At 40.4% G+C, this 71,232-nt stretch overlaps 3 protein-coding genes and 1 long non-coding RNA gene across 5 annotated transcripts; 2 read left to right on the plus strand and 2 right to left on the minus strand.

Annotated features, from left to right (window-relative positions):
• Positions 1–1,514: 1,514 nt before the first annotated feature.
• On the minus strand, positions 1,515–4,460 carry LOC132321977 (uncharacterized). The gene is made up of 3 exons (XR_009484979.1): positions 4,395–4,460; positions 3,547–4,019; positions 1,515–2,240 (listed from the first exon to the last, which is right to left on the minus strand). It is a non-coding gene; the product is annotated as an uncharacterized LOC132321977 (long non-coding RNA).
• A 467-nt stretch (positions 4,461–4,927) lies between these two features.
• RHOQ (ras homolog family member Q) lies at positions 4,928–22,857 on the plus strand. 2 transcript variants are annotated; one of them, XM_059835488.1, is made up of 5 exons: positions 4,928–5,078; positions 5,225–5,283; positions 20,930–21,094; positions 21,850–21,945; positions 22,690–22,857. In XM_059835488.1, exons 1-5 carry the CDS (start codon positions 4,937–4,939, stop codon positions 22,843–22,845), a joined length of 618 nt encoding a protein of 205 aa, XP_059691471.1. In that variant the 5' UTR covers positions 4,928–4,936; the 3' UTR covers positions 22,846–22,857. The 2 variants fall into 2 exon arrangements, with proteins under 2 accessions (XP_059691471.1, XP_059691470.1); XM_059835487.1 differs by having other exon boundaries at positions 4,931–5,078; positions 22,694–22,764.
• A 430-nt stretch (positions 22,858–23,287) lies between these two features.
• Positions 23,288–43,539, minus strand: PIGF (phosphatidylinositol glycan anchor biosynthesis class F). Its single transcript, XM_009811771.2, has 5 exons — positions 43,281–43,539; positions 41,537–41,628; positions 40,563–40,679; positions 34,511–34,619; positions 23,288–23,405 (listed from the first exon to the last, which is right to left on the minus strand). Exons 1-5 carry the CDS (start codon positions 43,506–43,508, stop codon positions 23,292–23,294), a joined length of 660 nt encoding a protein of 219 aa, XP_009810073.2. The 5' UTR covers positions 43,509–43,539; the 3' UTR covers positions 23,288–23,291.
• Positions 43,540–44,085: 546 nt separating this feature from the next.
• Positions 44,086–50,311, plus strand: CRIPT (CXXC repeat containing interactor of PDZ3 domain). The gene is made up of 5 exons (XM_059835371.1): positions 44,086–44,107; positions 44,354–44,419; positions 44,818–44,872; positions 45,518–45,621; positions 48,453–50,311. The coding sequence occupies exons 1-5, from the start codon at positions 44,092–44,094 to the stop codon at positions 48,515–48,517; spliced, it is 306 nt and encodes a 101-aa protein (XP_059691354.1). The 5' UTR covers positions 44,086–44,091; the 3' UTR covers positions 48,518–50,311.
• The last annotated feature ends 20,921 nt before the right edge of the window (positions 50,312–71,232 follow it).

A 71,232-nucleotide genomic window follows, 5' to 3' on the forward strand; every position in this document is an offset into this window, starting at 1 on the left:
GCTGTAATAGCATAACAGAATAAGATGAGACAATTCAAGAGACCTGTGCGGGAGCTTTCCATATAGCAGACCACACTAGGTTGCTCCCTGAAGAGAACAAGTGATGTTTTCCCTGCTTGCAACACTCAGCCCCATTCTGAGAAGAGGACCACTACAGGTACAGTAAAGAGCCAGTGTGCTCTAGTGATCAGATGACTACAGCAGATGACCTAAAATGTGTCATCCTGTTTTATTCTGATTTATATACTGCATGCCTTTGCTCGGAGACATCACCGTGTTCATGAAACATATCATGAGGGAAGCAAGCACGCAGTTGGAACCTTTTAAATTGAGAGGAAATTAGTACCAGTGCTCTTGTAAATGATTAAAAAAATATTTGGGATAGAGTACAGACTGACATTCAGAAGGAACTGGATCTGCAGCTACTGAATTGCTTATCCATTTTTGGCACATTAGAAATCTGTGATTTGTTTCCTCTATATTAGCTGGGAAACATAAACATTCTCTGCATTACATAATCTTGGGCAGAGAAGGAAAACTGTAATGATTGGATTCATAAATTGTAAAAATGGCGTTCTCACCATTTATGACAATAAATCACTCTGACTGAAAGCCAGGCTTGCGTTGTGTCCATTCGGGTGTTACCTTCTGCTGCTTAGGGACAGCTCTGCTCGAAAATGAGATTGATTGGTCTGAAAGACGATATGCTGCAAACAGGGCATTCAGATGACATTGCCCTTTTCACTGACTTTCCTAAAGACTTAACATTCCTTATAAGTCTAAAATTTTTTTTAGAGAATCATAAACCATAGCTCCAATCTTGCACAGACAGGAATGCATAAAAAAATGAATCCTCTGATGGACTTTTGTGGGACTAATTTGAGTATTTTTCACACATCACTTTGAGCTTTGGCTGGGACTTGGCATTTTTAGGGGGGTTTCCTCAAATATTGGCTACTCCATGGAGGTGCTGGAGCGTGTCCAGAGAAGGGCAACGAAGCTGGTGAGGGGTCTGGAACACAAGTCTTATGAGGAGCGGCTGAGGGAACTGGGGTTGTTCAGTCTGGAGAAGAGGAGGCTGAGGGGAGACCTCATCGCTCTCTACAACTACCTGAAAGGGGGTTGCAGAGAGGTGGGTGTTGGTCTCTTCTCCCAAGTGACGAGTGACAGGACAATAGGAAATGGCCTCAAGTTGCGCCAGGGGAGGTTCAGGTTGGATATTAGGAAAAAGTTCTTTACTGAGAGAGTAGTGAAACATTGGAATAGGCTGCCCAGGGAGGTGGTAGAGTCACCCTCCCTGGAGGAATTCAAGGAGCGTGTGGATGTGGCATTGTGGGATGTAGCTTGATGGGCATGGAGCTGCGTGGTGTTGGGTGGGTTGGTTTTTGGTGTGTTGTGGTTTGTTGTTGTTGTGTGGTGGTTTTTTTTTTTTTTTTTTTTTTATTGGTTGGACTTGATGATCTTACAGGTCTTTTCCAACCTTAGTGATTCTGTGATTCTGTGATTCTGAGTTGTTTCACCCAACATAGGAAGATGCCCACCTCTGTAGTGAGATGCATAGCCACTCTGTAGCGGTGCACATCAATCCGGTGACAAAGTGAGGCACCGCGGCTTATCTGGCAGGGCGAAGAAGAGGATTTGGACAGAGGAACGCTGGACTGTACTCAGAAGACAGAGTGGCAGCACAATTGATGAAAATAACCATATTGTGTACATTTTGAGGTTAAATTTAGAGACATGTTAATAATTGAGACGGACAGATTTATCTTTTCAAAATGTGTTGAGTTTAGACGATTAACAACGCTTATTCCCTGGTGCCATAGACCGAACAGGTCTTTTGCTGCTTACTGAGGCCTGGCTCCATCACCTTCTCTTCTGTTTTTCCTGCTGCTGGTAACTCAGATGAAGGACTTCGTGATGCTACTTCACGGTCCCACTCCGTGTTCTTGCTTGCAGAAGTCTGTATACCCCAGAAATTGCTTCCAAGAAATGTTTATCTTCTGTCATCTAGCTGCACGGTCATCTATGGGGTTTCACTAGGCTTGTGTCCTCATAGGCTTCCTTCCCATTGTTTATTAGTCCTTCTCCTCTACACACCTTCCTCCATTACTGACCTGAATTATTTGGAACAGGCCTTATTTCCAAGGGTAATCTGGCTGTGTTTCTTCCTCCTGGTGAGTGCTCAGCCTCATGTGTGTAGAGAGGTCTTACAGAAGTCCTACAAAACAAAATTTTAATTCCTGAAATGAAAAAAATAGACTGTTTAGCACTCATATGTGATGCTAAAGTAACTGTTCAGTGCATAAGCTAGAACTAGTCACAAACTGTCCTTAGAAATTATTTTTTTGTGAAAAATCAGATGGAACTGTTTTTCATTTCCTAAGAACTTTATAGTAAACAGTGAGAAATAAAAATACCTTTTAAATATCACTAAGATGATAAGAGTTTCCTTTTAACGTTTCATACTGATTTATTTTACTGCCTTATGAAAGAAGTTAGAGAAAAATGGTTAGATTTAGTGTCTTTAATAAAGATATTTAAAATAACATTTGTCACAAGTAGGTAATTATTTTAACACATTTTTTATATTTGCACTGCTGAAAAATGGAAGTGTATTACACAGATCAGATTGTTAGTCTATCTGAAAGAAGGATGTGATTCCTGGTAAGGTATTCATTGTGCCAAGACAGAGCTGAGTTGAATTCCTCCACAGAGCCACGCCACTTGACACCAGCAGAGGCTCTAACACATTCTTAGGGAGCCGCTGAAATTCAGAAAAGTTTAAGAGAAGAAATCAATTTCCAGGAACTCTAGGTCAGTATATTCTCCTTATTGTTGCACCTTCCTTACTGTACTCCTGTGGGTGCTTGCCAGAAAACGACATCTGCAAAGGGTGAAAAACAAGCACAAGAAATATGCTGTGGATTAAACCACCTGAGCACTAACAGTCCTGTGCCCCTACAGGGGATTCCCCAGAGCCCTATCGGCTGTGGGGCTCATGTGAGGTTTTATGAGGTCCCACTCCTGCAGCTACGCGACTCCCCACGGCTGTGCGACCAGCCAGACTGGCGAGGAGAGCCAAGGCGAGCGTTTCAGTTTACCAGTTCTGTATCTTCATTTTCTCTAAATATTTAGTGCAGACTAATTGGCCATCCATTGCCTGAGAGAGATGGGGGACTGGATGAGAATCATTTGGCTGAGATTGTGCAAGTTCAAAACGATGATTACAGGATTTGAGAAGCAACACTAGCAATTAAGCAAGCAGCAGACTGGAGGAAGTACACTTCCCATTGATTGCACAGGCGGCGGCCTGGGGTGCTGTTGCCCAGGAATGCAGGTGTTGGGCGCTCCTGAACGTATACTTTGGCAAGTAGAGCAAAAAGGAAGTGGACGTCACCTGGGCCACTGAGTAATTTGCATGCTTTCAGCTCCCTCATGGGTACCCGGGAACCTCTAACCTCAGGTAGCATGAGTCAGAGCACTGCAAAGCAGTTTTCCTGGACCTAGTCCCCAAACCCATCCTGAAATAGCTGCTGAAAGACCTACCTGCTCATCAGGCAAAGCTGCTCTCTGGGAGACCTGTGCGCAGAGTCCTGCGCTGGCTGCCAGCTGACTTCTCAGTAAACCCAGCTTTCCTTTATAGCTGGCATTTTCCAAAGGGCTGAGGAAATACCTCCTGGGGCAGCCTCTGTCTGCTCGTGGGATTGGGTTGACGCTCTCTGGATGAATCAGGAAGAGATGGCAGCAGAGCAGTCTTGGATGTCCCGCTTTCTCCCTCCGTGGTCTGAAGGCATGAAAGTTTGATCAACTCAGCTGAAAAACTTGCAAAGTTTTCTATTTTGTCCTGAATTGTTGAATATTCAGATAAGCTTTGTGCAACGTGGCATTTGTATTTATTTTCTCCCTGAAGCGTGTCAGATGAAATAGAAACACAAACCATACGACACAGAGGTCTCCTCGTGGTTTGCGCTGTTTTGTGCTGTCTTCTGTCGTAATTGGATAGGGCTCATAGCATAAATCTGCAAAAAAACCCCCATAGGTTAGAAAAGGCAATTGGTTTCTGTCTGACTTGTATTTCACACCATTTGAAAACATGTAGTTGAGTACAGCTTGCTGGGGTGAAAACCTAGCATCGCTGAATGGTGGGATTTTTGCCATTGACATTAAGTGGGAGCATGATTCCACTCATTTTTTATGCAGTATCTCCTCTCTTTAGCTCCTGCTCTCCAGTCCTTCAGCCTTTCAAATGTGTACTCAAGGCTGGTTTAAAGGTTTAAACCCGCACAGGTTAATGTTCTTAAATACGTGCCCACTCCTGCATTTCAGACCCGAAGACAGTAAGCTCAATGCAGGAAAATCCCCTTTCTCGTCCCGTGGATGATTTTCACACTTACCGACTCAGCTACGGGCTAATGCCAGAGGATGGACCGAAGTTTCCTCTGCACGCACAGGGCGATGGTGGGGGGGCGGGAGGGGGTCAGCACAGGCGAATTAACGAGCCCGCGCGGCTCCCGCGGGGCAGGGGCTGCCCGCAGCGCCCCAGTCTCTTGCGGAGCGTGCCCGCTCCCCGGGAAAAGCTGGGTGTTGCCGTGCATGCGTGTGCGGGCGGCGGGGCCGGGAGGAGCAGCCGCTCCCGCACGCCGGCTCCAGCCCCGGCGGCCCCGCGGCCGCCTCGCCCCGCCGCCAGCCCACGCGTGAGGCGCCCCTCCCCGCCTCCGCCCGGCCCCGCGCCCGGGCGGGCGCTTCCCCTGCGCGGCGCGGCGCGGCCGCGGCCGGGGGAAGGCGGCTCCCGCCGGGCCCAGCGCGGCGGCGGATGGCGGGGGGGCCGCGCCCGGCGGGGGCCGGCGGGGGCGCCCGCTGAGCGGCGGCAGCGGTGATGCCGGGGGGCCCGGCGCGGCGGAGCGCGCCCGCGGGGCCATGAGGGCGGGCTCCGGCCATGGCCCATGGCAGCGCGGCGGTCATGCTGAAGTGCGTGGTGGTGGGGGACGGCGCCGTGGGCAAGACGTGCCTGCTGATGAGCTACGCGAACGACGCCTTCCCCGAGGAGTACGTGCCCACCGTCTTCGACCACTACGCAGGTGAGCGGGCGGGGGGCCCGGCCGCCGGCGGTGGCAGCCGCCCGCCCTCCCCGCCCCCCCTCCCGGCCTTTCCCCGCCGGGGCCGGGGGGGAGCGCTCGGCCGGGGTTTGCGCCCCCTCACCCGCTGTGTTTCTCCCCTCTGGCAGTCAGCGTTACCGTCGGGGGCAAGCAGTACCTGCTGGGGCTGTACGACACCGCCGGCCAGGTGAGTGCCGAGCGCTGCCCGCGGCCCCCCCGGCCCCTGCCCCGCGGCGCTGAAGTTATTTGCAGGGCTGCGGTCCGGGCTGGGTGGCGGCGGCGGGGGGACGATTGATAAAAACCAGCGTTAAAAGAAAACCCTCCGTCCAGCCCTTATTCCCGAGGGCGGGCGGGCGGAGACGGGCTTTATTTTCAGCGGTGCGCGACCGGCTCCGGGGCAGCTGCGCCCGGGGCGCCACGGCAGCGCCCGGCGCGGGGGGAGGCGGCGTCCCCGGCCCGCGCTGCGCCAGCACTTGCAGCGCGGCGGGCCCGGGCCTCGCCCCGGCTCGGCCCCCCCGGAGTGCCGACCCTCCCGCCGGCCTTCAGGTGGGGGAAACGTGCTTGGTTTAGCAGGGAGGGAATTTGCTGCCTGAAACGCGCCAGGTCGGCTAGAGACCCAGGCTGCCGCAGCTTGCCTTGTTTACGCTTTACAGCTCTGAAATAGCTAAAAAGAGTTGTTCAACTTAAAGGTGGAAAATAATAAAATGCAATTGTCAGCCACTGCCTTTCACACAACGCGGGTTTCTTCTGCTATCCCAGACAATGCAAGTGATTCATTTGGTTAAGATTATTACAGCCTGTTGTGAAAGATGGTATGTCAAGCACGTACCGTAAGTAACTTTAATGATGGATAAAATGCTTGATGTTTGGAGGGGTCACTGGTATAGCGGCTACTAAAGGGCTCCATTATTCAAGTTACTTCTTGGTTAGCTTAACTTTCACAGCACCAGCCGTGGGCCGAGCACTGTCCCCTGGGTTAAAGTATTCCCAGCTCTCTGGAGATGCCTCATCGGGAACAAAATAGTTTGTGAAGGGCCTGACCCTGGGAGGTGCAGGCGTCTCCCAAGGTGGTGTGGAGCCCGTACGGAAATGCTGCATGGGTTTTTGTAAAGTTGTGCATTCCTTATATTAAAACTTCTTGCAGTGTGAGCATGTGTTTTGGTCTCACATGACCTCAGACATGCTTCCTTGTTGTAAAGAGCAACTAGTAAGATAATCTCACTGGACTCGCATAGTCTGAAGCCGTATTTTTTAACCATGTTATTCCTATACTTAATTGAACAACTGCTGCCTAAATTAGTGTAGCTTTTTAAATCTGCATACAGCCTTAAGTAAGGGAAGCAGCATTTAACTGGTCCTTTATATCTTTGTTAAGCCTGAAATCAATAATAAAATTAATTCCAGGAGAATTTTAGGAAACAGCCCCATTTCCAGAAAGCTGATACCTGAAGGGTGAAACTCTTCCCAGAAAGACGGACTTGGTGATTGTCATCTCACTGACATAAACTAGCCAAATTTATGCCAACTAAGTGCACTTCTTATTACTGTCATAGTCCTGTTTTTCAGTAGTAATTGGTTCAAAACACAGCTTGTAAAATATTGCTTAAGTAGATTACAAAATTAGGATCTAGTGCTCAGGCAAATAAGCATTTGGTTAATATGCAACTGTTTGTCTCTTTTTTTTATAACAAGCATTGGAAAATGTGAAAGCGACCCTAGCACTTACTGTACATATATATAGCTTATTTGTGGATGCCGTCTCAAACTGCTTCTGCTGGCTTGTTGCTATTAATGGGAGCATGTGTTGTGTTAGCTCTGTGTAACCTTAACTAAGGCGGTTTTGTGGTATCCCACTCTGCCTGAACGTGCCGAGAGCAAAACCAAGTGACCTTTGGCCTCCTCAAAAGCTAGTAGAGTAAATTGGCCAGTTTGCAGCAAACAGTAAGCGAAGGTATTCCTCTTGTACTAAGAAAAACTTTTCAGTGTGAAATTGTATATCCAGACGTGTAAAAAGTTAAGATTTTTTTTTTTCCAAATTCTGAGAAGCTGATATCTTAAGTTTGAATTACAGAACAGTTTCTGATGTACCCAGGACCAGATGTTGCTGGCATAATTCAGAGGAGCCTCAGCTCAAGTAGGGTGTTTTAATGAGGCTACCTTTACAAATATATCTGGTCTTGGCAAAACTCCCTTTTTAGTCAGACCTCTGGTGCTAATAAAATCTTTACCATTATCCCCATCCCACTTCAGCATGTTTGAGGAACTGGTGGACATTTGGGGCTGCCCATGGGAGCCCAATCTCAACATCAGCACAACTAAGGAGGGGATTCTGTGTGAAGATGCCAGTCCAGCAATTTCATTCTTTTAGCTGCTTTGTCAGAGAGCGTGCTGACAAGCCTGTCTTCCCAGAGCTATGTGATAACAGAAAGCTTACTTTAAAGCTTAAATATGTATATAGTGAAGAGCAGAAAAGACATGAGTTCATGGTGCCTTTTCCATGTTGAGGAAACAGCGTGCTGCATCTGGTACGTGCCTGCTGCTTGTACAGATTTCTGTACAGCTCAGATTCTTTGCTGCTCAAAGTTGGGATTTCTGTGCCAGCGTAGAGTAGTGCTTTTATTTCTAATTCTGTTACCCCCAAATAGTTTTACTGTAAAATACTGGCCTGATAGTATCATTTTATCAAAACTTGGCAGTGTGTGATCACGCTGGTATCTAAGCAGTTCAGTCTTCAGTGTGTTTATACTCCCAGCTCTGGACAGAGTACATAGGTACAATCTACAGATCTCATTTCAGGGGGAATAGGAGTGAGGGGGGTGACCTACTCCAAATCCATTCAGGGAGCCCATAGCAGAGCAGGGATTAAAGACCACCTGATTTCTAGCTGGTGCACCGCAGGCTCATTGCCCTGAAATACTGACTTACCAGTCTGTGGGTCTCTTTAACTTGCGTGGTTACGTATTTAGCAACTTGTGATAGCAACTCTTTGGCAGAAAGGTTGCAAGCTTTTGAGTTCATTGCATCCAGTATTCATTTCTAGCTCGCTTCTTCACGATGCATACAGGATCACGTGTAGTAACTATACTGATGACATAATGCCTCATATCTTTGCGAGTTTAAAGTAGGTTGAGAATAAATCTATTATAATCCCATTTTTTTTCCAGGTTATATATAGGAGGGAAAAATGCCAGTAGCCGTTCACAAACTTCAGTTTATACGCAGACAGACCTTCCCCCCTTTGCATGTGTGTGAGTTCAGGCAGGCTTTTCTCTGGCTGAAAATACTGAGGCCCTGGTTCAGCAGAAAATAGCCAGTACAGCTGCTGGGCAGTGGAGGCTCACGGAGCCCTTTTGGGTTTGCAGCTGTGGAGGCAGGCTCCCGTGCCAGGGAGGCGGGTGGGAATTTGGTGCCAGTGGTGTCCGAGACGACATTCCTCCAGCAATTCTTCCCAGAGGTGGAGCAGGCAGCTCCTTTTAGCTTTGCTGCTCTATATAGCCATGTGCTCAGACTGGGTGGGCTTGGAGAGGGTCCTGGTTTCCCCAGGAAGATGAGAGCTGTGGAACCCACCTACATTGCCTGGAGCTGGGAGCATCAATGGACTGAATTTTAAACGTGAGGTGCTTGTGGTACTGATGCTTGGATGCCTTTGGCTTTGAAGTAGCCTCTCTTGCTCTGGGAGACTAACTGTGTGTCAGTACTGCTCTTCATTGAGCAGGGGTACCTAGCAAAATCAGCCTGGGAAGAGAACCATGGCTTCATCAGGAGTCTGTTAACTTCATCGTGTTGGAATGCTTTTGAACTAGTGACAAGTGATTATCATTTTGATCTTCTGTAATACCAAAAATAATAATGCCAACTCTCATGATATTAAAACTTTTGGAGATATGTCTGTAAGCACTAACAAAGAGGTGTGCTGTGCATCCCCTTGCCATGTCCCAAATGATCAGGATAAGTGGAAGGACACACAGGAGTTACCTTTTGGGGATTTTGCTTCATATAGAAGGCTGATGCTTAAAATGGCAGTTGGGGTCCATCCTCCTCTCAGTCCCCTTTGCGGTGGGGTTTTCATTCATGGTGTCCCTTTCTTCCAGTATGTGCTGACCACATACAGGTGGAAGCCTTGCTCTGCTCCTGTGTCTTTGCCGTGAAGGACTGTCAGGACCTGGAGGGAGGATGGGGGGGATGCAGGAGCAGAGCCTGCGTTGCTCCTGCTGCCCTGGGAAGAGAGATGCTGAGGCATAACATGGCTGTCTGGTGTAGGTTTGGCACCAAGCCAGCATCTGGGCAGTGCAGAGCTGGGTACAGACAGAGCAGAGTGAATCTCACTGTGGTGCAGTGCCCAATAATAACGTACATATCCCTCAGCATCACTGACTGTTGTGATACCAGCATGGCCTGGTTGGACAAAGCGGAGGTAAGCTGTGTTCCTTGGCTTTCCACTTTTATGTCTCTGCCTTAAAGGCCCTAATACACGTAGGACAAGCTGTAGGTCTGATAACAATAAAGCTCTCGGTGCCTTCTCAAACTGTCACCAAAACAGCGGCCACAAAACATGCTAAGCACAAGAGTGGAACAAGCCAGTTCTTGGTTCCTTTCAGCTCAGATACCGATGGCTACTCTGGTTGCAGCCACAGCCATCTTAATTCAGATACACTGTTTTTTTGGTTGTAACGGAGGCCCTGATGATAAAAGCAATTTAATATAAAAGTTGGCCAGGCTGCTGAAGTGCGTACAGCTAACTCAAATAATAGCAAGATCAGTGCCTGCGTTAAGGCCAGGTGTAAAACCACATGGTTGTAACTGAATGTGCCTGTGGGAAAGAGAGGAGTGGAGGTGTGGTTATTAAAATGGATGGTCACCAAACTTGTGGTGGTTGCTGTAAGTAAACCAAGAAATAGCAGTAATCTTTGTACTCCTTGCTGGCTATTTGTCTCGGCTTTGGTAGATAGCCCTGGTCTAGCAGGTACCGCTTCAGTATCCCACTGAAAGGAGAGGCAGCTGCTGATCGTTTTGGCTGGTCCATTGTGAAATAGAAATATCCCTTCTCAGACCACATTACTCCTTCTGAGGTGCACTTACCACGCAGCTGTAGCACCAAATGCAAGCCTGGAACACGCAAGCACGGTCTCACACAATGCAAAGCCTGCCACCCTTTACTGTAGAGTTGTAAACACCAAAACCTATAATGTGATTTTGGCAAATCTAAAAATGAAATGTTAGCAATTAACATCCTGTCCCCTTTCTGTCCCCACCTGTGCCTCCCTCCTCCCACATGGGTTTTCCCTCGCTCCCTTTACATTGTCCCAGCCGAGCTGGCAGCTGGCGCTGGGAAGCTGTGAGCTCATGAGCTCAGTCCTGGCCGGCGTGCTGGCCTATGAATAGCTCAGCCTCTGCTGAAGCTGCTCTGTGCTTCAGGATGTTGCCAGCCACGTAGATTTAATGGCTCTGCAGCAACAACTGGATGTATGCAGATAAAATAAAAATGTGCCTAGATTCTCCCTTTGAAATTTAAGTTTTTCAACTCAAAAGAAGGAGGTGAAGTGCCTGAGCTTATGATCTCTATGTTGAGAGTTTTCTAGACAAGTGTTTAACCAAAGACAGGCTTTCCCTTTAAAAGGAAGGGGACTCGTACCTTCAGATTCACTTTTAAAAATGGCCTTCCAACAATAATAATCCCAGTGCAAAGCTTACATTCAGACGCCTCGTTGTGAGCTGTGACTCACACTTTGAAAGCGTCATAGCTTTCCTAGAAAGATAGGTAAGTATTGTTATCGTCAGATGGAGAGTCTCAGGATGGGAGATGCTGCTCTGAGTTCCCAAAAGCATCCACTAAATATATTTTGGAAACTCAAGACAGTTATGTTTCATTTTCAGAGTGTCAGAAGCCCCACAGCCCTTCTGAATAGCAGCACTGAGTTATGTTAAAATGTAAGGGATGTGTTTGAAAATGTAGATCCAGAATGCCTTCGCCAAATTAACAGTAAGTTAATGGCAGACCAAAGTAAAGAACCCAAAGCAAACCAAGTTTGAGAGGTCGTCTGAAACTTCAATTTTTGATTTGTTAAAAGCACATTTTTACGAAGACTACTGACCTAGAGATACTCTTGCTAAACGTTGATTATGTGGTCAAGTAGAAATCCCTTTTTCCTGGGTTAAGAGTCATTAGATATCCTGTGACAAAGTTCTCTCTGAATTTTACTCATTTATAATTTCTTCGAGGTACAGTGACATCTTTCAATGCTATCCAAACGTCACCGGCTAACAAGGCAACACTGAATACAAGCAATAATTATTGCTTTTCCAGCACAATGTTATTGGATATCCTCTTACTTCCTGACTTAATTTTAAATTAAGATGGAGTGTGCACTTGCACTCACTTGAGTATCGTATACTCTACAGCTGTACTGTGGGAGGCAAGAATGAGGGAATGGGACAACTGGGTGAGGTGGCATGAGCTGGCATAGTTTTTCTGATAGAGAACATAGGAGACCCTGGGAATTTTCGTCAGGTCCATAGTCAGACTTCTTGATTGAAATCTGTTGCCCTTGCAAAAAGCTCTTTATATTTTGGTAAATATGAAAAGTATAAAAAATGCACTATTTTTCATTTATAGCCTAACTTGTGATTCATCCTCCAAACTACATCTTAAAACAAACTAAATATAATTTAGACTAGAGTACTGCCTCCATAGCCCAGACCTACAATGCAAAAGGACTTAAAATGTGTGTTAGGGTCTGATCCAAAGCTCTCTGTTAGCAGGCACCCTATTGCTGATTTCAGTAAGCTTTGTTCCAGTTCCTTTATTGAGTACACATGGACAAAGTGGACATAAAACTTACTTCAGCAATACCGACGTTTTGTCAGTCCCAGGCATTCAAAATGATGAGTCAGCTATTCCTATCCGCAGATACCACTACCTAAAAAACCTAGGGAATCAAAATGGTTTGAGACTTTTTCTTTTGCCCTTTGCTGGATATGTGTTTTCTTTAAGTCTTTGGGCTTCATGTATTCAGGTTTTCTCTGTATCTGTGGGGTACTAGAAATTTATCTTTCATTTAAAGGTGAAAATGATGTGATTTTTCTTTATATAATCATGAGACTCCAGGAACCTGGGCTTTAAGTAACAATATAAAGCACGCTGATTCCAAATCCTGCAGTTTTATTGTGAGTTATAAAAACCTACGTTATTAAAACAGATGCTTTGGGACAGAGCTCCAGGGCTTTTTTTTTAAACCTCCGAATTAGCAGTTACATTTCTAACAAAACTGCCCCTCTAATTAGAAAAAATGCAAAATGAGGGCAGAGAGGAGGGGAATTGTATCTTTTTGCTGCTCTGTTCTGTGGTTTTATAAGCAGTCTATTGGTTTGGACAGGTGACTGGATGATTTGTGTTAAATAAATGTGTCTGAATGCTACATGATACTTTCAGCAGTTCTGAGGAGGTTGTGTCATTTGATGTGTTAGCGGCTACTGACCTCAGTCTGTTTTAATCCTGCTCTGTGCTGCATCCGTGTTGTGGCACACGTGCAGTAATTCTTTGCGATGGCTGGCACTCGCTGGTGTGTGTATAAAAACGCAGGTGGCAGCATTATTCTCCAGAGCAAAGGAACATCTATCAGCCTCCTAGGTGAGCTTACCGCTTCAGATGAATAAAACAGAGACTGAAAGTGCCTCAGGCAGCTTGCGCTCTAAATTAGATGTAACCGTGAACGCTAAAAGATAATCTGTAGGACTTAATGCTAGTTCCTTGCTGGTCTGATTTCCAGTTGGGATGCAGTGTCGGAGTCAATGAGGGATGGATGCCAGGCATGACCTGGGCTGCATCTTTAGTTACGACCAACAGATAGCCCAGCCACGGGCAGTGAAATGGCTTACGTATTCCTCACTTAAGAAAGAAAAACCATAGGCAGTTTTTCAACTGCCTTAACATCTGCTGCAGTGAAATCATTGGGTGTTTTACCATGTTCTTCAATGGAAGCTGTTAGCCCTGATAGATTGGGACTTGACAGAAAATGAGGTGCAGAAGACTCTTAGGAACTCCCTTAATTCCAGAAACTTTCACCGTGATGTGTTTATTCAATGTGCACATGATGGCACCGGTACTCTGGCACTTCGTCTTCTGAGAAGTTGCATGATGGGAATTAATCTTGAGGAGTCAGTGTGAAGGCTTAGTCTTCTATCTTACAAAACTGTTGCTCAACAGTGGACTGAAGAACGTGCTTTCAGGGTTTATTTGTAAAAAGTCAAAGGGAATGGGACACCTAACTGATCAGTCTTTCTTGTCTGGGCAGGATTTATATAGTTAGCAAATGAAAAGACAGGTCTGATACGATATGGATAACTATATTAAACCATCTCTATTCCATAGTCTGTTTCCCCTGTGAGAACAGAGTTATTGATGGTCATATTATTCTGTAAAAATAAAGTGAAAGAACCCATCTTTCCAAAGAGCACGTTCTGCAGAGGATCCAACCAGATCCCCTGTGCCAGGGTGAATTTTATTTTTTTCCTTTGATTGCCCGTATCTGAAAGAACGGAGAATGCTGATTGTTCGTGGCTGCAGTCACCAAAACTGGGGTGAATTCCTTTCCTGGAGAAAGTGGAAATCCTGTGTGGGAAGAATGCTGTTCATAAGGTCACTGACGGTGAGAAAGGAACCGTTGTGATTTCTCATGGGTAAGGAGTGAAAGGGCTTGTCCATGGCAGTTACTCTGCCACTTCTTAGGAGCTCCATAGTGGGTAAGCAACTGGTAAAAGGTGTTGAAGTGGAACTGCTTGCCGATACTGCTTGCAGTCAGGTGAATCCATATTTTGTTGTTACAGACGCTAAAATAGTAAGTCTTACAGAGAAAATTCAGGGACTTCCACTTTTAGAAAACCACGAAGAAGCCAGCAAGTTGAAGCTCCTGTGGTGACGGAGAGGAGAGTGTTCTGTTGAGACTGTCTAGGAAAATAGTTTAGCATCACCACATGGCAAGATGTAGGATTTGGACAGTATTTAATCCCACATTAAGACTGGGATCACTTAAAGGCAATTTTTATGTATAATTAAAGGAATATTCTGTCCTTCTTGTCTCTAATGCTCTAAAATCCATCTTAACTAGGCTCCATCTTCTAGCTAGTTATTTCTCTCTATACAGAAAATCTTTTCAGACATGTAAGCAGCTGCACAGTCCTCAAATATACCAGAAGGAAAGTTTTGTTAAAAAAAATTTTGTAATTCACAAACCCTGGGCTTTTTCAATGTATAATTCATACCTCCTTTGAACAGTCATCCTCACAGGAATTTAGAGATGGATTTAGATTAGCTTACTTCATTTTTAGAATACAATGGAAGAGCACTTACCCTGCATTCTTGCAGCCTTTTCTATAAATTAAATGCTGTGCCCAAATCGGCAGCTTTTTGCGCTCCCTGGGAAACCTGTGCGAACAAGCCACAACAGGACAATTCTGCTTTCTTTAGCAATGCAAGCTGTATCCCCAGAAGCCTGTGAAGAGACAGAGGGTCTGTAATGCACTTTTCCCCTGCAGCCAGGGAATAATCACCACATCCTGTTTTGTGTGTTCAGAAGCTAGTGGCTACAGATGTAGGCGACTGAAAAATCAAACATAGCGATCAGTGTTAACAGGGGTTGGGTTTCAGAATGGACAAGCAGACGTTTTATGGCAATGCTGTGTCAGTCCAAATTGCAGCTTGCCAAATGGTCCTGCATTAGTGGTGCCTCGTGAGTCGCAGTGCCAGGACGCCAGCGTCCTGGGCACGCTCCACCCTCCTTCCTTGCAAAGGGTTACAGCATTGTACAGCCCAGACTGAAAAAATTTAGAGAGTTTTTTTAGCCAGGGAAGCAATTTGTGCTTGGCATGGGGCAGTACAGACCACTTCCCTCTCTCTCCTCCCCCACCCAAGCATCTCGTAGAATCAGAAACCACAGGGTGATTCAGCAGGGTGAAGTCTGTTTCCTGGTTTGCTTCTGGAGTAGGCAGTTGCTCTCAGAGGCTTTGCCTGGTGCTTCTAGCAAAGCTGCAGGTCAGCCTTTAATTCCAAATAGTCTGGGGGAGATGGCAGGATGTGTCCACTGGGGTAATAACTATGAGCTGTTGCTAAGTCCCTGGGGCATTTGTTAGATACAACAGTCGTTATGGGTCACTTGTTAGGTTTTCCGAAATATTACAGGGGGCCTTCTGAAACAGAAACTTATTTTCAGGGAGGAAAACTATGAAAGATGCAGTCTTGAAGGATAGTTTTGAAATGCACTTCAAAAATTAAAGCATGGCAATTCATATTGAGAGAGGACTTCTGACTGTCGTTACCAAGCCCTACTATGAAATCGGTTAAAATTTGGACTTTTAGCTGGGATTTTGCTCTGCAGAAACCGGCTAGTTACATATGTCTGCCTCACTGAGATCCTCTGAGCAGCAGTAGTGATTACCCTTCACTGCATGAAGGTTGGATTCCTCTAGCAACTCTGCCTGATGTCTATTTTGGGCTTCCCCTCTAAAAACAGATGGTTGGGAGTGAGAACCTCCTCTTACGATTGCTGTTGTAAGCTGTGAAAGCAACAGATGGTTGCTAACACAGAGATCACAAATGCAGAGCTGTTGAGCTCCAGTTTTTCTTCCAGTGGTGCAAGCTTTATTTTGTTCCCTCCCATCCACTTTATACCTTCTCAGAATAGAAAAGAAATAGGCTTATCCTTTTGTTTATGAGGGTATGTCAGTATGATATAACTAGAGATGTATCATTAAAATTTTGTTCCTAAGCTGCAAAACACATAAAATCATTAAATACTTTGGTTCCATCAGAGTAGAAAACACTGGGTCTGGATAAAAACACAAGCATGACACACCTTGCTCAGGGCCTCTGCCACAATGTTAATGACATACCAGAATTTGGTTTCTCCTATTTGGTTAAAGATTCCAGCCCTCGTATTTGCAAGGAAAAAAATAATCAAACAAACCTATCTAGGTTAACATCTTCCTTGCTACGTGTAACAGCAGATCTGAGAGGTATGAATTTCCCCAAAGGTGTTGGTCAAGGTCTGGGAAGGTATTGGCTGCAAAGGTGACTCCAATTGCCTTTCATCTCTCTAAATTGCATAGAGAGACCCTAATACCATTCCAGAGTAGAAAGAGGCCTGTGGTCTCATATTACTGAGAGAGGGTTAAGGACCTCTGTCCCCATCACTTTAACTTGGGCAGGGAGGAGTGTGATACCATAAAACAGGGGAGCTACAGGGGCTCTAGTACTATGGGATCTCAGTATACCTGCACCTCTTACTTCAGTTTTCTAATAAATACAAGGAAATAATGCTTTTTGTGGGTCAAGAAGGTTGTCCAGAAATTATTAGACTTCACTTTGTCTTAGTTAATTTTTTTAAGAATATCCCACTGCACATAAGCTATGTACATCAAAGGCTTTCAGAGTGCTTTGCAAAGACTGATGCATTATTAAGCTAGCAAACCCCTACGGATGGGAAGATGCAAGTAGAGAGAGGATAATAATTTGCTCAGGGCTACATATTATGTCAGTGGCAGAGTTAGGAATACAGTTTGTGTGTCTTTAACTATGTCTCTCAGCTGATACCCATGGAATTGGGCAAAGATATTAGTTCAAAATCAGCTGTACAATTTGAAATACGGCACTGCATTCTGCTTTTAGTCTGAGCAAACCCTTGAAATGAAGAAGAATATAATGCTGCTGCATTGCAATACCATTCTTCAGTCTGCATACAAAAAGTTCCTCAAGACCTCTGTTTTTGAGCAGGTAAATGTCAGGAAAAGAAATACCCAAATTTTGAATATGTTAAAACAAATCCACCTCAACATCCGAAATACAGTGAAAATCAGTAATTCAGTATTCAAGTACAAGGCAGCTGAAAATCTCAGAGAGGCAGATTTTTAGGTACTCTAACATGGAAAACGAGACCTAAGGGAGAGATTTTAAGGAACTGAGATAAAGGCAATGCTAGACTTACCTGCAGAATATCAAAACTAGGGCAAAATGAAAATTTAAAAGTATGAATTTCCATTCTCCCCTCTTAAAAACAAAACAAAAACCCCAAACAGTCCTTCCCAGTAGTTTGTAGTTGAGAAGCCAAGTCATTAGTTCTTCCATCTCATCTCCTTTCCCATGTTTGTTCTGTATTGGCAGCTGTCCTGGGTTACCACAGAGATACTAAGTAAATGATGGACAGTACTGCTGCAATGTTGTATCTTTTATAGGGATCACAGCTCCATATAATGCTAATTAAGCCAACATACTTGCGTCCAATTCATTTAAAGTTATTACAACTCTCATATTTTCAGCATGTTTTCCTATATGTATTCATCTGCTTCAGCAAACAGTGAACAATTTTCTTTTAAAGTCCAGAGTATGTTGGAGAGTGAGCCATTTCCCTGTTATAGCTTGGAGTTTTTGAGACTTATACTGCATATTTTGATCCTTAGTGGCTCTCTTGCCCATCTTATTCCCATTCTTAAATATTCCAATTAAATTCTTAAAATATTTTTAATCCTAAATATACATGCAGGGCCTCCCCCAGTTAGATTGGAAGTCTAATTTCTGTAGAGTGTGGCATGTACATGCACTCAAATTGGAATTTATGTGACTGGTGAGTATAATTAGATTTTGCCATTGCATTTAATTTTAGAATAATCCACATTTATTTCCCTTACACTAGATGCAGGAAATAAATTATAGTTGAAGCAGATTTTCCCAGGCTCTTCTAATATTCAGTCTAAATTCATTTGGTATTTCAGATTCTTCTACCAAGTGCAGCAGTTATTTAGGCCCAATACATAAGAGAAAGTTTTCAGGTTTGATTGCTATTTCTGAGGGGCTGTTGGGAGCAGGAGTCTTTAAGCACAGATGGCCTACTAGATGCTTGTAACATTTAAGCCAGGGTCTCTCTTAGGAGGACCCAGGACCAGTCTAATCATGTGGTGGGAGGCTTTATTAGAATTACCTGCCATTATTAGTACCAATAAGAACCTAATTTTCATAGCACAAACAAGGTTTAAAGGAAAGCTTGACAATTGACTTGTCTCAAGCAGCAGGATTGGTGGGTATAGCCAAATTCTCTGTTAATTTAAGTAAGCGTAAATGCAGTGAAGTCACTGTAGTGAATACCACGTACATCTCTGGCCTTGGTACACGATGTATCCAATCACACTGTACTTGCCTGCAGTTTAACTTCTTAATTACACAGGATGGACCCACAGCTTGCCCAGTGCCGTTGGGACAGGGTGTAAATCAAAAGGCATATAAATAGATGGCAGGGGCAGGAAAGGAGTTCAGCAATGCACATGCCTTAAAAAGCGGTAACATTGCTCGCTCCCAGATGACTGCTGATGAGTATGTGGGAAGTAAGATGCAGTACCAAGATGTGGCTAAATGTACAAGGATTTGTATCCAGTGGGATTTAAAAAGATAAACTAAATATGAAAGTTTTGAAGTAAAACATGCAAATGTAACTCGGCTTTGAAATCAGAAAATTATTAGTATTTGCTATGAATAAAAGGTCCATTTGTAATTTGAAATGGATTAACTAAAGAGATATTGTAAGGTCAGTGGACTAACAGTAATTTCTGGTGGCAGCGACATGTTTTCTCCATTCCAGAATTTAATGCAGACAGTATTCTAGTTATTGTAACCCATATGTGAGATTTTTAGAAAATGTTGAGTGTAGTAAAGGCAGCTCTTTGGTGGTAGGAACAAATTACAACTTTAAACTAATTTTTTTTTTTTTTTTTAAGAAAACCTATTCAGTAATACCCCACATACGATTTAGTAGAGCTGAATTTGAGAGCAACTGATGGATCTGCCTGTGTGTTCTTGCATGTAGATTTTGTACTCCAGGGACCAGTGTAATTTGCAGTTGGGAAGCTTCTTTTAGGATTTTGATCTCCACCCCAGAAAACAGAGTGGCAACCCTGAGCAGGATCAAACCATATTCAGTAGTAGAAGTGAAACATAAAATATGTGCTTAAAAAAAGAATGTTGAAAAGTTTCAAGTTGCTGTTGTGATGTTCTTAAAGTTATTTCTGCTTTCTATGATGAACATCCACAGATGTGGAAAAGACACAGTAACTGTTTTTCCTTTTGAATCAGGATAGGAGCCCGACACTAGCAGAGAAACAACTGATCTTCAGAAAGGCCTGTCAAATGTTGTAGTTTCACAGTAGTGTCAGTTACTGTGGTTGTGAAATTGGGAGCCCATGTTTACAGCTAAGCATGCTCTAGCTTATTGACAAAACTGTAGAGTATACAAGACTGGCAGTAGAGTGTATCATCAAAATGGCACATGAGAATACTGATTACAAATAAGAGTACGTTGTAAATAGACACTGAACAGTACTGGCCAATGGTCACCTCCTTACTAGTGCAGAATCTCCTCCAGTGCTTGGCTTCTCTCCATTTCATGATGAGAATAACGGCCCTCTTCCCATAGCTGTTGACTTCCAAATGAAAAAATGGGTCTAGCAGAAACTTTTCTGAGGAAGTTCTCACACTTCTAGTGACACCATCTTTAAAACTTAACCTATAGTTGCACCCTCAAAAAAGCCCTTCATTGATTAATTATTAATAATCTGGTAATGTGACTGTTGCCAAGGAAACAAAAATTTAATTTTCTGGCTCATTTCAAACATGGAGTTGAATTGCATTTCTGTCTCTACGTTTAATGAACAAATCATTCCAATATTTGTGAGATTTAATTAAGATGGGGAGCTTACATGGGGAAGAAGGAGGCTGCTGCAGCGGCCATAATAAACTGGTGTTTATTGTGGAAGAGAAGGCATAAAACCAGCATTCTTCACTGTTGCTGCAATGCCTGGGCTCAGTCTTAGTTATCTATGGTAAAAAGAAAAAAAGTCTAAGGTAGGAATGGTAAGGCGTTGGTTCAGTGCCACAGACTGAAGGAAGCCTTGCAGAGAGAAGCTGGGGCACGCTCCCTCCTGCTCTTAGCTAAAAAAAATACAGCAAAATCTATTTTCTCTCTTGCTAGAGAGAACTCTGTTTTACAATAGGGACAATGTTTCTAGGTACCTCTGTTGCCACGGTAGTGTATGTCCTGGCAGTAGGACTGGTGGCTTTAAATGCTATGGCTCTGAATGACCCAAATAATAATCTTTTCACACTAATTTCCTCCTAAAAAGGGCATTAATGTTCCTCTGATGATGTTCCTGATCCTTAATTTCTGTTCCTTCCCACTCTTTGCTGGGCTTGCTTACAGAAAGCAGAGCCTGGACAAAAGAGGTCCCTGCTGATCCTTAGTTTGTCTGCCCTGATCATTAGCAAGAGGACAGTAAGGTTTCTAAGAGACAGAAAGAAAATTCTAAGGAGGGCCTTAAGTATAACCTCTACATATGATCCAAAAGAGAATATTTAAGTGCATTAAATAACCTTAATCTAGCCTAGCTTTGTATAACCTGGGCGGCTCCAGAGCAGTCACATCTGCTTATTTCTCTTTGGTCAAACAAATGCTAAGCTTGGATCTGCAAGTACGTTTGAAACATAAGCCTTTTTTTTTTTTTTTTTGTTCTTCAAGTGGAACTTTTGAAAGGGTAGTCTTCTGTATATTCTCATACAGAAGTAAGGTTCTATCAGTATTAACACACTTTTAAAAATATTTATATTCACATATAGTTAACCCTCATATGCAGATTTTGCTCTAACAGCCACACTAACTAACCTGGAATAGTTGTAAACATTCAGAAAGTTTGAATCAACAAAATTCCTGAAATACGAATACAGTGTCTGAATATAACTGTTAAAATTAACAAAATACAAGCAACAATTTAATATCACAGATAACAGAATTTTTCTTTCTCAGGAAGACTATGATCGTCTGAGACCTTTATCTTATCCTATGACCGATGTCTTCCTTATCTGCTTCTCAGTGGTAAACCCTGCTTCATTTCAAAATGTGAAGGAAGAGTGGGTACCGGAGTTGAAGGAATATGCACCTAATGTTCCCTTTTTACTAGTAGGAACACAGGTATATCTGGTTCTGTTCTACTTTATTTAAACAATTCAGATCATTGTATGGTGGCTTTTCTTTGGGCTGGAAGTTCAGGTCCGACAGGACCTGAGCAGCACCTTCTTCTGGCTTTGGAGGAATGACACTAACAAGTGGCAGAAAAACCTAGATCTGTGTTGTTCTCTAATAAGCTACCTCCATTTTGTTAAAATATATGCATTGCAAACAGGGTGGCAAGATTGGCTATGTCTCTCCATGAGACTTTATAGAAAGTCATGGGACTTACGGAATAAAATTGTCTGTTCATACCCATGTTACTGGAATTACTTGGGTCTACAACTATTTGTCATATCCAATATTTGCTGAAGCAAAGGACCAAGGGGAGAAGTGAGACAATTCCCTTCTGCTTCTTGTGGGCAGTGGACTGGGCTTCAATTACAAAGTGACCCACATGTTGGTATTATGTTTGGGTTAATCTTTCTGCCACTGCTAGATACACATTCTGGTATTCCGAGATGATCACATCTAATTGAAGAGATGAATTACAGAATAAACATTGGTTCCTTCTGGATTAAAGGTAGTAGTTCACAGCATAAGTTTCCAGGACGTTTGTATCAGAAAGGGTCCAAGATCTGAATCATGACCTGACTCCATTTTTATACATGGAGTACTCCATTAAATAAATAATTCTGCCTTAAAAAAGGGGTATCATATAGCCTGCTGACTTTTGTTTAGAAAAAGTATTCCAACATAACTGCAATCTTTCTTGCTAGGTTGATCTTCGTGATGACCCAAAAACTCTGGCAAGACTGAATGATATGAAAGAGAAGCCCATCTCTGTGGAGCAAGGACAGAAGTTAGCAAAAGAGGTAAACTGGATACTCCTATATGAAACCAAGTAGCAAAGAAGCAAAAAACCCTATTTCCAATTGACTTTTTCTTCCTTTACCACTTCGCCCATTTCTTTTACCAGTCAACGTATGAAACCTTATGACTGGTTACCAGTTAACAATATTTACTTACATTGTTGAATACAGCTAACAAGCAGACCTGTGTAATAGCACCTCCCCGTTAGTTATAGGACTAACTTTCTGTGAAGACACTTGTAAAAACTACATAAGCATTAGTCAGAGAGAATGAAAATCACAGAGTGGTTGAGGGTGGAAGGGACCTGTCCTGCTTAAGCAAAATGTTGGAAGCATCGTTAAGAAATTATTTGAGAATGCTATATTACCATTTTAACACACTGTGTGGATAGTGCTTATCAGGACACTTATGTATAAAGTTTTATTTTTGAAACATAAAATGGTCATGTAATTCTGTAATTCTTTTTTTGCTGTTGAATTATCAAAAATACCTTAGGACCCCACCGCCAATCCAAAGAGCTTATTTAATATGCTTCCTTTATAAACCAAACCAACTTAACTACATTCCAGATCTTTGGCCAAAAGACAACTATCGTTTTCTCCTACAGGGGATGCACATGCAGGTAACTTTTCTGGATCACAGCCAAACATTGTAGTGTCACTATAGAAAAAAAATGCAGAAGTGCACAGAGATAGAACTGAACAGCTGAAATACATTGCTATTGAATTAACTTATTTTCTTGACAGATAGGAGCCTACTGCTATGTGGAGTGTTCAGCTTTAACACAGAAAGGACTGAAGACCGTTTTTGATGAAGCTATTATAGCCATTCTAACTCCAAAGAAACACACGGTGAAGAAGAGAATAGGCTCAAGATGTATAAACTGCTGTTTGATCACGTGAGATACATTTGACAATGGCCAGGCTTACTGTGAAATTCTACTGAATTTAAATACAATGCATTAAGTACACAGCGAACTTGTTACAGGTTTGAAAGCTAAAACTATGATTCTGCCTTCTACAACCAGTGAAATCCAGAGGAATAAAATCAAACTCAATGAACTTATAACAAGCCGCCACCACATCTGTTACAAATATTTTATTCAGACTGGAAGGTACAATCTCTCAGGGTTACATAGTCTAGAGGAAGTAAAAACTGCACCATGCTGAAATGGCATCTATGTGATTTTATTGAGTGGAGATGCTTGGCCTGAAATACTCTAAATGAATTTGGATAGCCTTCTGCTTTGACTATACATATATATCTCTCTCTATCTTAAAAAAACCCAACTTTTGCACAGTCTGTATGGAATCTGCACAAAGAAATACCTTGTCTCTCTTTGCTCCAGTTATCTGCTTTTGTATGTAAGCTGCTTCCGGTTCCAGTGTATCCACAGAGGTGCAATAATCAGACCAGCCATATAGCCAAAGGTAGCTCCGAGGGAACACGAAATGGGCCATACCTGAGGGGAGAACACAAGGTAAAAGCAGACAATGAGGAAAATGTTTGTGGTTTTTTTTGTACTTCGTGAGCACAAATTCTCAGTGTAATCTAGGTACTGAAAGAGTAGTCTTATTCTACTTTAAAGCTTGATGTGCTTTCCTAAAAATGCCAAAAGTGTAACAATCATCTTCATGAACACTAAATGCTGTTGTACAGTTTTTAATTAATATGCATTAAAATGTAACCAGGCTTCTGGCTATTGCAGACTTTAGTTGAATATTCCCAAAACTATGTGAAAAAACTTAGAAGTATTTATATCCCCTGAAGTGTTCAGCTAACCTAACTTCCTGTTCTGCTGCACACGTTTGGTAACCTACTGATTTCTTGGTAATTTCTCCTTCCAGTCTCTCATGGCATTCTGAAACTTCGAGAGGTCTGTATAAACGAACTAATATTGAAATAAGGCCAGAGACTGAGATGGATGGAGGGTTTTTCTTTCTTTTTTTTTTTCTTGAAAAGTAGGCAAAGTGATGAATTTCCCCCTGGCTAGCAGTAGGGAGGGAACATAAATTTGGAATCTGACTGAACATCTTGCACTCAGTTCAGCAAACATGCAGTAAGCCACTTATGTTAAAGAGAGCTTTAATTATAAGCCTTATTTCCTAGTATAAGAACAGGGAACTGACTCGATACAGCTGACTCACTTTCACAAACCATCTAGTACTGAGGCAAAGAAGTAAGGGGATTCTCCCCCCACCCCTTTTTTTTAAAAAAAATTGGTATTGATTTGCAGGGAGGAGTGGCCAAAACAAACCTTAACCAGTTTATCCTCAGATGTAGTTTGTATTACCAGTCAACTACATACTGCATTTGATGAAAGTCTCAACTGAGCTGGTCATTAAAAGTATTTATTGTAGAATAAACTGAATTCCCATCCCTCTTCAAAATTCTCCTTTGCATTTTTTTTTTTGCAAGGACAATTTTGCACTTCCTGCTGTACAGTGCATGTTCCTGAAGCAAGTGCAGACTGCACTCTCCTATTTTTTAAATTTTCAAATTAAGGGGGATAATTCCACCTTCTATAGTATTTGAGACTGAGAAATGCACTAGACATTAAAGAAAATATCCACATCTCAGTGTCCAGCCTTCTTTTCTACTTCATTTTGACTTGCAATTCATGAATATCGAATTAACTTAATGGTACTGGTTCCTTCTTTCATTCATTTTCCTAGCTCTGATTCTTCTCTTTACTTCTTTATCACTTGGAAAAATACATCTATTCACATCCTGTGATCATGGGAATTTTAACTAGGAATAAGAGTAACGTATTTTGTCCTCTGCTCTTTCATCTTCACAGTCTCCTCAGCTGTTTCATCTTCACATTCCTTAGCATTTGCAGTTTTATATATTATTTGGAGGTCTTAAGGAGTGTAGCAAAGATGACTATAAACAAGGTGCCTTAGGTACTCTTTATTGACCTTATTTCATTCTTCCGTTTCTGGACATTCTGTCTCTGCTACTTGTTTTTGTTGCTGAATATTTTGGCTGTTGCCTCTCAAACCAAAGACTTGCTTGTTTTCATTCATTTAACAGTGGTATTGTAGATCTTCTATAAAAAGCCTTGAGATGCTTTGGCATGGTAGGATATTATGTATATTTAAAACTCACATGAGTTTGTGGCCTTGGCTAAACTTATACTTCAGGTGGATCTTTTCAACTTTTAAATGAAATGTAATTAAGTTATTGCTAGCATTTTGCATATTAAACATGTCTAAAGGACAAAACAATAAAAAAGTCCCTGCAACCCCAGCTGCTCACTCAGTAACGTTCAGTTGGAAGAGGAGTCATACTTTCTTAACCACTGATGAAGTCAAATACCACTCTAATATCCACAAAACTATGGACAGAGGCTTCATAACTCAGTGGGTTTTTTTACATCGAATTCTCTGAGTGATCAATGATCCTTCATTAAATTTTACCTACATTAGGTGAATCTGTAGTTGCCTATTTCCTTTTCAGAAGTATAGGTAGATGCTGGACTCCAAATTTTCCATGTTCCCTTAACTAGAGAGTCAATATCCCTGATGACCCATTGACCCGGTATCTTTTGGTATTTTGTGTATAGTGGGCAATTATTGTAGCTTCTTTTACCTGATTGAACTGCAACTCAACATGTTTTTTCCAATAGTTATGTAACTTTTAATATTAATTATGCCTCTGTGTCTTCCAAAACATTGAACTTTTGCTTTGCTTTTTAAAAATCAGTGTTACCTTACAGAAGTTTCAGGCTGTCTCGCTTAACACATGAGTCTCTGACCTCTGAAATCCAACCCTTGCCAATGGCAGCTGGCAAAGACAGAGGGCAAAGGGAAGAAACCATAAAACACTCCATCTCACTGTCTATGAATGAGAGACAAGAAACACCACCTCATCCCTTCTAGTGGCATAGAACAGAAGGGTACTAGGCCAGGTATTCATTCGTATTGTGCTGGTCATATGGCCGAAAGTAGTTCTGAAGGCAGTTTGATTGGTCTTCTGAAAAATCCCTAAGCACAGGAGTTAAAAGCCTGTACTTAAGAGCATTGCTGTCCTTATGCTGTTTTCTCTAACCCTCAAGGCAGGGCAAAAAACCCTAACAGGTAGCGATAGTAGTTCTGCACCTTTTATTCTTGACTGTTGGCCTTCATGCTACATATAACCAGATGCACCCATGGGTATATCTAAAGCAGCAAGTTATCAAAGTCAGATTAAGATGTGGCTCCTAAGCACATCAGCTGCACTAAAATAACAGCCCTTGCATATGCTTTTTGTCAGTCTATGAACTTGGGTTGCTTTATTTTGCATTAGCTGCTGGCCTCATTTTTCTGAGACCCAATCACCTTCTGCTGGACCTTTTTAAATTAATTTGACTTGCTTGATCAGTCTGCTTTGGCCCTGTCTTTCCTATATCTCTTAAACTTGGTTTAGCTTCCCTGACTTGGTATAAACTGCCTCTAAGTGATAAAAATCTAAGCAGCTAATACCCATCTGTCTGTTCTAAGAGATTCCATTCTGTTTGTTTAAAGTATGCAACTTGTAATACACCCCTCTCATCCCCTGAGAACGATTCAGCTCAGTTTCTCCTACTTTATGCTCCCTTCTGCCATGACGAAGCTGACATATCCTACCCTGGTACTGATGTCATGTCTAGGCTGAGGCAGCAGCAGGGGAATAAGATGTTAGGCTACATTGCCTAATTGCACTTTTTTTTTTGAGGGGGAAGAAGGTTGATCCGGAGAGAAAAGTGTGGGGAGTGCAGGAGACAGGACAGAACATTCTTCAGGAAACTGTCATGAAATGCCTTGTCTATCCCAGCAGCTGGGAAGCATCAGCTACCATCCTCACAGCTTAATACAAGAAAAGTCAGTTTACATATCAAACACATGCGGAAAAGGGCAATTTTAACAACCTGTATGTGGTTACTAGGAATCTGAACAGCAGCTCGGCAAAAACAAGTCTCCATTTACATGCTTAACAAGCACAAAAATTACATTTTAAGGGACAGAGCATGAGCGAGTGGTTAATGCAAAACAATCCTGGCTTCTGCTATTTGTTTAAATTTTCTTTTTGCCTTCTCTTTTCATCTGGCAGCAGGTATAGGACTGAACAGAGATTTCTTTAGGCTAGCTAAATAGACACTGCAGAACTACAAGGTTTCTAGTATATATTAGAACTCATTTTAAGAATAAGGACTCAAAATAGGAATTGCCAACCTTTCTGGACACAAATGAGCTAGTTTCCTCAGCGCTCTTTAGAACATGTAGGAACTGATGTGAGAATGCTTAGCATATTGCATGGAAAGCAGAGCATGTTGCAGGATCTCAGCAAGGTATCTAGCTCTGCTGTACTATGCATGTAGCTAGTTAAACCAGAATTCTGACTGCATGACAGTTTTGTCATCTATTACAAGCCTGTAACTTGCATCCCATGCAATGGGAATTACATAGACATTGATAAGGACATAAAGGCCAGATTCTTGTAGGTCAGAGCAGCAACACCCTAGTAAAGTTTTTGAAGATACTATAAAAGTTCCAGCAGTCAGCCGCTCACTTTATTATATGAATGCAAATACAGTGGGGCAATCTCCTGTACTTATTTTAAGTAAACTGGTCCCATTCTTCAGATGAGTGCTTTTCTCATATTCTTAACTCGATTTTTTTGTATGCTTACTATTTCAAAAGATCCATTTCTGACTGTTAATTAGAAACCTATGTAATAATTTGTTTCATGTTAAAACTGAATAAATGAGCACAATTACTTTCCCTCCTGTTTCTACCATGCCTTAAATTCCTGATTGTTTAGTCTGTACTGTCTTAAAAATTTCAGTACATGCCTTTAATCTATTTTGGTTGCATGCACATGTTAACTAAAAGTGTCTTATCACATCATACAGAATGTGTGTGTTGACAAGCGCATGCCAAGGAGAATAAAGTGTGAGGTTTTTTTCAGGCTGGCATTTGTAACTAGAAGTTGGTTTTGTGGATTTGTGTTCTAAAGTTATAGCAAGCATAACTGCTTTTGATCTCACCGTTAAGATTTACATTAAGAAAACATATCATTAAATAAACAATGATAACCACACTAAAGTGGAACAAGCTTCGGCCTCTGTTTAAAAAAACCCCTCAAACACTGGATATTATCCCTTCTACTCACATAAAGCAACTTCTTTTACAACAACACTTTCACGTAGGTAGTAGATCCAAAAGCAAATACAAGAAGGAAGCTCTCTGAGCTGTGTTAAGAATAACAAAGTAGTGTGAAAGTTTATAGTCCTATTTCAGCTTACTCGAGTAACCACCAAGAACTGTACACAAGATTCTCCAGATTATTTTCAGGTTACAAATGTCTGAGAGGTATCTAGGCTAATATTTACAGTCATATTAGCTAAATTACATGGCAGTTATTCAACTCATTTAAGTTATATCAGCACTACCTATTATGTTTGCAGTATCCAGTATAAAGTGGTAATACATCAATTTCACTTTTATCTAATGATATGAAAACACTGTAGGCAGAATATTGTTTCAAAGTCACTTTTTATCATTAGTAACTGGTACTACAGATAAAAATTATGCTACAAAGAAAACAGATGGATGGGTGGGCATACATACAGTAAACCCAGGAGCATGTTTAAAAGTCTGTTACCAGAACATGCAATAAACCCAGGAACTTTACAATTTCCAAAATTCAGTTGTTGTCAATGATGAATGGGGTGTCTGGAATACTAGTTCCACTGCATATAAAGCATGCTGATAAGGTTTTGGTCTTTAATTACACCATCTTATTCTGCAACTAAATTACCTCAGGCCGAGCAGAGAAAGGATGTGTCACGATGTGTCTAATAACACCTAAATGATCTCGTTCTGTTTCAGTGGTGGTATGCTTTAAGGTGCCACTTCTTAGAGGACACATGAAGCCAGGATCCTAATCACACATGGTTATTAAAAGTACACCATCAACTTGAAATAGGCAATCTGATAAAATTGTACAACTGTAATGAAGAAATTATTTTCTATTTCTTTGCTAGAACTGTCCTAAGTAACCGTAACCCTTACATAGCCACTGTGCATCAGAGGGCTAGAGGCAACTAGAGATGGATGTACAACTCTTTAAACCTTTTGAACATTGTCTAGAATAGCCTTATTTAAATGGTCATAATTAAGTGTTGCAAACTATTTTAAAAATTGTGTAAGAATTAGAGAGTAATCTCAAAACGTTGGCAAACTTATTCTACCAGTCTGACACTTGTAATAAACTGAAATATGTCTTGCAGAGTAAGTCTTGAAAAGTTTGGGGGTGGTTTGTGTGTGGTTTTTTGTGTGTATTTTTTTTTTTTAAATACAGAAATGTAACTACTATAGTTACTAACTTGCATTCCTGTAAGGCAACTATCTTTACCTTCGTCTGAGATAGGCTTAATTCTGCAGACCTATAACCAGGAACAACCACAGAGCAGGCCTCCCTGACCAACTGTTTTGCATAGTTACAAAATAAATTTTTCTGAAAACTAGCAGAGGGGCAATAGGCATGGCCAAATAATATTAAAAAGTTACTTTAACAACAGAATAATGAAAAACAATAAATCATCATACCAACTGACTTTCAGTTATATATTTTATACTTCTAACACAAATGCTTTATATATTTTTCATTTAGATTATTCAGATAAACATTATTCAGATAATTAATATAATTATTTCCAAAGCAATATTCTGTTCCTATTAAGTAATATTCACTTAGCATAAAAGTTGTTGTATGCTAAAATAAATGCATTTTACATTATTTTAAAATGTAGACAGGCCCACTAATCTGAATATCCCCTGTATGCAATATTTTTCAAACATAAACATGGAAAAAGACTGAGACATCTGTATTTATCTCTGTTTTGTTGCGTGTCATGAGGTATGCATAAAGAACCAATATGTTTCCTTTAGTTTATGAATAACTCAGGATGAAGTAACATTTTGGTTTTAGCCATTAGCACATGAATTGGAACTCCTGATGATGAATTTCATACCAAGTTTACTCCACAGAAGTCTGAAGTACTTTGAAGTAAAAACAAATTCTAGTGAAAGACATACAAGACATTGACATCTAATTTTCTTATCAGGTAAGATATAGGTAATGGTACTACAAAATTATCAGCTTCTACTAATATATCTCAACCATGATGTAAAGGGATGACTACCATATAATTTTTCAGTTCTTCTATTAAGATTGCAGGAGAAGATGCTAGTCCCAATACAGACAGCTGAGGACTGGGAAACAGATAAGCAAAAAAATGAACCTAATGTTGCCCTCAATTGCTCTTTCTTTTAAGGCCACAAAGCAGCAACAAGGTGACATCAGAAGAACAGCCATATGTATCAGTGTGGCAACTCAGACAACAGGTGCCTTATAGGAAAGTGCAGGCAGCTTGATTCAATACTCTACTAGAATTCCAGCATCCTCAGTACTCTCTTTCTTTCCTTCAACCTCTTGTTTGCTTCAGGTGAGTGACTACAGGCCATTTTCATTTGAAGCAATTTCTATGAACAAAACTGACTTCACAGAAGTGGCTTTACATACTCCACTCTCTGAACTGGACTACAGTCAATTTGAAAGTAGACTATAGACACTCTGAAATTGTCTACAGTTTAAAGTGTAGACACTAGATTTGATAAAGTGCTAAATCCTGATCAGGTGGAAAAATACACCAATTCAAGACATAGTGCTTAACTTTTCCTGTGAACCTCAGGTTATATTAGATTGTTCTAACAGAGCTAAATCAATAGCAATAGCATTTTTCATTCCAAACTTATAGTGCATTTCTGCACTTGCTGGTTGTCAGGTGTTTTTGCCAACTTCTGACATTTCAGGGCTACAAACAGAGCACAAGGGCAGCAGCAGCAACCCTTTGGTTTGCTTTATCATGTGATATTTCTCAACTATTGTTCACCCATCCAATTCTTCTAGTACCAATTTCACCTTGTCTACAACACTCCTTAAATAATGAATTGTCTGAAGCTTAAAGGTATAAATGCAGCTGTGTTTCTATACAGACACAAACACTAACCATAACCAATAGAAACATCAGAACCAGATTTTGCAACAAGTAGGCTTAAAGGCCTTAACACTGCTCTCTAAAATTATAATACCACTTTAGTCTTGCCCATATAAGATGATTTAAACCACATTTTCTGTTCTAGAGCAGAACCATTTCCACTACAGATTTTAAAAAATTGTTTACAACAAAAAGGAAAACAATCACTAACGAAACCTGTTCTTATCTCAAAAGCTGGTTTTGAGTCCAAAGACTAAGCTATTCTGTTTGAGTCCCTTTTCGGATCTGAGACAGGTAAATCCAAACTTGTAATCCTCAAGCTCTCTGCTTTTAGGCTAATATGAGAAACAACTGATGTCAAAAGCGTGACAGCTTAATACTTCATTCATGCAGATGCCTAGAAGTAATTTGGTTTTGTCTGGGCTCTGATTACTTTTAAGCCTACATTACAATCTACGTGATTTTTTTCAGACCTTGCTTGGGACTTAATCTGTAGGTGTTCCGCAAGCATACCAGCTAGATTAGGTTATATACAAAACACTCACAGTCCATGTCTTTTGGGGGGATTTTTTTTTTTTAATAAAGAACCTCTTCCTGCAATTGCATTATGTACAGGTATTTTTATGTTCAATTAAGTCGGTGGTTAGAGATCAGTCACTCAGGAGATAAGCAATCTGCACTAAAGATTTTCTTCCCAAACTAAGCAGATCTGCAACAACAGCAGAATCCTTTATGAGGGCCATTCTTCTTTCCCCTGCCTTAGGCTGAAGACAACACAGAAAGCACGTCTCCTCTTTCATTGCTACAGTGAAAGAATCTACTCTGAGCTTCTGTAATCACCTGACATACGGTAGCAAAAGGAATACTCTTGCAAAAAGGGTTTTCATTGCTAGTGCCCAGTGAACTTCAGAAGAACAACAGAAATGTCTCTTGGCTCTGAAGATTTCTGAGACAGTAATGCAGAGCTACTACGTGCAGCTCAATACCTGTGTTGTTGAATCCATACTACTCAGTGGGGATAGAAAGACAAAAAGACTCACATCAACTGTCGCATGAAGTTCAGTGTTTCCAGAGAACCTGATTCATATGTATCTCAGCTTGGCTGAACTGGGAAGCAGTGTTTCCTGGGCAACTATTGAAAGTATCCTGGCCAGGACACTTTTTTTTTCCCTTTCCTTCTTCTGTGCCTTGGTGACCAATATTTAAGAGATCACCTTCACAAAAATATTGAATTATCAACAGGTGATTGAAAACTTTTAAGAGTTGTGAACAGGATCTCTAACAAGCTACTTTAAAGAGGTTCATCTCTGCCTTGAAGATTTGTTACCATTTTGGTACTTCACTGTGTTGCTTTGCTGAGATAATTTGACTATAAAAACTACATTACATTTTAAGAACAACTTCTTTCATTTTCCCTTATACAGCAGATCTTAAAAAATTAGCACTTAAAACTGCAGTTTTCAAAGACCGCTGAAGGGGCAGCCTGCAGGACTGATAAGCAAACTTCTCTACGGCTGCTCTTGAATTGCTCACATGATGATTAAAGTAATGATCAAGCAGTTCAGACCCAAAATGGAAAGCAAGATTTCTTCCCCCACCCTACTATTTTAAACCCTCCAAGGTAAAAGGTGGAGAAGTAGGGATGGGGAAAAATGAAGCAAACTTTAGGGAAAGAACACAGGAGCAAATGCTCTGGATCTAGACACAGGAAAATTGCTTTGATACAGGAATTGATAGTCAGACTCTCCCCTGCCAACTTTGGTATCAGGACTATGTCAGAAATGAGGGTGGAGATGGTAAAGAAAAAGGGAACTGCAGACATACGGTTTCTGCTGCTGCCTGAATTCTCTGGGAAGTATTCATGCCCAGAAACAACTAGTGAGAAGTTATGGTATCTGAGGTTTCTGCAGATGCTTTGCTGTTCTGAGAAGTCAGATAATATCTTTTTATATGTCTCAGTATAGATTATAGAGCTTAACTTCCATCAGTCATGTTTGGCTTTTATTGACTTAGAAGAGTTTTCAAACAGAAAAAGCTGCCAGACCATTACCAAACCTGTGTCTCCTGCTATGGGAAGATGGGGGAATGGACAAATAAAGTAAAAAATTAACTGTACTTAAAGTATTTGTCTTAATCTATTAGAGTCCTCGTTATGTTAATCAGAGCCTACTGACTTAATTACTAAATTTTCCTTCTATCATTGGTGTATAAAAGGTGAAATTTTTATACACAGCATTTTAGCAAAGTCTGAGATTTGGGGAATAATAAAACCTGCCAGATGTGTCATGCCATTTTAAAATCCTAGCTGAGCAAGAAAAAACGCTTGCCTCTCATTGGAACAGGAAAGTGAGTAAGACTTTGCAAGAAGATACAAGATTGCACGTCAATGAATTCCTTGATTTTTGGGTTACATTCGTGTCCATCAACAGTTAACTACTGCCAACACGTATCTATGTCGAATTGACGATGAAACATCTTGCAAGAGTAAAACCAAGTGTTTTTAGGGAAGAAAACCTGATTGTTTTTGAAGTATTAACCTACTTCTCTATTACTTTTTAAAAAGAAATTTTAATATCTTATTACACTGTTGTAAAGAAAGGCTGGTGGCATAACAGCAGACTGTTAGCTACTTATGGAAGACAAATTTCCACTGCAGTTGTAAGCCACAGTGTCTCTACAGTATCAGAGAGAAAAGTGTGTTGCCTGTTATACTGATTTCTGAAAGAAACCTTTGAAACCATCTGCTTAAGAACAGGCCTGGTAGATACTACTCAGCTGAAAGCGTATGAGTTTGGTAACCTGAGGAAAGAAAATGGCCACTGTGGACATTTAAGAGAAAGCGTTACTAGTGTCATTTTATGGCAATTGCAGATTTTAGTTATCTTTAATGGAATCATTTCTCCATGCCAACAAAAATATGAAGAAAATGGCACAGACATTTGAATTTATAAAGACAGAATCTGCAATGCCAGCTTCACATTTTTTATTGTGCAACTACAAAGCTAATGCATGCCTGCCTTTGAAATCAGAAGGTAAGTTTTTAGTACAGTGCTTTGGCCACACCATCTCCACAAATCAATCCAAATCCATTTAAAATGCATTCTGTTAAGTGTTTTTATGGAAGGTAGATGGGAACTGAAACACTAGGAAAGCATCTTTCCTTCCCTACTCATAAACAATAAAAGCTACCAGACTGAAGGCAGACAAACTTGGAGCCATCTTCATCATTTCATGTTTCTCCTCCTGCTTGTCTAGCTTCTTACCAAAATACAGCTCTATTTCATGATAAAATTTGCATGCAACAGACACTCATAAATCTATAACAAAGAACCTATTAAAAATGGAGGTAAAAATTTTGCATTTTACACCCTTACCCTGTAAGCACACATGTTTCCAATGACTTTTTAAATATTTGGCACAACCCTTTAGGAACAGCTTATGACTAATTCCAATATACCTCTACAGTTTCAGAGCAACTTTGTATAGCGTGCATATCCAGAAAATTAGTATTTTTATATTTATGAAAAGGTGTACATACTAACCTGCCAAGGCCGATCCCAATCAAGAGGAATAGGAAATGCTCCAAACCAAGCTCCAAGTATACTGCACATGGTAGTAATCTGTAGACTGCTTTCCCAGATGGACATAGCTCTGTAAAAACAGTGTGTTACAAGATTTCAACAGCAGCAGAAGTTACCATGTCAGAATGTTAGATCTGATTTCCCTCAAGATTTTTGAGACTACAAACAGATATAAAAATCCATGTATTTGATAAATAGCATGCAGGTTTCTTCTAAAATATATAAACTACATGTAAAATGTAAGTTGCGTATTTTAGCTTTAATCACAATCTTTCTATACTACACATTGAGGAGATTTTTTTTTCCCCCTTGAGATGTTTACTGCAAAAGCTAATTTATTTTACCTGGAAAGAGAATCATGGAATCATAGAACAGTTTAGGTTGGAAGGGACCCTAAAGATCACCTAGTTCCAGCCCCCTGCCATGGGCAGGGACACCTTCCACTAGACCAGGTTTCTCAAAACCCCATCCAAACTGGCCTTGAACACTTCCAGGGTTGGGGCATCCACAGCTTCTCTGCGTAACCTGTTCCAGTGCCTCACCACCCTCATGGTGAAGAATTTCTTCCCAATACCTAATGTAAATCTACCCTCTTTCAGCTTATAGCCATTACCCCTTGTCCTGTCACTACATGCCCTTGTTAAAAGTCCCTCTCCAGCTTTCTTGTAGGCCCCCTTTAAGTACTGGAAGGCTGCTAGAAGGTCTCCCCAGAGCCTTCTTTTCCCCAGGCTGAACACCAACTCTCAACGTGTCCTCATAAGAGACACACTCCAGCCCTCTGACCATCTTTGTGGCCCTCATCTGGACTCGCTCCAACAGGCCCATGTCCTTCTCATGTTGGCGGCCCCAGAGCTGAACTCAGTACCCCAGGTGGGGTCTCACGAGAACAGAGTAGAGGGGTAGAATCACCCCCCTTGACCTGCTGGTCATGCCTCTATTGACCTTGAAACGGTGCTTGACTGAGCAAATGAAAATATCACGAAACTGTGTGCATTGTAGGGAGAAGCAGACACGAGAGGGTAGCATGGAATTGTATGGAAAAGCACAAGCACAGTCACAAAGTACTCTATGGTGTAGACATGTTACTATTTGATGACTGTGACGATCTGAAATTCAAAATAGAAGTCCACTATGTGAATATTCCAAAGCAAATTTCCATCAGCTGAAAAGAAACACTGCAAATAAATGTAACCTGCATGTTGCAGCCCTTGAACATTGCATTCAAGTTCAAGGACACTAGCTGCAGGATAAATTTATTGCACAGTAAAGAACTCTTGCATTGCCAATCATGGCACATACCATATGAGATGTTAATGACTTCAGTTCTCAGTTTATAGCTTCCTACCATTACTGATTTCAAAAGTTTTGGAAAAGTTAGGTTTCTGTTTAACAGATAAGCATTTATTGTTCATCAGTCTACCAGGTGATTGCTTTGCTTTTCTTAAGCCATGAACATTTAAGTACTTGGTACCAATTAAGAAACAAGAACAGCAGAAGTTCAGAACACAGTAGGGCACAGTTCTGAGACAGGAGAACAGGACTGAAATCACTGCTCCAAATCAGTAAGGTAAGAGATCTGAATCTTAAGTTTGCTACATCTCAGATCATAAACACAAACCGAGCTTCAGCTGACAGAAGAAAAAAGATGTGCATTTTTATGGCTAGAAGACTAGATGGATAACAAACTCTGAACTTGACATGTGCTGTTTCGGTTGCATGACATGAAAGCTTTAACCTTACACCTTGTTTTGAAGAGTCTAAAATTTCTGACTTTACTGCTTAGTACACCTAACTCACTGCTGCATTTGGTATTGACCAAACAACTCACAAGTGTAAACCAAACATTTTTCATTGTTTGCAAAATAAAGGTCATACAGATTATAAGATTTATGGCGCAACATTGACATTTTGGACAGAACTGTTTCTTCTACAATAACCCCATCCCTTTAACTTACAACACTCCATTTCAATTCACAATCCTACCATCTTGAGATTTTTTTTTAAAGGGAAAGGTCCCAATTTAACTATAAAACTGTTTAGGATTCTGCACATAGAAAATGCTTGTAAATTCTTTTCAGAAGCTGAATAACCGAGCGGAGAGCTGTTAGGCAGCACAGGGAAGAGAACATTCACTACAGCCTTAAAGCAGTGAAAGAGCCAGCAGAATATACTGAGGACTGACTGAGGTACATTTATACCCCACAAGACATCTTATCTGGTAAATCTATACACATACTGCTGCACCATATGGAGATACCAGACTGAGTCTAAAAGCAAAACAACAGAATTAGCAAGGCACAGTACCCAAGTGAATAACTGCCATTGGTAGTTTGGCAGTTTGGCAACCATTTGAGCTGCTAATTCAACCACTCTGCCGCATGGATGCTGGCTACTCAAATACAACCTGACTTGTCCTCCAACATTATCCCGAAGGAGCAATGCTTTGATTAATCTCTTCAGGGAACGTCACCCATCGGGATTTTTGCAGGTATTCTTTAACCCATTAACCCATTACATAAACCCCTCATTTGCATGAGGCTAACAACTGCAGCAATGTTTACAAACTTTGAGTTTTATAGGTTTCTTTATTTTTTTACTATGCTTAAACTACAACTAAGATCATTCTGCAGGCAAAACTAGCAATATTTAAGATCACAAATAATCACTAGTGGCACAAAGGCTCTTTAAAGCCTAAAGTAATTATTTAACCCATTTAAATAATACAATACATTAAGTGCTGTTTTAAATAATGTTTGAATTAAGAGGTTAGCTAACATAAAAGAATTTACTAAGACAGCTCCTGGCTAGACAAGATCTGGAATTTTGGGCTGCGGCAGGACTGAAATGCTAAGCAGCACTTAGTATTTGATGATGCCTACCTTTACAAACGACATTTCCAAGTCTGTAAGAGTATGCAGTTCACAAACAACTGATAAAATAGGTGAAATGAAAACTGGAAGAAGCCCTAAAGTTATGGTTTTATACTAGTTTTTTGACAAGCTCCAAATAAAATCTACCCAAGTGACATAATTGCTATTGTACCAGAAATTTCAACACAATTACTCAGACTAGTGTTTTGAAATAAACAGTCCCCAAAAGGAGCAATAAAAAAAAAAAAAAAATCAGCAATTGAAAGCTGATTTCTTGAAGGCTTTTATGCAGAAGGCTGTTTCAGCCAACAATTACTGAAAAGCTATTTAAAGAATAGTCACCTGCTTCCATTAGTGCCGATAACCCTTTCTGTAGTTTTTATTTCCCTCTGTCTGCTTACAGCAGCACATGATAGCATATGATCAGTGCCGTGACATTGGTCACAACTCTAGATGTCAGAATACGGAGTCCAGAGATAGCTGGCATGGGCCCATCCCTTCCCAAATGCAGAATTAGTAAAAAGAGCCCTATTTACAGCCTACTTAGAATTGAAGTTTTTATGATGTAGAATACACAAACTTAATTTTCTCACATATTTTATGTGTACATAGACTATAAATATGCAGGTAAGAACAAATTGTTCAAATTTCTTAAGTAATTAAAAAAAAAGAAATCTATTTGGTCCATCAAATCGACATTTCCAATTCAAAAGTGTACTCCGTTTGAAAACGTGGAGCATGTGCAATTTTCTGAGCTACAATTGTGTTTCATGCAATTGTTTCATGCATAGAAAAAAACAACACCTCGTCTCCACACTGCCAACAACTCAAACTTTATAATACAAACAATAAACCTGCAGTGTCACAGATTACATGTTACCATGAAGCAGAATATATAATCCACCTCCTAGAGGCATGGGCACTTAACGACTGATCTTGTAGTAACCTTATTAGAAGTGATATTACTAGCAGTGACTGCACTTCCAAGTGCTGCAAGTAGAAACAGAGAAAGCTAAGCATCTCTGCAGAAAAAATAAGCACTTTGCAAGATTTTCCCAAAAATATTTAAGTCAGACTGACTCAGTTGTACCATAGCTATTATGATGTAATAGATTACATACAAGTTACTTGAATGTAACTTTATGAATAGTCCTATGACAAGATGTTACGCGCATCAGTATTTTCACACTAGACCACCTAAAACATAGCAGAAAGCTATCCGGAGCAGTAGCTACGTAATTAATATCTGCTACTTATTTACACTTGATACATCAAGATAAACTTTCTTTTCCTAGATGTCTTTTTCTGTCTTTCTGCAAAAACAGTAGCACAAGCAGATTTTGATCTTGGAGATACTGCACAGGCAAGTAAGAGTAACAAAAATAAATGCCAGTGGTTACCTAACTCGAAATTGTATTCAGATATTTTTAAAACACATTCCTTTTTCATACTAAGCTATACATTTAACCAGACTTTCCAGCTTGCTGTTCCAGTGCAATTCAATTTGCTAAACTCTTCTTTCAAGGCAAACAGCTGTGTTGATCTTGCCAAAGCATCTTTTTCCTCCATTCAACCAGTCCCACCTCATTCTGCATGGTTAAGTTAGAGACAACCTTTAATACATCATGTCTACACTCAGCTCACGCCTAAATTCAAGATGTTCCAACTCATGAATGAAGTCAAATGAAAAAAACACAGGATTATTTTTAAAGGAGCAGCTTGCTACAATCCATACAAAAATTTGCTACAATTTTTCTTTGTAGTCTATTTTCATACAAAGGCTAGTCTAAATAAACATCATTATTAAATAGACATTTTATTCAGATAACATCACATGGCTCACTAGTGAGAAGTATGTACAAGTTGTCACAGCAAAAACACCAAAACAAGACAACTCTTTTTCCTATGCAATAATTGTACTGAAATAACATTAAGGTCTGGACTAGGAAAGAAAGAAATTGACAGGCATTCAAAACCTAACCTGGCACAGAGACAGACTGTTGTCAAACATCTGTTACTTCAATTCAACTATTATTTCCAGTTGCAAAACCTCTGAAGATGACTAAGTGAATCAGCAATGATTTGTTTTGGCTAAACAACTCCATGCTTTTATTAAAGTATATTCAACCATTCCACTGAAATTAAAAAACCAAGCATAACTGACTCGAATAATGATTCAAGATATTTTTCAGTAAACTGAGACAAACCATAAGTCAACACCTGAAACTACTATAAAAAGTCTACTTTTGTCCTCCTCTACAGAAGTATAAACCAAAAGTAACTCCATAGGTCAGCAGTATTATACAGCTTTCCACTTTCTTTTGAGATGAGACCTCACCCTTATAAACTATCAAAAGAGAATGAATGCTACCATCTTATTATTAAATCTGAAGCATATGTGGGGCAGCTTTACATTTCAGCATACCAGTTTTTCAACTATCCTGTTATTTACTGAGTGAAAAAAGCAAAAGAGATAGAATTACTTCTGAAAAATACATTATCCTTGATACATGCTAATGTCATGGCTGTCACTGAGGTGAAAATCAAGTAAAAAGGCTCATTTTACTTTAAACATACTCTTGAAAAAAATTAATGCTTGAAAACACAGATACTGAAAACAGCTTTCTTTGAAAAAAGAGCATGGGTAAAGATTACATACTTAAGACCACAGTAAATTATATATCATTTTCACCATTATGTTCAAAGTAAAAATACTGTTAAAATAGCATTTGTTTTGGTTTGTTTTTCCTACTTTAGAAGCTGTATTTACAAAGGTACTGTTGGATCATGTGCAAGATTCTCCCTGCACAGCTCAGTCTCAGGTCTCCTCTTTATTTGACAACCATCAAACCAGACTGCACAATGGTTTTACACCAGTAAAATGCGCATTTGAAACTTTACTTCCTTCAAACACACGAAGTGAGATTTAGTGTCTGGACACCAAAAACAAAAAGCCAGTTTTCTGAATCAATGTCTTCAAAATAATTTTGTCAGAAAAGCTTTCATAAGCCCGTAATTACAAATATGAAAAACACCCATAATGCAGGAAGTTTACCTTTCTTTAAATTCCATGATACAGTGTTTACATCAATTCTGTCCATTTCTGTTCTGGGTAAAATCAGAAACTTTAGAGTAGAACTTACCCATTTTTACTAAATACCCTTATCCACGCTTGTACGTTTGGTCCCAGCACACACAAGCATTGTAAAGTAGTAAAGGTAGACAGGAGAACTGCAAACAAAAATGTCTCAGTCACTGACCTACAAAGGAGGAACATTACAAAATTAAGTGAGGTAGTTACTAATTTTCTAACAGTTCCAAGATTTAGGAAAAAAAACCCAAACCCTCTAACTCAACTTGTGAAAATATACATGCTTTCTTCAACCTCATGTAGAATAATAAAGTATTTTCTTCTTACTCTGTAGAATAGTAAAGAAAGATGGAAACAATTCTGGTATCTGTTTGTTATCTCAACAAAGACTGAAATGCAGTAATGATTTTAAATGCTTGATACCTGTAACATTTTAAAAAACACAGGTGTATCTCATGTAGAACATTAGTTCTGAATTGAAGTATGCTTGGATATTTACTTCATTCTTCCATTTATTTTCCTAGATTGATGTTGTGGAAGCAACCATGAAACTAAACTACATGATGCCATTGTTAGTCAGTAACTTAGTATCTCTCTCAAAAATCAGGCTGCTTCATGCCTCTCTTTTTTTTTTTTTCCTTTTTTAATCATTCCTAAAAATTAAAACACTAATATCAAAAGGATGAAAGATATGCAAGATGCATGTTTTAGAATCTTATGTGGAAAATGACTAAATGAAACTTGGAAAATGTTTGTACCCATATGTTTAACATTTAATATTATTGAGTTGTTTGTAACTGTCTTGAACAACACATCTCCAAATATACAGAAACTCTAAGAGCCAGCTTCTAAAAAAATAAAACAAACAAAAAAACCACCAAAAAACAAAACCAGCCACCCTTCTTCCCCCAGCCAGGAGCTTATCCTTTAACTTCCAATGTACCACCACACATACAAGTACTTATACCAATATCTGCAAGGAGAACTGCCCCTTAAAATGTTTAAAGATAGGGTCTTCTGACTTACTCTATGAGAGGTGCTCCGTAAAGAACAGTAATCACATGAAATAGTATGCAAGACATGAAAAAGTATATACAGCATTTTAGAAATCTGGATATCTAAAAAAGAGTAATAAAATATCAGAATAATGTTTAAAAGAAAAAAGTAACGTACATAGTCTATATCTTATCAATAGCGTTGTACTCTACCTATTTCTTTAATTTCAACTACAGCACAGTATGATAGTAGCATGGCATATTTCAAAACAGTTTTCCCTATGTTTAATACTTTAAACAATTAATTAAAAATGATCACACTCCCTCTAAAAATTTTTCATGCACCCTATTATAATAAGGCAAACATACAAAAATATAACTGGAAATGACAAGATAAACAGTGATACTTTTATTGGATATTTTTACATTTCTGTTTTACATCTGAGTGTTATGTCCATTCTTTAAAAGGCATCTTTTACAGAAAGTGAAAAAAAAAATTTAAAAGCAAGAAAATATGTAATATAAAAAACCCCATTCAGAATCAAATGTAATACTTAAAATTACATGAAATAAAACCCACTACATTTTGAACTTGGCATCTTGAATTCTAAATCCATTTCAGAAATGTCCACAACTTTCTGTAAATCTGCAAAACACATATAATTTTCTATGAATTTAACCAACAGTTTCTGGCTACTCACTATATCATATAGAAGCATAGCCACTTGATAAAGAGTTCTGGTTAGGTCTGTTTTGATCAGGTCACCAATGGAAATCCACAATTTCACTTGAACACTTTTTTTTTTATATTTATTCCTTATGCTAGGCTGGGATGATATCTCACCTAGAACATGAAGCCTGCTTCATTTTTAAATCACAGATAGTTAAAATACTCATTTTCCATAATGACTGTGTATTTCACATCCCCCCCAGTCAGCAAAACTAGACAGAAGCTTTGCATACAAAGATACTGCTTTCAGGGGTGTTTGCTTAAATGTTTAAGAATCACCACATCAGAGCACTAAATCTTGTCTGACTCAGCAAGCTGGGAGTGCAAGACTATGCACCTGACTTCAAAATGTTGGTGTACTCCCCTACTCCTGAACAAGTTGTGTGCTGCTCCAAATTCGCTCTGTTCAAACTTATTCATTGGGATTCATACATTTAATGCTCCCATTACAAACGGTAACTACAAAAATTTCCCCCAGATTTAGATTCTTCTGTATGCAGATTTCATCATTCAAGGAAATGTAGCAATTTTAATACTTTTCCACGTAATTTTTTAAAGTTTAGCAACCTTGTTTAAATTGTAATGAGCTAGTCTCTCTTTTATGTCTCAATTTCTAAAAAACTATTTATTTTCCTTTAAAGTTATTAGAAACTTATAACTACACATGAGAAGAGTGTTTCTTCATAACGCTGAAGGTCAGGCCTCGACTATGAAATAAGTTCTGCACCAATTTAATTTTGCTGATTTTTGCCACCATGCAAATTGTTGGAAGATCAATACCAGGGACTCCAAACAACAATATATTGGCAAGAAAAAGGAAAGGCACAGAATCACTCACCTGAACAGGTTATTTACAGGTAGAGAAGGTTTATCATCATGAAAATATTGGAGAACTTATTTCAAAAGGTGCTACACTCAGCTCATTCATGGAAAACAAGAATTCACCACCAAAGATCATCTTCTTTTTTTCTCATTTGGTTATTTCAGTGAAAGCATTTGCTTCCCTTCATATTGTCTGGTAGCAATTTAAGAATAAAAATCTTACCTTGTGAGCAAACGAACTTCTCTTAGGAGACAGATTTGGTTTAAAGACTAAGTGCAAGATTATATTAAGGGTACTAACACATACAGAACAAATACACAGCCACACAAAGTGTGTTCCCAAAACCGTGAATCCATCCCAGAAGAAAGCCGGAACAACCGCTGTCAGAATAATTGAAAAAACACAGAGGAGGTTGGCAGCCAAGAGCCTCCTTATTTCTGCTTCTTTCATTGTGTTCCCTATTAACCGGCCACCTGCAAGAAAGCAAGTCGCACTCCGTTACCGAAACACAGCAGAAGCACTACAAAACAAGATTTTTCCGAGTCACAAGACGCAAGGCAGAGGTCTGAGCTTAGTTCGGGGGCGAAAGTGATTATTTTGGGGCAAAAGAGTGTCATTCGTTTAAAAATCAACCCCAAACCCACGGACACAGCAGCACTGCGCTAGGAGAGCAAGGCGAGCTGAGCGCTCGCCCCGAACAGGCAGCCCGCCCGTGCACCGGCACCCCTCACGCCACCGAGCGTTCTTCCTGACAGAGGGAACCGCCTCAGCCCCTTCCGCGCCCGGGCCGGGCTGCTCCTCACCGCTCCCTCTTCAGCCGGGAGACAGCGGCAGGGCGGCCTCCTGACAGGCCTCGCTCGCCGGCACCGGTCCCGGGCCGCGAGAGGGGGGGAGGTGCCGGGCCGCCTCTTACCGCAGCGTCCCCGCCGGCGCAGTGCGCGCGCGGAGGCGCCCGGCAACGGAAACTGGCGGCGTGCGAGCGTCAGTTCCGGGGCGGGGCCGGAAGTCGCTGTTTGTTGTGGTGGGGGCCGCCATGGTGTGCGAGAAGTGTGAGTGCGGGTGGCTCGGAGGAGCCGTCCTTGCCCTCGGGGGTCCCTGCTCTCGGGGGTCCCCTGCCCTGCCCTGCCCTGCCCTGCCCTGCCGCTGCTACGGGTCCTGGGCTGTATAGGGCGGGCTGTAGGTGGCGGTTCCGGGAAGGCCAGTGTGAGCTGTCATTCTCCCGCAGGCAGCGCTCGCTGTAAGCATTAACGCAGTGCAGTTTTAATTTTTTTCCTTTGTAATGTTTCCTTATATAGGTGAGAAGAAACTCGGTACGGTAATCACTCCCGATACGTGGAAGGATGGTGCAAGAAACACGACAGGTAATCTTGGGGAGGTTTAACACTTGGTTTTCAGGTATCTTAAAGCCAGTTAGGCACCTGAGCTATCTTATAATCTTAAGGCTAAAATTTGAAATAGTTGATCCATTTAATTTTTAACTCCTGTACTTTCCCTCCCATGCTAATTTAATGCACCGTGATTTTATTTACCCTGAGCTCTTCCGTATTGCACCTGTCTGGCTTTTTTCGCCTTGTATGGAATAACAATACACAAACAGAGCGCAGTACGAAGTATTCTGTTGTCCTGTGGTTTAGTGCTGTGCTATATGTTTTATATCTCTGTGACTTTATTTGCACATCTATAAAAGCTGTAAACTAAGCTTTTTTAAGTATGCTTGGAACTGGGAAGTTTATTGGTTTGTGATTTTATTCTTTTTTAGAAAGTGGTGGCCGCAAGTTAAATGAAAACAAGGCATTGACCTCAAAGAAAGCAAGGTTAGTATTTAATACTGATTTTGGCTAAAAAAGTCAGTTTGCTGTAACTGAGGCCTGTTTCCTGCATATCTGGGTAACTGCTCAAAACTTGTCCAAAATACAGTTTTTAAAAAAAAATTAAATTTTGTGGGGATTATGACATTTGATTAGTTGGTAAAAGTATGTCTATACATATTTCATGGGTACTTTCTGCTGAATCATAGAGCGTGGGCAACTATTTTATTGCAGTTCTCACCGAAATTGCTAGGTTTGATGCTTTTGTTAGGAGAGGAGCCGGGAAGGCTTATTTTCTTTGCTAAGATTGCCAGTACAATCTCTTGAGCATTTCCTTGATGTGCGGGGGACGTTCTGTTATGCAGGGAGGCAAGGAGCTGCTGGAAGTTGTTTAAGTTCAAAATAGTCTACTATCTTAATAAAAAGGAGACATTTTTAGTTCTGCTTTTGTTACATTTTTGTCTGTAATGCAAGAAACCTCTCTTAATAAGGAAAGTGGGAGCTTTTCTGTAGACTTTGTATGTCTCTTTTCTAAATTATAGTTTTTGCTGGAGTTTCTGTCTGTGCCTTCTGGCTTAGACGTTTTAGGATGTGGCAGAGGAAATACTTTATTTCAAGGTGTATAAATAAAATACTTTCCCTTTTTCCCAGGTTTGATCCTTATGGAAAGAACAAATTTGCAATATGTCGGATTTGTAAGAGTTCTGTCCATCAGCCAGGGTCTCACTATTGTCAAGGATGTGCCTATAAAAAAGGTGAGTTTCACTGAGTACCAAATTACCCCAGTTTGGTTTGAAATTAGAGCACAAGTGGAACTCTTGAATTTGTTTCGCCTTACAAAGAGAAGGCTAAGATGAGATTTAATTGCTGTCCTCAGGATAGGTGTAGAGAAGATGGAGTCAGACTCTTCTGAGGTGCACAGTAATAGAATAAGAGACAATGTACGCAGGTTAGAATGTGGAAAATTCTAATTACATAAAAGGAAAGCAGTTTTCCCTGTGAGGGTGGTCAAGTATTGTAATAACAGGGACCCACAGAGGTTGTGGAATCTCTATGAGAGGTATTCAGATCTTGACTTGAAAAGCCCTGAGCCAACCTCATCCAGGTCAGCCATGTTTTGAGTGGGGCAGGGCCAAGACTAGAGACAGCTGGAGATTCTTTCCAACCTAAGTCATTTTATGATTCTGCTTCTTCTAGAATGTTTCTGGTATGTAAAGTAATAGAATTGGAAGAATAACTGTAAGCTTAATCTTGGCAATTGTATAGAAAACTCATCTAGCAAGTTTGATTTTTCTTAGTTTTAAAAAAACCTTAGATTTTGTAAAACTCAGTTGCTTGCTGCAGTCCCTTTTCTGCTCCCTTCTCCCCTCTCCCCTTTTTATAATAGCTAAATCTAAAACTCTAAACAGTGGTCTCAAAAAAACAAACAAACAAACAAACCCCACCCAAAAAAACAAACAAAAAAACCCCCAAACACCCCAGACCCATCCACCCCCTAAAAAAACCCCACAAAACAACCAAAAATCTAACTTCTGATCTTGGTAAAGTGATAGACTAGCTTAACAAAAGTAGAATACTTGGGGAATTAAAGGCAAAGAGAAAAAAATAGTTGTAAAAGCAATTAAGTAAGTGTCTCTGAAAGCAAATCATGCTCATGGTTGTCTTTGTGCCTGCATGTATTCTTACGCATCCAGTGGCTAAACATAAGCCATTGAAAGGTTCATTTCTCTAAAAGAAATTTCTGGTCCAGTTGTGAAGACGCTTGATGCATTGTAAGTCAAGCTTGGCTTAAGGTGAAACTGAAAAATGAAAAAGAGTATGATCATTGTCCCTAGAAAGCAAGATATAGCACTGTGCAGTACGTAATATATAAAATCTTCCTGTACTTATGCGTTATGTGTGAATGACTGCACTGAAATTCTGCTTATACCTGGAAGTTTTCTGTCTCCCATATTCATAATAAGTCTTCAGTATTGTTAGAAACTGTTCAAAAACTCCTGAGGGGAAAAAAAATCCATTTCAAGCAAATTTGATGGAGAGCCTTGGGAATATAAAACTTTTACTAGTCTTGTGATTTTGAGCAGGTAAGCAAAAGAGCTCAAACTTGTAATTCCTGGAGGGGGAAAAAAGCAACATGAACTCAGTTACATTAATACCAAGGAATCCACATAGCACACAGACATGGGGTGAACCAATTGTTTAGATGTAGAGCTACAGCTAACCAGTAGTAAATTTTATTTATGAAATTACTTTAATTGTTCTATAAATGTGTACTGTGTCACTGAGTCAGTGGTTTAGCAGCCTGCTGTAGAAGGGTTGCCTTTTGTAGTTGCTAGATGCTCACCAGATGGCTGCCTGAATCCCATATGGTAGAACCTTGTTTTCTGTCTTAAACTTATGGCTGGTTTGGGTGGGCTTCAGGATTTCATCCTTGTCTGCTTGTGTATACTTCCAGGTTGAATCTGGTTCCTTCATAAAATTCAAAACTCTTAAATGCTTTAGGTTCTAGTTCTGACCATCAAAGACGTGGTTTTGGCATGTTTCTTGAAGCAAATGCAGTCATAAGGCTTAGTGCTTCAACTGTTGCGTATCTCTGAAATTGAGAGGCAATCTAAAGTTAATTACTCCTCAATTTAGACCTGAAGTGAACAGCCTGTGGGCTGGATTTTGCTCTCCAAAGTAAATCATGTGGCATGTTCCCTGCTGTTCTCTTTCCTAATGGACTCTTAGATATTTGTCCCGTCACATGATGTCAATATATGGAAGTACACGATTTGGAGAGAGTTAACAGGAATAGTTGCCACTTGACATTTTTTTTTTGTCTGCTGATGAATGGTCCTGTAAAATGAGATGTGGCCCTACCAGCCAAAAGATGTAGCACCTTTCTGCTTTAGAAGAAGAGGGAAGCATTGAGACAACCTGCCCCTCTCCTCCTGCTGAACTTGTGTACTTTTTGCTTCTGTAGTCTTCTGACTTGCCACTCTTCGGGTTTAGGTCAAAGTCCTCTGAGACATTAGTGGTCATGTTCACTTCAACTCTGAAGTGTTCTTGGTGTCCATTGTTTCTCTCTTCTACTACTATATAAATAACTTAATTCTATGAATTGTTCTCAATTGTCTGAAGCTCCTCACCTGTTAATCTTCCATTTAGCAGTCAGTTTGTTGGTGACTGTATTTTCCTAGCCTAGCTACTTTCAGTCTGTCTCAGGCCTTGATTTGGCTACAGGACTTACAAAGTTTAATAATACAGCATTTTTACCTGTTTGCCAGATGGGAGCCTTTCCTGGCTCTCTTCCAGTATTCCAGCAAATTACAGAGGCTTTGGGCAGTGTTGTGAATCATAATGCTCTCAAAATAGAGCTTATTTTTTTTTAATGGCAGTATTACACATATGCTGCAAATAATAATTTGTATTAGAAGTCATATTATTACTTCTGAATTTGCAATATCTGGTGGGAAAATTCACAGATAGATTGTCAATGAGAGCTCATTTAAACAATTTTTGAAAATTATCTCTACAAAAACATAGCAACTATGTTTTTGAAGAAAAACTTTAATGATTTTAAAATCCTTTTGTGTGCTTATAGGCATCTGCTCAATGTGTGGCAAGAAGGTCTTGGATACGAAGAACTACAAGCAAACTTCTGTCTAATTGTATTGACTAGTCTTTTAATGAACTTCTGTGTCTTTGTACAGTAATTTTTCTGTAAAATCATTTGTGAATATTAGTTTCTGGAAGATAATACATTTACTTGGAATGAGATGAGAGGTAAAGACAGCCTGATTGTTTGCCTAGAAATGTACATAATACTTGATTTTTGTTATTTTAGCACTAACATTAACTGATATTTAAAGGTAATGGTTTGCAGCAACTGATACAGTTCAAAGTGAATGAGAAGATCCTAGTGGATAGGTTGAAACTATGTTACCATCATAACACAGGTCTTTGAAATTAACACTTTTATTCTTTTGCCCTATCTTGAGTCTTCTGCTTGTCTGATAGTAATATTTTATAGATGTATAAAATAGGAGCTTGTATCACCTCATTAAAGTAGTATCTTCATTTAGTTCTATGCTTATAGGTATTTGTAATTACTCTCACCTCAAATTATTATGTCTTGCCCTCTAAGTATTGCTCTTTGGATTTTAATGCAATTGTCCTGTTGAATTTTGTTTCTGCCTGCAGTAGGGTTGGTTAAATCACAGATTGTTAAACTGCTGAAATCTGGTGTATTACTCTGCCAGTTCTTACTTTGGCAGTAAGACTAGCTATTCCCTTGTTAGCTTCTAAGGAGGCTTTACATACAGTATCTGGTGGCCCCAGGCAATAAAATAATGAGCATAAATTTCTAATGCCAGGTCTCAGTCTCATCATTACCTAAGGTAGTCTGGCTTTTAAATACTTGGTTTGAAACTGGCTCTTGAATTCTATGCTATAATTGCTTATATACATGTCAAATTTAAAGATCAGAACAGGCTGCCCTCTCTTCAGCATTGGTTTGATACAAGATTTGAAGTGAGCCTCTCTGAACATGTGAGGCTGAGCGTGGCTCTGCATTTCTTTTGTCCTTTGGTTAGTTTCTACATAAGAAAGCAATTTCTGTTATGGAGAGTAATAAGTGTTCACTGTGCATGCATTTTAAGGGAAAAGAATGGTACCCTTAATTTATGGTGGGGTTTTAACTAGACTTATTTAGTGTTTACTCCTCCCAGCAATCTCCTCTTGGCAATCTCTTATGCTTTTGCAACTTACTTTCAACTGTAACAGAAAAACTATCAATGGGAATTTCTCTGTGAATAGATACTCTCTGTTTTAGGTTTCCTTTTGTTCTCTTACCTATTACTGAGACAACTGCATGACTAATGGAGACTGAAAAATCGCTGTTCTTTCTATGTGTTAGTGGCAGAAAATAAACAATACTGGGGATATAGTTATTCTCTTTGCTCTTAGCTCCTGCCATGCTGTGGTTGCGCTGTAAGTAGCCCTTTAAAGGGGGTTGCCTGACATCTGTCACCCTTAACTATCCATTATTAAGCATTTGTCACCAAAGTTTCTTGTTCCAAATGTGTTGACATCCTGCAGTTGCTTAAATGGTAATTCTTTTCAGCATTTTATATTTTCTAAGAAGCTTTGTCAGGATAGTGGAATGAACTGGGTCCCCCAAAAGAAGAGAGGAATGCTGCTGCTTTTCATCTTAAAAGCTTCACCTACTTTAACAATTGAATGGAGGTATGTGGATTAGCTGGCTGGTGATAACTGGCAACCTGCAAAGTTATTTCCACATGGTTGTGGCCACTGGTTTCCAAACACATCAAGGAATTCTAATATTAATGTACATCTCTATGGCACATCCTTTGGATGGATGAAAAGAAAATGTTTATAATTGGCTTCAAGTTTTGCAGCAAGTGCTTGTCAGCAGAGTGTGTGGCAATGTCAGGTGGCAGATTCTCCGATATTCTCTGAACTTTTCACCCTTTATGGGTGTGTTCTATAAGATTGATTGATTTTTGCTATTCTGTGAATAAAACTTCTTTTCTTGTCTTCCTAAAACTTGCCAGTATCTCTGTTTCAAAAGCATGAATTTGTAATTCTTGAATACATGGTGTGAATTTAATGTTTATCACACTCTGTAAATATTGGCATTGAATGAACTCCTGTCTCATTTTGTAACTGATTTAAGAACAACAGGGATTTAAATAATATGGTCCTTTGTTCATAATTATTTTGTGAATAGAGCTTTTATGCAGCTGTATCCTATTAGTGGGCAGCCGCTTTTGTATGTTAGAATGTATTTTTGTTGGAAAAGGAGGACAGGTTTGGTTTTGTTTTGTTTTGCTTTAATAGTGGATACAAACAGTGGTTTTGTTGTTCTAGTGGTTTGTATATGCTTGGGATCTTCCATCTGTAGCTCTCAAAACTTCTTAGCCTTGTGAGAGGTTCAGTTCCTGAGATCTGTAAAATTTCCTGAGGTAACAGTCAACTTTGAAAAAAGCCCATTTTCTAAGCATTGTTTTGGAGACCCATTGCTTTAAATTTAGATCACAAGCCCTCTCCTGCACTTCTGAGGTGCACCACAGTTCAATCTTGGCAAAGAAGCACTTAAAGTTAGCTTTTAAACTTATATACACCTTCAGTGTAATTGAATTGTCATATAAAAGCATTTTTGTTGATACTAAAAATGTCTTGTTAGCATGGGATGCCTTTCCTGAGACATTATGCAGTGAAAAACAAAAGAAAATCTGTAATGGAAAGTTGCCATTTTTGTTTAATGTACTGAGAAGAACACATAAATGTTCCCAGATGACCAGACTGTCCTCTAAATCACAGGTTACATAAGAGATTTGTGTTACCAAATTTAGCAGGATTAGCATTTTCCTCAGTACTGCTGAATTCCTATACTCTCCTTGCTGTTTCTGCGTGTTCATTGGCCAGAGCTATTACTGAACTAGGTATAAGCAAGATTTTGATGCAGATTATTGAGAGAAAAGAACAGACGAACTATAAAAATGTTCCTGTGCCTATAGCAGCCAGTCAGGTGAAAATTGAACATGAATTCTTGAAGGGTCTTTGTTGTGTTAGGGTGTTCTCACATTCTTCCCCATGTTGGTTTTTTTGTTTTGTTGGGTGGGGTTTTTTTAACCGTGTTTTTTCTGCTGCAGAAGCTGGAGAAAGGACCATCCAGGTTAGTCATTTGGCAATACTGTTCCAAGGCATTAGAATTATTTTAATTGTTTACTTGTAGAAATGTGGCAGTTTTTTTCTCCTCTTAGCTTTATTCTGTTCCTTCATTATCAGAAGGATAGCAAGAAAGACTTTGTCTCACAGGGATGTCACTGACCACTTTGCATTCGTTTTTTCTTGAAAATGGCCCAGGCTTGGACCAAAATCTCTTATTTAGCAAAGTGTACAGGTTTTAGATGGTAAGCCTGTTGCACCTACATGCTTGTTCTGGTATCATTCCAATCATCAGCCTATCTCTCTGCAGAGCCTCAAATTGCACAAATATTCCAGTTCTGTACTAGTTGAGCATCACTCTACCCAGAGACACTTAGGCCAGGAACCTCTGCCAATCTCACTGTCATAAATTCTGGGCAAGAATGACTGGTGCCTTTGTATTGTCAGTGGGTATAAGAGGTATGTGCAAAAATTAAAAAACAATAGATGGAATTAAGCAGCTGCTTGAAGTAGTGCAATGAATCATGTTGCTATATTTTCCTAGTACAAAGCTGTAAGTTTCCCAGACGCAGACAGAATCCCCAACATGAGAGATTAATTATTTATTGAAAGACAGTAAGCCAAGAGCAGGAGTTGTGGCTCTTTACATCTGGTATGGCAAAACTTAGTTTGTGATAGGGCCTGTACACTGAGAATAAGATTCTGGGGCTAATAAAGTCTTTAAAACCTGCCTCAGACAAGTCAGTTTTTTCCCTGGATTGAAACTGGGCTTCCTGATCTCCTGTAAGTATATATGGCCTAAAGATAGGCCCCTTTCTGTCATTTGCTTTGGATGTTGGAGAATCCAAGAGTGTTTTCTGGAATGTTGCTGCCCAGTCACTGATTTACTGGTTGCTTAATAGAACTGTCTCCTCAGTGAGCGCTGGTTCAGCATGGGATCATTCTGATATCTCTTTTGCTTACAGTGACTTACCAGATCACTGGTTTAGAAAAAAAATGTGGCAGGGTGTAAAACGGAATACCAGTGACAGGAAAACTCACCCTGAATATCATGAGAGAATGAACACATTGCTGCATCACAGCTGAGATTTGCTATTAAGCAAAAATATTTTTGCTCTCCCCGTCAGCAGAACTGGTTGGACAATCTGATAAGGCATGATGACAGCCCTTACAAATAACAGAGCCAAATGTTTCTTTTAGTGAGGATTATAAACTTGCCTCATGTGAAGACCAGCTGGTTTTGAACTGCTTGTCTTCTTCCCAGACTTGTGCTTTTATGGAAGAAGTTATCTGAAATTCATCAGAAACTGATTTTTCATCAACTTCTAGGGGGCGGGGGCCATAGTTCACTTTGCAGAACTTGCATGAGGTATACGCGTGTTTTATCATGTCTGGCTAACGCCTACATAAAATGCGAGTTCTCTGTTGACAAGGACTGCTTACTTCACCCACTTAAGGGCAACAGGAACAGATTTGTTGAAGGGACCTGGAAGAATTTGTTTGAAATCTTGCCAAGAAACTGAAGGAAGAGCTGCGTGGAGTGTTCTCCATGTGGGTATTGCTGGTAAAGATTACTTTCATGAAGACGCTTCTGACAGTTATTTTTTTGCCTTGCTGCCATTCATTTGCAATAAATAGCAAGTAGATTTTTCAGGCACCACTGAATTGATGGCCGAATAACCACCTAATTAAGCAGACATTTCCAGATCAGCTTTCTAGTAGAAAACCTCTAGAAACTACTTCTCCTTCCTTTCTGTCTCTGTCTTTGCACTGAAAGATGCAGACTGAACTTCGCAATGTTAGCGATTCATTAAGCATAAGCACTTCCAGCAAATGCACTTTCTATATGCTCGTCTGGCAAGTGGTCTTGGGAAAACAAATGTTGAGGGTTTTTTTTTTTCCTGCCTCATCATGGTTATGATGATTAAATATCAGTATTGTTAAGTGTTTCAGGTCACATGCAAACACACAGAACTCAGAGTTGCTGTTTTCTACTGGCTAATGGGTCTCACAGGCATCTTAAATATATCATTATCAGTCCAGTCTTCAGGAAATCATTCCTTGCTGTTAATTTTTGCTGCCTTTTTTGCTCCTTTTGCTGCCTTTTTTGCTGACACAGAACGTAAAGATTTTAAGTTTATACAGCTCCCAGATTGTGTCATGAACAGTTACTGTTCTGATATGTTTACTACTGTTCAGTAACACATGAGTGCAACTGAGACTGTGTGACGAATGGCGTGGCTCTCAGGGAGTTGGCATCTAGCCCAGTCCAGTTGTCATCTTTTATTGATTAAAATATTTAAATGCTAATTGGATTAAGCAAAGACTTTACTCCGCTGTCTTAAATCTCTGCCTTTCTATGGAAGGCTTTTGAAAAAGTGATGACATGACATTTCAGTGATGAATAGCCTCCTTCTATGGCTTCCAAAATTACTGTTTCATAAAGGATGGGAAGTAAGCAAAAGTGATATAAGGGAAGAGTTATTCTACTGATTTTCAGGTTTGTTTGTTTTGTTTTGTTTTCAGATAGTCCCTACTTATTAGGGTTTCACAGAAATCTTTAAAAGGTCAGGCATATTTTGTGCATGCAGTGGTGTCAGCCTAAATTTGAAGAGAGCCTGAAGCAGTGACTGAGAGATTAGATGCTTTGAGCTTAAAATAGATCCTTGTTTGGACAATGAGATACTAGTAACATTAATTGCTGCCGTTATCATCAGAACATGTAAAATCTAAATTCAGAAACTCACCGAACTGGCACATTTCCCAGCCTAGGTTAGGAATAGCAGACAAGTAAGTAGATCAATATGGATTTACATAGATTTGTTAGGGCTGCAGTGAAGAGGAAGAAGGGGGTATTGTGCACTCACTCTGTGTGGCATCCTGCAGTGCTGTTGTGGAGGCTCTGGGCAGAGAAGCTCTGTGTGCCTATCCTGGCAGTAGCTAAGAAAAAAGTGTCTGCTAGTGAGGGCAGCAGAATTCAGGTTTTAGGAGTCAAAGTGTTCAAATTTAATGTCTGTCACAGATTCTAAAATGTTACAAATAATGAACTGTGTGAGCGAATCTTTGAAGCTTCTAAGAAAACTCTGTAGAGAATAGCGAAAGCAGTTGGTTTCTTAAGATTTTGCTGGTAATACTCACCCCCATTTCTTTCTGGTTTATCCAGATTTCCTGTTGTGACTACCTCTCTGCACCTGGCTAACGTACAAGCATATGTTATTGCTGAACTTTGAGTAAGTGCAGCATTGATTGTTGCACTGAGGAAAAAATAGACAACCAGGTATTATGGTACATGAAGAAAAAAAAGCCAGTTTTTAAGCCAGTTCATTATAAAACAGAAGACTTTTAAAATAATTTATCTTAGCTGAATGAAAAACAAATCATCGTGAAAATATTAAGGATATAAACGAGCTTGCAATCTCTATGCCTTTTTATTCTATAAAAGGTTTCTGAAGATGGGGGTTTTTTTCAGAAACAGCTGGGTGCCAGGAAGAATTTTTTTAAAGGTTAAGTTTATTTAAGCAAATAATTAAAAGTTTAAAATCCTTTCCAATATAAGACTATATATGGCAAGGTCATGAAGATTTTTTGGAGGTGAATATATAGGTTAGCCAGGTTTTGACAAGTGTGCCTGTCTCGTGCTAGCTGTGAAATGCAATTTTATAAAGACTGCTGTACCATAAATTCCTATATGCTCTGGCTTTATTCCTGCTTTTATATTGGTAATGAAAAATCAATGCTTAGATTGAGGGAGGAAATTGTAGTAGTAGCAGCAGTAAAAGTGTGTGGAGCACAAGCGCATGCTTCTGTCATTGAGCCCTCGGTAAGCGTTCATTTTCCCTCACAATGCCACGCAAGGTAGATACATAAGAACAATTCAACTGATTTGTCCAAGGCTGCTGAGGAAGTTGGTGTCAGGTTGGGGTTAGAACTCATTTAAAAAAACCTGTGGCATATGTAGATTGCTAGGAGGTAGCTTGTCTCTGTGTGTCTTTTGTGTGTGTAATACTTTCGATACCTGTATGACCAGGGCAGACTAAGACAAGAGTTTGACACAAGGATCCCTTTAATGAAGGAATTAGCTAATTTGGAAAAGAAATAGAGCATAGTTTTCATATGGAATTTTTTTCCCCTCAAGGTCCATTCAAACAGTTTTTCATAACATTTTATGTGTGTGTATGTGCATGTGTGTGTGTAAGTTTAACCACCAGTACTTAATACTTTGGGCTATACAGCTGTTTTAAGTGTAAACACTTTCCCTGTATAATTGTTCAACTTTCAGCATTGATTAAAGGTAGGCAGGAAATGTGATAGATATTGAACATTTCATACATAAAACTATCAGTTTAACTTGTTCTTATTTGGACACCTATGGGTTATGACCTGTTATGCCAATTCTGCCAAAGATTAAGTCACATCCAGGTTGTTGTAGGATAACGTTTTCTCAAGAAGATGGGTCAACAGGATTACAGTCCATTGAGGAACACACAACAATATCTCAAAGTACATTTGCATGTGAAAAATGTTGTATTTATAAAATTGGTAAAACTAAGAATGCTGAAGAAAAAGCAGGTATTAAAATAAACCAATAATCTGATAGGAAAAACCCCAAACATAGAAGATAACCTGAATTTGAATAAAAAGTTTAACAGTCAGGTTTTGCTACTCTTCTTGATGTAGGGTAGTATCTTTTTCTCCAAGTATTGCTCCTAGTTTGGTTCAGAGGTGCAAATATTTAAAGGTAGGTAGGGACCTAATTCCCATTGAATTGGTTTCATTGAGAATGGTGCTCAGATCAAGCTATGTAATAAGGTACTGCACAGTATGAATAAGGTACAAAATGTGGCATATTAGTGGTGGTATATAAAAAATGCCACTTGTTCTATCCGATTTACTGTTACTGCACATATATTTCCAATAAAACTTTAATAAAAATTCAGCTTGCCACTAGCAGGTAAATAAAGATACAATAGCAGCTGATCTTTTTCCTGTGCATAAGTATCTGGGAAGACTATTTGATCCCAGAGACCTTAGGAAACAGTATCGTGTTACTTCGTTAGTTCTGTATTCCCTTCAAAAAGTGGCAAACAGGACTTCTGAGCTGGAATTTCCAGCTAGTGATAAATAAATTACTTTCACAGGAGGAACAAGGCAGCCTGTTAACTGCTGATGGTGCATTTTCCATATATCAAAACAGGCTGATAGTGCAGTACTGACTTACTATAATATATACATTACATGGTATATCATTGCATGATATAGTATATCATTCAACCCTTTTCCAGCCTGTCCTAGGAAATTGCTTTAGTTTAAGGAAAAGAATTAAAAACATTTTTGAAGGCTAAACAAATACAGCTTTGTCTTCTTCTTTGAATCCTGCATAAGGACCCGTAACATTTCTATGTATTTGAGAGTCCTAATTTCAGGATGTAGAAGCATTTGCCAGGAGGAAAGGGGCAGTTCTGGGGGAGAATGGCTCTCTGCAGCCACTTATCCGTATTTCGTTGTAGTTCACTTACCCAAACTTCTGTTAGTGACTTTTGGGAATGGGTACATAATTGCCTTGCTGTTTTTCCAGTGGGCTATGACTTTCGAAGGGCAGCTTACCAGGCAGCAGTTTCTGAAGCACTGTGGCATGCTTGTCTTGCCATGCCAGTTGGGAATTTTAGCTTGCACCCTAATTCTGCCAGCCAGAAAGGATAGAGGACAGTGTAGAATCAGATTGCATTAATCTTGTATCTTCTGGCTGTTTATAGGGGTAATGCTGGCTGGGAGACCTGTTTTTTTTTTTTTTATTAAAGCATCTTTTGGAAAGTAACCCATAGAATCCTTTGAAATAGGACAGAATCCTCGGGAGCAAGGATTAAGGGTCTGGGTCCTCAAAGGTGTGTGGTCATCCAGCTCTTACTGAAATCTGGGTAATGCCTGAGTGTCTTCGGGGATATGTAAAGTTTGTCTTCTGTAGGCTTTGTTAGTAGTTGGGATGAGTTGGTTTGGTTTTGATTTCTTGTTAGGGGATGAGTAGCTCATTTTAGATTCTGGCTAGTAGAATGTTACAGTGGCATTATGCTGCGAGAGAACACCTTGTCTGGTTCTTGTTGGGTAGCTAGGAATTAAATACTTTTATCCTTTAGCAAGAATTTTAGGAGACTGCAAGGTGCTAACGAGAAGTGAGAACAAAGCTGTGAAATAGCTGTTTCTCTTGTACAGATTCTCCAAACATAACATAAACATGCCACATATGGTAATTAGTGTCTGGCAATTGTTTTTACTGTTAGTGCCATCCAACTGTGATTCGGAATCTGTTTCCATTTAATTCTTGATCAGCATGAGAAAATTCTTCCTTGGATTTTGGATCTTCTTGCAAAACTGTAAGAATGATGCTGGTGACTGTCCTGCTGTTTGTCAACACCAAGCAATACCATGCATATGTGTCCAGAAAGTGTTAAATGTTCAACCTTAGTTTAATATTCTAAAATATTATAAGTCCGGATAAAAGTTCACAGGAGTATCATTCTTAACTTCTGAGAATAACTCTGAAATGAACTGCTGTTTTTCAGTAGTCAGTATTTAAACATGCTTCAGTTAATCAGAAAACCCATACATCACCCACCGTGTATTCCTCTTTCCTAAAAGAGTGGTCTGCGTTTTATCTCTAGAATGGAGTTCACGGTGAAAGTCTGACTGAAGACATGTTCCTCTTCTTCATCTTGGGAATTTGATACCTAGCAACCTTTAAGCGTTAAGACCTTAACACAGCGTAGGTAGCTTCTCACTCAAATTGTTGCTTTTTGAGGATCTCATCCTTCAGCCCCCAACAACACACAGGAAAGCTGCAGTGCCCATCTCAAGGCTGAAGATCGCATTACACATGAGTTGGCCTAACAATGAAGCACTGGAACAACTATGTCTCTTTTGTGGAGCTAGCTGCAAATGACTTCACCAAGGTCGTGGTATCTGGATCATTAGCAAAATCAGCTTTGGGAGCTGGCTCAAAATCTCCCAAAAGGGAGATGATAGTGATATACTGGGACTGTGTAGCTGTTCCTGACTTTTTAATAGCAGGCACTATGATTAAACACCAGGAATTATTTTACTTCTACAACTGTGGGGACCCCAGCAGGTTTCAGAGCTTCAGTGACTGTAAGAGCAATCAATCTCTTTTGTAAGCTGCTCTTAAACTAGAGGAAGAAAAGTAGGATCTTGCAAACCCTGCTGTTACTTCCAGTACTTGTGAAGTAACACTGAGATGGTCCTATTGCACTCCAGGTACACACCATCAAATTCTACCACCAAGTAACTAAGTGAGTTCTTGTGCTAGAAGCATTTCTTTAATACTTTGGAAAGCCAGTAAGTGTAGTGGTAATGAGGAGTACTGGGCTGGCAGCTCTAAAGCTCTGAGTATTAAAAAAGGTGTTATTCTTACTATTAGTTAATATAAATGATTGTACACCACCATATGTAATCTGATTAAAAATTAGTTAGACATCCAGACTTATTTATAATATCTTACATGCTAGTTACCATTACTATATTCTTCTTTGTAGAATTCTCTCTCAAAATATTTTGAGGTTTTGGGGTTTTTTCATACTCAGCTGCTATTGCAGTTTAGATTATGTGACTGTTATGGCAGTTCTGGGGTGCATTCACAGAAGGCATTAGGGACCCCCAGTCCTATTAGGCAGTGAAGTACATGCCTCACATTCTGTGGTTCAGCTATAGTTGAACCCATTTGCTCCTCCCCTCCATCCCAGTCTTTGTCAGGCCGGAGTTACACCAGCACCCACTTATTTTAATCCATGTAGTTTATAAATCTAGTTACAATCTTGTAAGGTCAGCATATGAAAATATCTGCTTTTTTTGTGAGACATCTGTCAGCCAAAACAAAGAGATCATATTTTACCAGTGTGATCTATTTCCAATGCATTATCAGCCTTGCTATCACAATTATAAGGCAACCTCCAATATCACAGTGCATTTGTTGCAGTTCAGAGTACAGTAAGAATATAGTAGGGTCACTGGCAAACATTCTTTATATTTTTGACTCTTCAGTATGTGGACCATTTTTTCAAATGTAGGGTGTATGCTCATTATTTGATAGCCTCAGCCCCTTCAACAGAAAGGAGAGCTCCTCACTTGTGAGAAATGTTTTTTCCTATCCAGAAAGAGGCACCAGCCTGCAAGTTACAGGTATCCCTGATACGCTTACAAAACTAATCTGGCAAACCTAGCAGATGACCAGCAGGGCCATCAGCAGCTGCCAGTAAAATGTATACGCTTGGTGGTTAGATCTTAACTAAGCAGATCACAGAATCTACCCTTCATGCAGACCTTAGCTTCCTGCCAAGTCCCTCCCCACTGAGAAGTCTGGGCAATAACAAAATATTTGCATCATGCCCATGAGGCAATTTCAGTTCAGGGTGAGGTGCCAACTCCTCAATTAAGTTCCTCTCACAGAGTACACCTTCCTGCCAATCTCTTTCTGCTTATAGATGATGGCAAGTGTTCTGTGTGCAAGCTTTCAAGAAGTCTGATTGGGAAATGCTGTCAGAAAAGATAGCATTTCCATGGCATGAAACAGTCCTGCCATGACAGAGCTGCAAATAACTATATAAACTATAATAAAACCATATTATGTAAAACCTAACTTCCTTCTAAAAAAGAATATTATTTTGAGATCACTGTCATAATCTTTGTTACTGGTTAAATTTGTACCTAAATGTAGCTTAACACCAATCAAGAATCAAAAAGAAATCAACTCTAAGAAATATCAGCTACCTTTTTCTGGCATCGTAAGATAGAAACATTAGAAATCTGAATAAATATATGTCATGTTAAACAAGTGCTTGTGTATGTAGAGAACATGTCTAACTGATTAGCAAAAAGAAGACCCAATTTAATGTAGAGGTTACATTCTGCTGCAAATGAAGACCAGATTACTAATCAATGAGAATCCAACTTTTTTCAGGAAGTAACAAAAACATGGGAATGGAAAATGATAAACTAGTCAAGTCAGGAATCTCCATTTGCCAAAATAAATCATAATTAGAACAGTGATTCTAATTATTAATCAGTCTTCTTTGAGGCACAGGTTATGCATGTCTGGATCACAAGTAGGATTTTTGGTAAGGAGGAAAGCAGGTATATCTTTGCACATTCCAAATTATTCAAGCTGCTAAGGATTCACATGGAGTAAGTACTGGGGCCATAAACAGAGAAAGCTTTAGCTAAGCAGTGCATGTATAGACAAAGTGTATGGCTGAAGGAAAAAAAAAAGGAAGTTCTACTGGAGAGAAAAAAATCATCTGGTTTGTTTAAATATCATGCTAGCAAATAAATAGGGGCATGGTGTTGTGTGGTGTGGGTGGGTTTTTTTTGTGTGGTGTGTTTTTTGTGGGGTTTTTTTTGTTTTTTGTAATGGTTGGACTTGATGATCTTACAGGTCTTTTCCAACCTTAGTGATTCTGTGATTCTGTGAATACCCATAAGGTCATTTTTCAATATTCTGACAAATTACATGGATTTGTTATACAGAAAAAAATAAATAAACTCTGAAAAATCAAACTAGAATCCCAAGTTTAGAAGTAGTGAGTGTGCTGAGGTGAGGGGATGAGAAAATAGGTCTCCCATGCACAATGCAGCAGTAGAGGAACCTCTTCCCAAACATATGAATTGCAATGAGAGCGAAATCAAGTTGACACACAGAAGCCATGATCCCCGAATGAAATGAGAGTCACAGCAAAAACACTGGATAAATCATTATTTTCAGTTTCACAAATAAAAGGCTGCAGTCCAGAAAGCAGTGATAAAAAAGAATGAGCATTTATTTGAGAGGAAGGAAATTTTCCAGTATTAGACAAACTGAGCAGAAGATGATGCAACTTATCGAAGGAGATTTTTTGAGTAAAGCAATTTTCACATTTTCCATAATGTACCTTTCTTTTGTATGTACTTCTTCCCTGCAGCTGATCTCCCATTTTCTTCATTCAAATCCTTCCCTTAAGTCATTGCTGCAGTACTGCCTAAAGATGCCTTTCCCAGTTATTAGCAATGTTACAGTATTATCGTGGCAAAAGAACTAAGCAGCTTGCCAGGGGAAAAACAGAGGTAAATGCCAGATGACCTTAGCAAAACAAAGGGAAAGCACCATCAGACTAAGTACAAAGGATGAGCTCTGCAAACCTCTCTTCTCATTACATGCTAAATGTTCATTTTTTTAAACTGTTCCTAGATATTTTTTTGGTTTCAAGAGCACTGTCTGTGAGTACTTTCTGACCTCATGTATGACCTGGTCCAGTGAACACTTTGGCACCAGCATCACTTTAATCATGTTAGCCCAGGCAAATTCCATGTGAACAGAGATAATACATACAGGTAAATGCTTTCAAGATCTGGCCTTTGTTTTTAGTATCAAATTATCATACATAATTGAAGGGGAAGCATCTTAAAAGGTGTCTCTGGAATAGATTCTCAGAATGGAGAATAAACAAAATTGTGTATGTTGGTGTTTGTTCTTATTTTCATTTTATTAATGACAAATATGTTTGTAACTACTTGCTGATTTTTCTCTTCGCTTGGGGATAGCTTTTTTAGTTGGTCTTTAAATACTGACTCATGAAGGACCCCTATAAAAGGCTTATCCTTAACGTACTTTCAACAAAAGAAATAATCACAGAATCACAGAATCATTAAGGTTGGAAAAGACCTGTAAGATCATCAAGTCCAACCATCAACCAACACCACCATGCCCATTAAACCATGTCCCGCAATGCCTCATCCACACGTTCCTTGAACACCTCCAGGGAGGGTGACTCCACCACTTCCCTGGGCAGCTTATTCCAGTGTTTCACCACTCTCTCAGTAAAGAAATTTTTCCTAATATCCAATCTAAACCTCCCCTGGCACAACTTGAGGCCATTTCCTCTTGTCCTGTCACTTGTCACTTGGGAGAAGAGACCAACACCCACCTCTCTGCAACCCCCTTTCAGGTAATTGTAGAGAGCGATGAGGTCTCCCCTCAGCCTCCTCTTCTCCAGGCTAAACAACCCCAGTTCCCTCAGCTGCTCCTCATCAGACTTGTGCTCCAGACCCCTCACCAGCTTCATTGCTGTTCTCTGGACACGCTCCAGCACCTCCATGTCCTTTTTGTAGTGAGGGGCCCAAAACTGAACACAGTATTTGAGGTGTGGCCTCACCAGTGCCGAGTACAGGGACACGATCACCTCCCTACTCCCGTTGGCCACACTGTTTCTGATACAGGCCAGGATGCCGTTGGCCTTCTTGGCCACCTGGGCACACTGCTGGCTCATCTTCAGCCGGCTGTCAACCAACACCCCCAGGTCCTTTTCTGCAGGGCAGCTTTCCAGCCACTCGTCCCCAAGCCTGTAATAGGAGGACTTTCTAACCTACTGCTATGTGAATATCCAGAATTAAAAAAATAACAATAGCAATGGTGGGACTAATGTGTGCAATGGTTTTCTAAAGGAAAATGAAGCTCTTAAAGCATACAAATGTAATCTGTAGGAGTAAAGTTCAGGTTATTTATCATCCATGTTACTAAAAATGGAGAACAGGAAAAAAAAACCCTGGCAGTTTTAGAAGCAGGGCCTTTTAAAAAAGAAGCAAATTCTTTCCATTAAAAAGATTCTTTACGTGTCTGACATGGCAGACCTATGAATTAAAATAGGCCATTATAAAAAGAGTATATCTCATTAAGTAAAAATGATCTCTGAGAAGTAGGAATACGGTGCTGTTCAGAAAAGAGGAAACCAGCCAGGCCCTGGCTGCATCCTTTTATCAGGAGTGGCTGGTTTTCCTGGCCTTGGGAGGCATGTGCTAAAATCGTACAGCTCAGACCTGTAGAGCACATTACACATACTGCAGGAGACAATGGGTAGAGAAGGTCCTGAAGAGGTTCATAGCCAGGAAATGACAATTACTGCCCAGGGGCCCTCCTGCCCCATCACAGGATGGGGATATAACTGGTCTGAATGTCCTGCCGACCCCTAAAGCGTCCCCAAGATGGTGGCACCAGCAGCCCCAGATGGCTCACTCCTTTTATCATTTGACATTAAAACCAACACAAGAGGAGGCTCTGAGACCCCTTCTCCACAGCCCTGCTAGAACAGGATGTCCTTAGGTTTAGGACCTTCTGACAGGGAAAATGACCTCTGTTTACAGCAACTTGACTAGCAAGGGAGCACATAGAAAAGAATCCTATTATCACAACTTTCTCCTAGTTGACTGGTATTGAAATTTATCTCTTTTGGGGAAAGGCTGTCTTTACACAACTCTTAAAACTTTCCATCAGAAGGTGCAGACCTTACTGAGTGAAACCTGGCTCTATGTATTTGCAGCAATTTGAGCCAGGAAAATCCAAACACCCTTGATCTCAACAACTAATTTCCCATTACAGATAACGCTTTCTTCCAATACTGTCTAGGATGGAGAAATTAGGAAGCGGAAAATCTAGGGGAGGAATACTCAATCACCAGTGGGAGAGCAAAAAGCAGTAGAAGTAAGCAGTGTGGTGCCAGCCAGAGGGGCTTGCTGGCAGCTGAGAAAGGGCCATGCTACCCCATAGGTGCCTCTGCCTGAAACACAGCTTGCCATTCCTGGGGCATCCCTGCCTCCCCCAGTCATCCCCCAGCCTGCTAGTGAGATTACAGGGGCTGTCAGCCCAGTATAGCCCAGCACAAGCTGGTATGGCATGACCTGTCACAGCTGGGTATGGCCTGTCCTGGTATGGGACATGCCAGTACAGGATGGCGTGTCACAGTCTGGTAAGGCATCAGCAGGGCCATTATGGCCCAGCACAGCAAGGCTCAGTGTGGCATGGCGCAGCTGCCTGCCCCTCAAGCTCAGCTGCACGCTGCCTGGCACCCACAGACCCCATGCTTCCATGGTCCAGTCCTGGCCCAGCTCTCCCTCCCGGCATCCCACTTACAACTGAAGCTGCCATCGAGCGATGCTAAACAGCCTATTTTCCTGAGTCTTGATTCATGCATCCAACCATCTAGGCTTTCCCTAATGACACATTTGCACTTTAACCTATGCTGTTATGAAATCAATCTTATACTGTGTTTGGAAAATGTTCATTACAAAGAAAATTGTAAAGCTAGCAGAACTGGTGTGGGGCTCCCAGTACCAGTGTGATCTGGGCACACAGCAGTAAGCACAAGGCAGGCTTGCCCCGCTTGGCATGCAGAGGGAACCTGTGGGGCTCTGTACTGGCCAAATCAGAACAAGGTAAAATCTGTTCATATCTATTAATTTGAGACAACATCTTTATCTATAGCGGTGGCTGTTCTGGATCAAACAGTAGATTATCTGTAATTGCTCTCTGATTTTGCCATTCACCTGAAGTATGACATTATTGATTTTCCCTTTACTCAAGCAATTAGCTGAAATTAATCTCTGAACCATTGGCAATCATCTCATAGATATCTACAAGGTCTGGAAAAGAGAAATGGTATGCATTCAGCTCCAAAGAGAAATCAGAAATGATAGACTCATCAGCCTAACTTCATGCCCTGGAGAGTTTCGGCATACAACACTGAAGAATTAATATGTGAGAGCCAAGATAAGGCACTGGTAAGTGTCTGCCCACAACCTCCCTCCCCCTTCAATCTGTCATTAGATGAACAAGTCTAATTTTCTTCTTTAAGAGGATAACTAGCCTAGCAAGGAAGGGAGAAATTGTAGATTATATATAGAAAATAACCACCTATGTAGCAGTACAGCAGAAAAGTATGTGGGAACAAAAGTATTTTACAAACTACAGATGAGTCAGCTAAATAGTGTCATTCTGGGATGAATGAACAGGGCTGTCATATTTTAAACAAGGGAAGTAATTATTCTGCTCTACTTGATTCTTTTAAAGGCTCAGTTGGAAAACTTTGTCCTGATGGCAGATTTTAGAAAACACAGCTAAAATCAAAGCTTAAGGAATTCGTTTGTTCACTTAAAAAAGAGAAGGTAACAAGTAGAGATTTTAACAATTTTCCAATGCATGAATGGATGTTACAAAAATGTAGTACTCAGCTATTCTTCATTCTTACAATAGTAACATATTTCATGTTTTAAACATATATCTTCCTTGCTGCAAATTAGGCTGATTTATTTTCATCATTTGATTCTATAAAGTGCTAAAATAGGTTGTTATAGGGATGCTGTATAATTGCCTTCATTGCAGCTTTTCAAGAAAATGGACAAATACCGTTGTAAATATCTCTCTAGAGATAATCAAAACTCGCCTGGACACATTCCTGTGCAATCTGCTTTAGGTGAACCTGCTTTGGCAGGGGGGTTGGACTAGATGATCTCCAGAGTTCCCTTCCAACCCCTATCATTCTGTGTTTCTGTGATTCTGTTATTGGTCTAAACACACTTTAGCTGGCTGTAATGCATGGAGTTGGACTATAGCATGTCCTGAAGTCCTTTCTGGCTCTGCAGTCTTACGTTTCAATAATGCTGTTCTAGTACATCTTTTAGACAGAAAACTCTTTGAGGCAGAGTATGTCACCATTGTGTTTGTGCAGTGTCTGAAACAATGATGTCCTATATAGTACATCTGTCTGCATAATTGTCTAGAGAATAGTCAAGAATTAATGCTGCAGATCACAAAAGCTAATGTCATGACAAGTAATACACTGGAAAAGATAAGGTAAATATACCTAGGATGGTTTTCTAAGATAGGTATTTATGTTTATTTGTTTATATTTTCTGGTAGGGATGCATACAGATATAGATCTTCTCTATATTATAATATCTTATTCTGTATGCCTTTTTTTGGGCATGTGATGCTTTATCATCATTTAGCTAACATAATACTATTAACAATGTTTTTGCAAAGGTCTAGTTCTATTTGGTTGGCATGCTATGGAAAACAAAATTGTTCTAATTCTCCCAAAGTTTCCCTAGAACCTTTAATCCACCCCCATATGATTAAAGCTGGGTACAGAAAATTTTCCTGTCTCATAAAACTTAAAAAACAAGAATAGTGTTAGTCCACAGTGTGGAACTTCCACCAGCTTTCACAGTTCTCCATAAAAAGCAAACCCAAACCCCTAAACAACTAACCATGAGTACCCTTAGTCCTACAGGAAGGTCCTCCTACAGGAGGACCCCTTCCCAACACCCAAACAGCTTCCTGCTTTCTGCACTCACATGGGGTGAAGGGTACTGGGTGTTGGCCTCTTCTCCCAAGTGATGAGTGACAGGACAAGAGGAAATGGCCTCAAGTTGTGCGAGGGGAGGTTCAGACTGGATATTAGGAAAAACTTCTTTACTGAGAAAGTCGTGAGACACTGGAATAAGCTGCCCAGGGAGGTGGTGGAGTCACCATCCCAGGAGGTGTTCAAGGAACGTGTGGACGTGGCATTGTGGGACATGGTTTAATGGGCATGGTGGTGTTTTTTTGGTTGATGGTTGGAATTGATGTTCTTACAGGTCTTTTCCAACCTTAGTGATTCTGTGATTCTGTGATTTTCTACTTGGGTAGGGATGCCTGGTTTACTTTCATCAGATCAGCACACTGAAGCTCCCTGTACTGCATTTTAAAAGAGCCTGTTTGCCACCTCCAGCTGGGCTTCACCTTATGAATACGAATGTAAGAAAGTGCTTAGAGTAGAGCAGTTAGAAAGACAGATGGGGAGAACCTACCAGCCCACAAGGAGAAGAGCAATCCATGAAGAACTCATGGCCTACTAAGCTTGCTAACTTGGGGATTTTGGCCTTATGAATCTGGATTACCAGATACTGGTTTGTTTTAGAAAAGTTTTCTTGCTTACCTATTACTATTTCTGCTAAATCCCCATTTTAGCGCAGGCTTAGGTCACAGAGTTAAGCAGAGGCGTGGGTGTTTCCAAACTCAGAAATGAAAGGAGCTGCAAAAATCACACGAAGAGCTAGATTCACTGGATACTGGCAGAGGCTGTGTAAAGTCCTGGGCCTACACAAAAAACTGTTGACAAACCCTGCCACTCTGACAGGCATGTGAAGCCTGGAGACTGAACATGGAGAAACGTTGTTCAAAAGGTGGAATCTGCTCTGAGAGGCAAATCTCCACCTCCAGGCAGAAACCCAGCTAAGACCAGAGCCTGTGCTCAGAGTCGCAGACTGGCCAGTCAGTTGGAGAGGAAGTTTCGCCTCTTTAGAGAGTTAGGATGCATCTGAGTAAATCTAGATGTCAACATCAAAATGTCAAAATCCAGATGTCAACAGGGGTATACACAAGCTATCTAACCTAGTCTCCCTTTACATTCACTAGACTGCTGTACTAGTGTCTTTTCCACTTTTCCTTTGTGGTGATTGTAGTGGGTTGACCTTGGCTGGGCACCAGCTGCCCACCAAGCCACTCTGTCATTCCCCCTCCTCAATTGGACAGGGAGAGAAAAATACAACGAAAGGCTCGTGGGTCGAGATGAGGACAGGGAGATCACTCAGCAATTATGATCAGAGGCAAAACAGACACAACTCGGGGAAATTGATTTAATTTATTGCCAATCAAATCAGAGTAGGGTAATAAGAAATAAAACCAAATCTTAAAAACACCTTCCCCCTACCCCTCCCTTCTTCCCAGGCTCAACTTTGCTCCCAAATTCTCTACCTCCTCCCCGCGAGCAGTGCAGGGGGATGGGGAACAGGGGTTGTGGTCAGATCATCACACGTTTTCTCTGCCGCTCCTTCGTCCTCACACTCTTCCTCTGCTCCAGCGTGGGGTCCCTCCCATGCGAGGCAGTCATCCACAAACTTCTCCAATGTGAGTCCTTCCCACAGGCTGCGGTTCTTCATGAACTGCTCCAGCATGGGTCCTTTCCACAGGGTGCAGTCCTTCAGGAACAGACTGCTCCAGCATGGGTCCCCCATGGGGTCACGAGTCCTGCTGGCAAACCTGCTCCAGCGTGGGCTCCTCTCTCCATGGGATCACAGGTCCTGCCAGGAGCCTGCTCCAGTGCGGGCTTCCCACAGGGTCACAGCCTTCTTTGGGGCATCCACCTGCTCCGGCATGGGGTCCTTCATGGGATGCAGGAGGATATCTGCTCCACCATTAACCTCCATGGGCTGCAGGAGGACAGCCTGCCTCACCATGGTCTTCACCACGGGCTGCAGGGGAATCTCTGGTCTGGTGCCTGGAGCACCTCCTCCCCCTCCTTCTTCTCTGACCTTGGTGTCTGCAGAGTTGTTTCTTTCACATATTCTCACTCCTGTCTTCGGCTGCAGTTGTGCCGGTTTTTTTTTCCCTTCTTAAATCTGTTATCACAGAGGCACTACCACCGTCACTGATGGGCTCAGCCTTGGCCAGTGGCAGGTGCATCTTGGAGCCGGCTGGCATTGCCTCTATTGGACACGGGGGAAGCTTCTAGCAGCTTCTCACAGAAGCCACCCCTGTAGCCCCCCTGCTACCAAAACCTTGCCACGCAAACCCGATACAGTGATTCATCACACATTACCTGGAAGTTCGATGTCCAGTCTGAGCTGATCACCTTGTGTTCTCCTTACCATCAGTGGAGAGAAATATCTGTTTCCAGACTGTGATTCATCCTATCTTAGATGTGCATCATACACATCTTCCCTTGGCATGGCTTCTGCAGGCTGGAAACAGACAGTGTGAGTGCCCCCCTACAACTGGCTCAGGAGGTGGCTTTGTGCATGGCCAGTGGCTGAAACTCAGACACACACTGCAGACTGAGATGAGGATCTAGGGGTTTCAGTGGAACACTCAAACTGAACTTTTAAGACCTCTGTGAATTTAGCTTGCTTTCCCTTCTCTTTCCCTGCCTGGCTTGAGAAATAAAACCAGGTGCCTTTTAGACTGTAGGTGGTAGGGAGAGATGTACAGAAAATGGAAGGAAGTCATGGAGGATATTTAGATAGTACTGCCATACTTTGTGCATGCATCAGTTGTCAGCCAGTGAAATCAGCTGGTAGTGGGCTATAGGAGTGGATTTCTAATATGGTGACTGTTACCTCTTCTGAACTTCAGACCTGAAAATATTAATGAAAATGCCCTAATCACAGAACAGGCTAGGTGCCATAAAGAAAAGTTCCTTTTCCTACTAGTGTTGTATCAAGGTTTTCCAGCAAAGATGAACCTAAAATATTGCATTATGACTTGCAGACTTACGTGTTAATCAGACAGATAAAGAATAATAAGTAACACACAAGAAGTTCCTTGAAATTTCATCCATGGTCCCCTGATTTGATGGGAGAGTCTGCATGCCCCTTATGGATCAGAATGCACTGGAAATTCACAGGTGATACCACAAATCTGTTCCTGTGAAAACAGCAAGCGGTTTTCTTATGAATAGCAGAGTAGCATAAGACAACTAGGTATGCAGAACTAATAAAGTACTTAGACATTTTATGAGCAGTATATTATGTAGCTGCTCTTGCAATACTTTCTGTGTTGAAGAAATTTGGGTACAGCGGATGAGCAGCAGATTGTTTACAGAATTAGATGGGGCTGTCAGTAATCATTTTCGTACCAGTAACAGAGCTTTGGAATTTCAAATAACTATTCATATAGCATAAGCATTTGCATATATGAATGTTCACCAAAGCTATGTTATATTCTGTACATGACACAGGTTTTCCTCTAGAAAAAAATAACCTGATTCTTAGATATTTTTGCAGAAGGTCTTCTAACATCTCTTCCAGTTTGATTTTATACAAGGATCAAGGCAGACTATAATGTTGTAGTTTAAACAGCATTTTTTAATCCATTTGCATATTAGCTCACGGTAAAATTAATTTTGCTGACATGCTGCATGACTTTTCCCCTTTTTAAATTTTGACTTTTTGGACAGCCTCTGGCATGATGGGAGTGCTGACTCTGTTGAGAGTCTTTGGGAAATGTCATGGCACACAGAATAATTATCCTTCACAGTGAGACAGAGGCATTAACAATACTAAGCATTTCAAAGTGAATCAGACCTCCAAACTATGAAGCTGATTTAAAAATCATAGCATTTGCCACAAATAATTTTGGGACGAGGGACTTGGCCTTCTTATTTTTGAGCTCTCAGGATTTATGGTTTTCCACCTTTCTCCATAGTCTTAAAAGCAGTTAACTTACTTGTTTCCTTTTGTTCTTTTTCTTTTTTAAGATGAAAGCTGAGAGTTTCACAGAACTCTGGAAACTTAAATCAATGGATTGTATTTCATGAAATTCATGCAATTGTGAATAGCACTGGGATCCTACCTCTCTCCAACTCAATAAAGACCCAGAAAGGGCAAAACCATCTGTTTTTTACATTAGGTTTTCACTTTCTGGAATAAATATTGAAATAAATGTAGTTCTGATGTTCAGCTCTAGCTCAGCTTCCACTGCAGTAAATGAAACAGCCTCTGCTGATTTCACTGACAGCTGGGGGAGATCTTCATGAGCAATGCTTTTTTTTCACATCTCTGCATTCAGAAAAGAGTTCAGTACTTTGTGACAGTTCCTAACCCACTTTAAATATGGGGAACCTAATGGAAGAAAAGAACTTTAATGTCAGATCAAACCAGGCATACAAAAGTGCCTCAATCAACTTCCTTTTAGGTCAATAGGAACTTCCGATTGACTTCACTGGGCATTGAATCAAGACAGATAAATCAAAGCCTAGCCATAAATTTAAAATCTGAACGGAATGTGAATAAAACTGATAGTCTCGAGAGAGGTCCTAGGTAATAAGCTTCATACATTGCCA

This window comes from Gavia stellata, chromosome 2 (assembly GCF_030936135.1).
Source record: "Gavia stellata isolate bGavSte3 chromosome 2, bGavSte3.hap2, whole genome shotgun sequence".
Lineage (NCBI taxonomy): Eukaryota > Metazoa > Chordata > Aves > Gaviiformes > Gaviidae > Gavia > Gavia stellata.

What these genes read in the sequence shown, in the direction of transcription:
- RHOQ (XM_059835488.1), top strand. Translation starts at nt 4,937, where the DNA reads ATGGCCCATGGCAGCGCGGCGGTCATGCTGAAGTGCGTGGTGGTGGGG. An exon ending in CGTCTTCGACCACTACGCAG is followed by an intron (nt 5,079 to 5,224) that starts GTGAGCGGGCGG and finishes CCCCTCTGGCAG; the next exon opens with TCAGCGTTACCGTCGGGGGC. An exon ending in TGTACGACACCGCCGGCCAG is followed by an intron (nt 5,284 to 20,929) that starts GTGAGTGCCGAG and finishes TTTCTTTCTCAG; the next exon opens with GAAGACTATGATCGTCTGAG.
- PIGF (XM_009811771.2), bottom strand. Translation starts at nt 43,508, where the DNA reads ATGAAAGAAGCAGAAATAAGGAGGCTCTTGGCTGCCAACCTCCTCTGT. An exon ending in GAAGTTCGTTTGCTCACAAG is followed by an intron (nt 41,629 to 43,280) that starts GTAAGATTTTTA and finishes ACTCTTTTTTAG; the next exon opens with ATATCCAGATTTCTAAAATG. An exon ending in ATTGGGATCGGCCTTGGCAG is followed by an intron (nt 23,406 to 34,510) that starts GTTAGTATGTAC and finishes TTCTCCCCTCAG; the next exon opens with GTATGGCCCATTTCGTGTTC.
- CRIPT (XM_059835371.1), top strand. An exon ending in TTGACCTCAAAGAAAGCAAG is followed by an intron (nt 44,873 to 45,517) that starts GTTAGTATTTAA and finishes CCTTTTTCCCAG; the next exon opens with GTTTGATCCTTATGGAAAGA. An exon ending in AGGATGTGCCTATAAAAAAG is followed by an intron (nt 45,622 to 48,452) that starts GTGAGTTTCACT and finishes GTGTGCTTATAG; the next exon opens with GCATCTGCTCAATGTGTGGC.